The 72089-nt window shown below is 44.8% G+C and overlaps 1 protein-coding gene across 6 annotated transcripts; it reads left to right on the top strand.

The window, feature by feature from the left end:
- Window positions 1-13978: 13978 nt before the first annotated feature.
- Window positions 13979-60385, top strand: hivep1 (HIVEP zinc finger 1). 6 transcript variants are annotated; one of them, XM_034545976.1, is made up of 10 exons: window positions 13986-14098; window positions 15123-15208; window positions 16733-16862; window positions 47699-47752; window positions 50282-56034; window positions 56142-56275; window positions 56391-56566; window positions 57267-57368; window positions 58054-58586; window positions 58726-59790. In XM_034545976.1, the coding sequence occupies exons 3-10, from the start codon at window positions 16823-16825 to the stop codon at window positions 59788-59790; spliced, it is 7857 nt and encodes a 2618-aa protein (XP_034401867.1). In that variant the 5' UTR covers window positions 13986-14098; window positions 15123-15208; window positions 16733-16822. The 6 variants fall into 6 exon arrangements, with proteins under 6 accessions (XP_034401866.1, XP_034401867.1, XP_034401870.1 ...); XM_034545979.1 differs by lacking the exons at window positions 13986-14098; window positions 15123-15208; window positions 16733-16862 and adding exons at window positions 37646-37786; window positions 44856-44978 and having other exon boundaries at window positions 50282-50632; window positions 51092-56034; window positions 58726-60385; XM_034545975.1 differs by lacking the exon at window positions 15123-15208 and having other exon boundaries at window positions 13979-14098.
- Window positions 60386-72089: the final 11704 nt, after the last annotated feature.

Below are 72089 nucleotides of genomic sequence, written 5' to 3'. Positions count from 1 at the left end.
TCAACTACCTATCACTGTAGCCAATCAGATTCTGGGGACTAGGGGGGGCCCAGAATGCCGTTCTGTAGCACATGGCGGGCGAGTAAAATGCCACAGACAGGGCGGATGGCATTGTTCAAGATGGAGGGGGACAATGGTGGACGCCTATCAGGCCCCCTCCAGACCTGCCTGCCCGGACCTCAGCCTTCCTGCCAGGCCCGGGCCGTGACATTTTGATGGAGCACACGGGGTCGGTGGCAATAACAAGCCACCGCTGAGATGTCGCCGCCGATGCGGGCTTCGCCCGCCATACTGTGACTCCACGATGGTGAGGCCATTACTCTCAGTCCGCCAGCTGGGCAGCCGACCTTTCCACCGGAGTTGGTTTTGGAGGTAAACGCTGATTAGCGCCGCGGCACTGAGCCGGAATGTGACAGCGATGCGCCGGCTGGTGTGAACCGAGGCCGCAGGCTGCCGAGTTCCGGGTGAGAGTTTCGGGCGGGTGTAGCATTATGTAACAAAACATAACGCCTTATTTGTGCTGACCGCAGTCTCTTAACATACTTACTATGCAGTAAATATGATCCGCTCTAGTCAGAGGGGATGGAGTTTACTTCCCTGTGTGTTTGCAGCTTCAGTGAAGAGGAGCTCTTTATTTCCATCAAGATATTCACTAGCTGAATCATGTGATAATCACAGATAAAAGAATACTATTACTAAATATAATGTGAGGGAGCTAACGGTTCATTTGTTTTCATTGAACAAATCTGATTTCAGAGTATCCTTACAGATATTTCCACAAAGTTTTACATCATCTTTGTTGATTACACACTTTTTATTTTGGACTCAATCACAAGGAAGCCACCGATGTTGCACCTCCAAGATGTTTCCTTGTGGAAATGGCTATAGATTTATTAAACTTTATTAAAGTTTGAGTTTCAATCTTAAGTACCCCTTTTTAAATAGGTGGTATCGTATATATAAACCTTCTAAAAAAATAATCAAGAAATGAAACAAGATCTGGTAGTGTTATCATTACTGACTGGCCATATACAGGGACGCCCCTCCCACTCTCTTGGTGGCTGATCATTGGTTGACACCGGATGCTCGTCGCCTGGATAAACTCACCTGGGCTCCTTTGGGCTGTGAGAGCCGGCCCACGTGGACCCGCCCTCCATTATGCACCTTCGGTTTGCACCGTCAAGACCCCCACAGCCCATTACCCACAAGTCCACGCTTCATTTGAGGAAACGTATATATATATATAAATCTCCCCAGCAGTCAGTGAGTCCATTTGTGACTCGTTGTGACGTCATCGTGGCTTTGACAGAACCATCTCTCCTCGAGGTCCTTTTAGAGGCTGTTCTGGGGGATTCAACCGGAGATGGAAGTTCATTAGTTGTCCTAAATGTTTTAAAGTTCTGTTTTTCTGTGAGCTTTAAAGACACTAACGGTTCACTCAGCGTACTCACGATGGACGTGGATGCACGTCATGTATTTATTGCATCATTTAATCAACTTAAACCTTATTTTAAAAATGTTTATGGAAGAAATATCGGTGACACATAATGGCCACTCATTTTTACATCTCTCGCCTTTTTTTCTAGGATGATAATTTCATATATCGTGATTTTTCTTAAAGCAATATTGACAGTTATTGTGAATTTAAATAATTGCTTATTTGATGTTTCTGGAGAGGAGCAAAGATTGTAGAGGAAACTTCATGGAATATGCTCCTTCTCCTTTTGCTTTTACTGTTTCACCCTGCAAGTTTATTTATATTTTGATTTTCACCATCATTCTTGGAAAACATTGTGCGGTTGGGAAACGTCTAAACTAATACTCTTTCTTCTCTTCTTCTTCTTCTCCGTAGAAGCAGGCGATGGGTGGGTGGGCAGATTGAGGGGTAAAAATAAAGAGCAAGGAGAATGAGTCACCGTTCCCTCAATCCCAGTCTGGATATAAATACATCCACATAGACACACGCATATTCGTACTCTTCTCCACGCGTGGCTGACATTACATAAACTGGAGCGTGGGAGGTTTGATGCGAGGCATGTATAATTCATCGGTGTGGGACTCAACTGAGGAGTAGCTCTTAAACCCAAACCAGCCCCCCCCCCCCCCCCCCCCCCCCCCCCCCCCCCCCGCCCCCCGCCCAACCCCCCTTAAAAAAGCCCCTGAACACATCCCCGCTGTTGTTTGGGTTTGAATGTGATGCTCCATCCTGCGTAGACGGACCTGAGAATCGGACTCGAGTGTTAGAAACCAGTCGGGTTGTGCCGTGGTGAGCGGTGGACTGACAGTCGGCCCAGAGGCTCCGAGTGCCGAGCACTCATCAAATACGACAGGAAGTGAAGACAAAGATCAGATTGTCACCGTGGTGGAGCAGAAGTGGAGACGCGAGGATGTGCTGAGGAATCTCAGGAGGACGGTGTTGCTTCCCTTCAAACACACCATCGTCTATTTCAACTTGAATTTGGCTTAAACCAGCAACAATTGGATGGTGTTTATTTTTTTCGTACCTTCTTACTGTAATTAAACACCCAGCAATTCGAACCTGATCATTCATGTGGGAGTTTGTGTTCACCTGTCGAACAGAAAGCCCAACATTCGTTTTATTTTAGCTCAGTTTCTGGTCTCCACCAACTCCTGGAGGAGATGTTTGTCTCTTTAGCTTCGAGATGCTCCTCTTTGTCCACAAAGCTAATCTCAAACTGGGCCTTTAGTATAAAAATCAAGGTTATGGTGGTTTTAATTTACTTCTATTTCAGACCAAGGGTCCACAGTTGACAAAAAGGTAAACTAATATTTGACTAATATCTGTCAGGTGGCCTAATTTAGTGAATAGCAATGTCTAGTGTATAGTACAATAACTACCTCCGAAGTGTGGACGTATCAAGTAGCAGAAGTTGGAAACATTGAGAATTGAAGGTTACATTTTACAGTACTTTAAATGTACTTTACGTTACACTTAGTATGAAGTAAAAACAGTTTGTGCTGTGCATGCTGAAAAACTGCCACCACAACAATAAACTATTTATTAATTAATTGTTTAGATCATAAGAGACTGGAAATCCTCAAGTATTACAACAAAAGTGTTGGGAGTCGAATGTTTTACTCTATGTAGAAAGTGCCGGCTGCAAAGTGTTGCTTGTTTTGTCCATAGGGAGCGTAAGAGAGCTAAAACACACACACACACACACACACACATACACACGCACACACACACACACACACACACACACACACATACACACGCACACACACACACACACACACACACACAGTAACAACTGTATGATTCATGATTGCCCACCACAGTCCCGGCCCTCATACTTCACCATTCACACGACGCAGTATGAATGTTGCATCATCGCAAAACAATTCACATTTTCCAACGAGAAGAGTTTTCCTTGTTTCTAAACTGTCTATCGGAGAGAAACTGAAAGCCGGAGCTGCTGCCAGCCGTGGTATCAGGAGAGCAGTGACGATGAGGGAGAGAGAGCCGCAGCTCTGGGGAAAGCCACCATTGGATTTTGATTACAGCTAAAACAATAAAACCCAGAATATTCATATGCCTTCAGTCCACAGGGATCATATTTGACTGTAGTAGAAGTGTATTCCGCGTGACCTTGACAGTAGTAGTACTAAGAAGTACTTTCACACACTGGTGTCTCTCTGGGGAATCGCTGTGTTTTATATGTCAACGACAAGTAGCAAAGATAGTTTCCTCTCCTCCTTTAATGTCGGATGATAGTCGGTTAAGGGATGATGCCAAAGCGAAACAACCCAGTTTAACCAGTCAATTGGAGCAAAACAACCAGCTCAAAACAAACAAGACACATATAGGAGCTTGTAATCCCAGCACTTAAATCACTTAAAGTTTTATAATGCGTAAGTCCGTCTGCCGCTTCATGAATACATGCGTGTTTGCTCTTTCCCCGAGAGTCAGAAGAGAAGCCCGTGACATCATTCCCACATGATGGCCAACAAAGATTTGGAAAGTAAAATAAAGGCGAAGCAAGTGCTGACATCCATCCAAAATCCTAAAAACTAAGTAAGTAAACCAGAATTCCAATCCGCGCCCCCCCCCCCCCCCCCCCCCCCCCACACACACAGACACACACACAGACACACACACACACACGCACACACACACACACACACACACACACACACACACACACACACACACACACACACACACACACACTCCGTGACAACTCCCTTAATGGTTTCACTCACAGATGAACCCTTCTTTAAGATGTCATTTCCCTCTCTCCTGCAAGGAAGCTATACGTTAATGTCAGAATGTTAGCTGCTTGTTAGTTGCTCCCTTTCTGCAATATCAATGTATAACACAGAGAAATAATAAGAAAATGTGAATAAGAAATGTGTAATGTGAAAATATGTGCATTGCACTACAATGCAACAACACATTTGGGGGAAAGCAGCCGTAGCCCCCACCGTACACGCTGGGGGCTACGGCTGCTGACGGAGGTGGAATTGGGCCGTAATGTGACACTAAACCCTTGAACGTTCATCAGTGTGAGGCTGATGAGCGTCACTCATAAGACATCCAAGTCGAGCATGAAACGTTCACCTCGCAGCACTCCACCATTAATAGATTGATATGTCTGACGTTGGAGGTCCCCCCAACACACTGACCTCCGGCTCTCTTTACTCTCGGCCTCAGGCCGACGGGGCTCACAGGGACAGCGGAGGGTTATTAAGTGCTGCGTGTAACTCATAAATCAGCCGATGTATGAAGTACCAGGGGAGCTGCATCCGGCTCCTAATGCAGCATTTATTCCCAAGCAAACCCCAGTGTGTTTCTTTGTTTCCTGTCCTCTTTTTTGTGTGCGTTTTTTTTTCAGTGGAGCATCTAAAAGTAGGAACAATATACGGCCGACAGGATTCTTTTCCCCTCCGACATTTTTTTCCCCGTCTCCTTCCCGCAAATGTTTTCCAGGCATTCAGAGTGCAAACAAGTGGAAACAGACCATGAATATGTCTCATTTGAAAGGATGGAATAGACCATGTGTCAAAAGAATGTTGCATCACGAGTGAATTCAGAAGCGTGCACACTCACACACTGATGGGTCTCGACAGCTTGATAGGTGCTGTGTCACACTAGAGATATAAAGTTAGTTTCTCATAATGTAAAAAAAAAGAAGTGGGACACATGCCAGTTTTAAAAAAGGCCTCTTTCACTTCACTATTCCCAGAAGTAATTACAATATTTTTTTCTATGAAATAGTAAGCTCACAGATTAGTCTTACACAAACTAGTGTGACTCCATCTCCTCTTCCAGAAATGCATGACTCGCAACTTAGAAATGTGTTTAAAGGGAAGGCTGTCTGGTGTGTGTGTGTGTGTGTGTGTGTGTGTGTGCGTGTGTGTATGTGTGTGTGTGTCTGTGTGTGTGTCTGTGTGTGTGTGTGTGTCTGTGTGTGTGTGCGTTTCTGTGTGTGTGTCTGTGTGTGTGTGTGGGGGGGGGGAAATAGACCAGCCACCTGATGACGGTCTACCAATTAGGGAACATCAGGTATTTTTCCAAATAGTGTTCCCAACAACTCCCCAATATATATATACATATACATACATATATATATATATATATATATTACACAGATCACTAAGTCTTTCCTAAGACACACGTTTGAATGGTGCAACCTGATTTAGTAAATCCCCAGCTTGATAGTTAACCTAACGGGACGTTACACACACCAATGTATCCTATCAACCTGTCCAGGTGGGTTCAACCTCTCAAATCCTCCACGCAGCACGGTTTTTAAGCACTGCCGTGCATATTTTTTTAGCAACATTAACAGAGAAAACAGCTCTAATATTCCTTTTCTACTCCACCCTGGAATGGAATTATTGAATTGCTCTTCTCATAATGTCACATAAGCAGACACTCCAAGCATTTTCCCTTATTAGTGCAGCCCGGCCTTCCCAGCAGCAGGGATGTTTCCCTCCCGTGGTAACGTCACTGGAAATGTCGACACAGCCCCCCCCCCCCCTCCTTCAGGATCCAGGGTTGTTCTGGCCTCGCTGACCCCACATCCTACACGCAACGATGCCGCGGGGATGTCCTCGCAGCTCCGGGCTCGGTGTCGCCCGGCGGTCTGCAGGGTCTGTGTCTGCAGCTGAATGGAAACTCAGCTGGACTGTAGGAGGAAGTCACTGGCACCAAGTCTGTGGCAGTGAGCACACGGCAAGAATGTCGGATGTGCTTTAAAGAGTGGCTTAAATTACTTTTTATTTCGCCCCTCTGGACAATAAGTATGTCACAGGGGAACTGGGGGGGGGGTAAGTTTTTTTCCTAAGGGCTCATTTCTCTGGAACATGAGAGCTGGATGGAGCCGCCGGGCCACAGAAACGGTGTTTACCTCAGCCACACTTTCTTTTCCGAGAAGAAGTGCTGCGTTTAAAGCTGGCATCGGGCAAAGTGATTTTCTCGGCAGTGATTAGTGTCGGGCGTCAAAATGTTCCACTTCTGCTCCACTGATTAAACATCAAATCCACATACGGTACGATGCTCAAAGTCGGGCCTTAAAAGTGGCTTTGGCTCGAGTGGATTCCGGCTTTAACCAAGAAGATTTACACAAACCAAATCTCCAGATGAAATAGGTCTAGATGCCCCCCCCCCCCCCATCCGAACACACAAGTATTCAGTGTTTGTGTAATCTGGCGCTGCGCTGCATTTGCCTCGAGGTGAAGCGAAGTCAGCTGACTCGCCATCGTGTATTCGCTGCACAGCTCGGAGCAGCCATGATGGACGACATGGGCAAACTGTCCAATGTTCTCCCTTGATTGAAGGGCCAACAGTCACGGCTGCACACACACACACACACACACACACGCACACACACACACACACAAATACACATTGCTTCTTTTTTTATTTATTTTTATTGATAAGCATCTCTGGATCTGGGCCCGGCTGCAGGCTTCGGACAGTTTTTACGATGCCAACGTGCCGAGAGACGTCTGCAAAAACCTTGAGAGTTCACGGTTTCCCTTCTTCTTTTTATGCACGTGAAAATGCATATTCCCTGGCACTGAACCGATTATACACGCATACCTTTTCCACACCAGATTTAATTTGCTGAACCTTTGCTGATCGGAAACATTACTGGAACCATTTGTGAAAGCATCCATCCATTATGGCCATCTTAGTTTGGTGTGTGAGCGTGCTGACGCTGATTCCAACCGAACAGAATCAGCAACTGAGGCCGATGGGAATGCCTTCCGTTTTGCGGCTATTTTGATCGTAGCGTTGGACAACGAGAAACGTTCCCCCAGAAGGTGGCGCTAAATACAAAGTTACGGGATCACCAAAGTGATTGCAGTTTGACGTGAGTGTCTGAACCGAATCTCAAGGCGATCCATCCAATAGCTTTTGAGACATTATATTTAAATTATATTTAAAACCTAAAATGGCGGTAGAGGAAAACTTAAAGTCATTAGGGATCATCCTCTGGAAACCACCAAAGTCTTCCAAAAAAAAAACGTAGTCCATTCAGCAGATGTTGAGGAATTCCACTGAATATGTGAAAAAGTTCGAACCGCTGGTGGCGCTGGATGAAAAGTCAAGAAAACCTCTGGAAACCAGACAGATTAGGACTTCTCCCCCTCTTGGAATGCACTTTCTGTAAACTACAGTAATCCTTTTAGTGGAACGTCATTATATGAAATATGTAAAGAAGCATTGCAGTTGTCACCTTTCTGCTTCCTTTGGGGTGGGGGTGGGGGTGGGGGTGGGGGGGGGGCAGATCTTATTCCTGCCTCCTGGATCAGGAGGCTGGTTCAGTGGACTGTCAGATGGCGTGTGAACGGAGCTCCGAGACGACGTCGAGAGCTGAGAGAGTACTCAGCGCCGCACCCTTCAACACAAAGAGACAGCTCTTGCGCGGGAATGCCCGGGGTTGTTATTGTGCGGCTCAGGGAGGCAGGAGTGCCTCCCTGACCTTGAATTCAACTAGTGGAGCTGATTGCTTCGCACAGAGTAATGAAAACCGACTCACACTGTTGCCATTCAGCCGCTGACAGGCGCGCGCATTGTGCTATACGCTCGAACCTGCATGTGCTTTGATGCCATAAATAACGGGATGGTTTGAGTGCGAGCCATAAAATGTGGTTCATTTGTTTATGGAACGACACCGGGGTGGATCATCATAGCGGAGATCCCCCCCCTCCCACCCCCCTCCCCCTCCCCCTCCCGGTGACTGTAAAACATCTCTTAGGAAACTAGATTTCTGGAAACCAGTCGTGTCATGCGGTCGCAGAATGTCCTATTGCCCGTGTGTGTGTGTGTGTGTGTGTGTGTGTGTTTACATATACGAGCATCTACGGGTGTCTGGATGCGGGGTGGAGTCTCGGCGTTGCCACGGCAACAGCCTCAGTTATGTAACATCATTTGGTGCGGTGTAAACAAAGCATCCAGCAATGTCTTGTGTCTTGTGTCGTGGAGGATATACAGAAACAGACATTTGGCCCAAACCGATGCGTTCTCTTTAATAAATCCCTTTGTTGCACCGATGATTAATGATGATTAATGATGATTAATGACGCCCTTGAAGGACACAATTCACGCCGAGAGCCGTGGACATTACAGATGCATAACTTACCTTTCACGACCATGTGTAGTACATCTGAATGGAAAATCCTGAAATATAGGTTTGGTTGGGGAGGCGAGCGTCTGTTTGCGCTCTGCTTCTGCATTCTGTGTTTAAAGGGAAGGCTGTGTGTGTGTGTGTGTGTGTGTGTGTGTGTGTGTGTGTGTGTGTGTGTGTGTGTGTCTGTAAAAGGTAGAGCTTATCTCCGCGGGACAGCTTGGGTGTCAAAACCATTGTGCCGTGTTTATACAGGGTGTTTGTGGCCAGTTCCTTGTAGATCTGCAGCAATAGGAAGTGTACGGAGAAAAGAATTAAAAAAAGAAAAAAGAATTTAAAAAAAAAGAAAAGTGGGATGAAAGGATGCCACCCTATAAATACTTCAGCAACATCAATCTTTATCCAAAACGCCTCACTGTGCGCCAAGAGAAATAGGACACTCAGGCACTCCCTCGTGAATACCGTCTTTCTTTACAAGGTCGCGTTCAATAAATATCTATTTTTGATGCACCCCCCCCCCACCCCACATGAATATCTGTTGCATAAGGACACAAACAGCAGTGCCTTCCCCCTTCACATTAGAGGCTATTGTTCGGGAAGACATGTTCAGCCGGGCAGCTGTGCTTCTGTAACCACTCCAGGATATTAATAGGCCCGGCTGTTTATATATAATAAACAGTGCTTTGGGGGCAGTTGAGGAAGACCCCTTCTTTAATACGGCTGTGATTATATTGCTGCACTGACAAAAGTCCAATGCTGCATTCAAAAGGGAATCGGGCAGACGGACAACACCTCAAAACAAACCGACGGCAGAACTCGAACACGGGCGATGACGCGCTGCTTTATGGAGAGAAAATAAATAATTTTAAGTCTACTGTTTGAGTAATTAACACGTCATTATTTCGATTCAGATGAGGACAAATGAAGAAAGAAACCGCATGAAGAGCAACAGTTGCCAGTTGTGTGCAGAGTAGACAGAACAGTAGTAACAATGAACTGTGGAGAGATAAAAAACGATCGCAGTATTTAAGAAGTAAAACGTAGTCACCGGGACGTTTCGGAGCCTTGAATTCGCCATTTCTGCTTCTGGCTATTGCCATCTTGTTTTTGTTTTTTGGCAACCAGAAGTGAGAGAAGAGGGCGGAGCTAAAACAACAACTATACAATCTGAGAGAGGAGTGGCCCCCAGATGGCCGTTAGTAACAAAACCTGCACCGAATGCATTGGCTTCACTTTTCAGAACCGTGAGGTTTGCCACCTGGCACGCGTTGAGAAATCTGCTGCCGTTTACTTTGGTACCACTTGATAAAACAATTACGACTAATTTGAAGAGTTACCTGCCGCTGTTATTATTGTAAACTGCTTAATGTGCCATGCAGGAATGGAAATCATTTTCCCCAAGAGGGGAACTAACCCTAAAGACATAAATGGGTCTAGTCCAGCTGCAACCACAAAGGAACTCGGATGTGATCGCTGCTCGCATTGACTTTGGCGAACAGAGTGGCAGCTGAGGGCTCAGTTGTTTTTACTCTCTGGATTGCGTTACATTACATAACATTACATTACATGTCATTTAGCTGACGCTTTTATCCAAAGCGACTTACAATAAGTGCATTAAACCATGAGTCCAAACTCAGAACAACAAGAATCAAGCAAGTACAATTTCTTCAATAACGTTAAACTACAAAGTACTATCAGTAAGAGCCATTTAAGTGCTACTAGAGTGCTACTACGGCTCTACCTTCCCTATTCAAGGTATAGTCGAAAAAGATGTGTTTTTAGTTTGCGATGGAAGATGTAGAGACTTTCTGCTGTCCTGATGTCAATGGGGAGCTCGTTCCACCAATGAGGAGCCAGCACAGCAAACAGTCGTGACTTTGTTGAGTGTTTAGCTCGAAGTGAAGGAGCTACAAGCCGATTGGCAGAAGCCGAGCGAAGTGAACGAGCTGGGGTGTGAGGTTGGACCATGTCCTGGGTGTGAGGTTAGACCATGTCCTGGATGTGAGGTTAGACCATGTCCTGGATGTGAGGTTAGACCATGTCCTGGATGTGAGGTTAGACCATGTCCTGGATGTGAGGGTAGACCATGTCCTAGATGTGAGGTTAGACCATGTCCTGGGTGTGAGGTTAGACCATGTCCTGGGTGTGAGGTTATACCATGTCCTGGATGTGAGGTTTGACCATGTCCTGGATGTGAGGTGAGACCATGTCCTGGATGTGAGGTTAGACCATGTCCTGGGTGTGAGGTTAGACCATGTCCTGGATGTAGACCGGACCCGATCTGTTCGCAGCACGGTACGCAAGTACCAATGTTTTGAAGCGGATGCGGGCGGCCACCGGTAACCAGTGAAGGTCGCGTTAGGTCAAACCAAACAAGTTGTCTCAGGAAAATGCGGTTATGTAAAAAGGTTTTCACATCACACACACTCCCTCACCCTCCTGGCCTTTTTCATCCTGAGCTGAAAACCCCCACAAAAACATCTACATTTTGATACATACAGCAGTGAACCACAGAGCAATGGCTCATTCTCAGAAAAAAGATTAAAAAACCCACAGAAGCCTGTGTTGCTATTTCAGATCATTTTAATTGTCAGAAAGCTTTGTTGTATTTGAGAGAAAACAGGAAAAACTTTTTTTTACGTACGTGCACAAAATCAGCGACACAAAAAAATACCAAATTTCATAAACGGACAGCAATGTTCAGTTCGCTGTCCGTGTGAAACGACAACTCCTTGTTCCTACACCTGCAAAAAAAGAAAAAGAAAAAAAAGTTCCATTATTCAAATGTGCCATTTTAAGTTGTTGCAGTTGAAACAGGTGAGTCATAAAGCAGGAAGTCTGCAGGAAGCCTGTGATATGAAGGTGGGCGGATGTCACACAATCACTTATTAATGGGTAGATCTGCCTCACTGCAGCAAAGTTTGTGTCTCTGGGAAACAGCTTTTGCAGCAGCTGTAGCTTGGTATGAAAAATTTGAAACTTTAAAAAACTGCGGGTTCAGTAATCTGGGTCGTCTCATCTCACACCAAAAGCATGCAAATCGATACAAATGAGCCAGTTTTTAATTAAAAGAGCCCGTCGAGTGTGTGTGTGTGCTAATTATATAGTGTCGCTTTCTCATCCATGCGTTGTTGTTGATCCGCGAACACATTTTATTTGCGTGCACATTTCCGACTCATTTAAAACGCATTTATTTGAGAGCTATTTTCTGACTGCGCGTAAAATAAAATAAAAATAGATTGACCTTTCAATGTCTCGGTGACGCGTCATCGCTGCTGGACCAACTCACGCTCACGGTGATTAGAGGACGACCGACAAGAGGGTGAAAATAGCAGCACGGTGTCCTCTTGAAACTAGATGCACCGGATCACCCAGGCAACCGGTTTCTTCTGCAGTCGCTGGCACGAAGATATCAAGAAAATATGATCAAATGTGTGAGATTGTAATCAACGCATTTCAGGTGTTTAAAAAGGGAAATTGTCTTGTTTTCAAATACTTTTTCTGTGACCTGTGGGTTGTGAACACGTGTTCCATTGTGGGGCGGCCTTGTTTGTTGGAAGCGAAGGTGAAACTGGCTGAGAGGTTCAAAGATGCAGCTCTTCGCTAGCTTCGAGCCAACAGCCTGAACGGCTCGCTAAGATAAAGCTACTATGGAAAGTATGAGTTGACGTGGGGGGAAACACAAGTGTACCAGTGAGTGTGACTTCACAAAGGTCATTTGATTGAATGCGTAGCCTACACAAAGAGACACTTGCTCATTTGGTGAAGGACGGATCAAAATACACAAATGTTGGCAACAAAAATAGTAGCCTACTCATGATTGGGAAACATTCAATTTGAGAGCTGTCAGGAGAGGTAAGGTAGTGAAAGTCATTTTCATTTCAGGCTAACGTTAAAGGAGCGTTAGCTCGCTCCTTTAGCCTCCTAGCCTCTTCAGAGACGGGCTGAAAAACAAGTTTTGTTTTGCATATCAAACAGTCAAACTTAACACGTGTGGTTATGTCTCATGCTAGAGCATCCAATTTCTCTGTGTGATGCTAACAGTAGCTAGCTAATTTAGCTCGTTGCTAGCTAACCTGCAAGGTAACATTAGCTAGCACACTTTTCTTAGGGAGATTTTGCTGGCTTGTGCAACAAGGGGCCGGGGGGCGGGGGGAAGACATTTTTGTTTATGTGCATATGTCTGTGGAAGAAAAGATGTTAGAAATACAAAATGTGCTCAAGGTAATTTCAGTCACACTGGTTTGTGACCATCAGTTATTCCTTCACTCAGATAAAAAGGCAGGTATAGGGTACTTTTTATGTAAATGAAGATGAAAATGAAGTTTTCTGATTGGCTGTAGATCTAGGTGGATTGATAGTGGCAAACCAGCTGGGATTAGTGTAGCAGACATGGAAACATGCACAATGAGATACATCAGGCACAATTCCCTGATATAGATGTGTCTGTCAAGAGCATCCATTAACGCTCTGATGTACCCCAACATGTCTTGGAAAGGTTGTGTCTCTCAAAGGTGCAAAATTCGAAATTCAGAGCATTTCTATTGCCTTCCACACGCCTCCTTTTCACGTTTGATGTTTTTGTGTCTTCTATTTATTTTTGGTCACAAGACAAACAATACAATCAGCCATATATACATTGTTTTAAGGACAAAATGCACTTTACAAAAACTCCCGTGGTTTTAATTATACTGGTAGATTTAATTATACTGGGTAGCAGACCTTATTAGAATTGAACTCATACATAATACATAAAAGGCACTAAATTGTGAGCCAACCTGGGAAACTAAAATCTACGATTCTACTTTTATTAATCACCCTTATTGCAAATAAAGCCGAGCTGGTGAAATTAACAAGTCATGGACCTGAAAAGCATTTATTTATTGTGATAGTTAAGCACCAAATGAGGCCCTTGTTTTTATTTATCCCCACAGGCACCGGTTCTGGTGCAAAAAAAAAAAAAAAAAAAGACCCTCCGTTGTGAGCCTGCTGCGGGTTTGTGCATGGGAAAGCCCGGTCGGGAGTGGCGCAGGGGCACAACGTGACCTGACAACAAGGAACCTCCGGGAAAACCGTCAGTCCTAAAGTATGTGCAGAAGAGCGAGTGTGTGGGGGTCCGCCAGGGGGCGTTGCGACAAACGACACGACCTGCGGCTAGTCTAGAAGCGACGAGACACGGTTAATACAGTCCCTAGCGCGAGGGAAGCAGGAGGCGCAGTCTACCGAGAACCGAAAACAATAAATAACACGCGGGAGGAATTTTGGCTTCGGTGTCATCGGCCTTGCGGCTGGCGCACCGGCCGTCGGGAGCCCCCCGCTACCCGGAGAGGACACCCCGTGGCTGGGAGGCGGAGACGGGACCCCCGTTGACGTCAGAGGGCCTGTCTGTTTCCTGCAATAGAAAGTGAGAGAGAAGGTGAAGGGAGAAAATACAGAGCTGTACCCCCCCCACACACACCTCCTTACACTAAAAGGTGTGTTACAACCCTGCACCTGTGAGTATTAATAAATCCACTTTGAGTGCGCTTTATTTGTTTTTTCCTCTGTGTTTTGGGAGCCGCTGCCCGGTGGCGGGGTTATGTGATATCTCTGTGATATAGGTCGCTGTCGGTAGCTGCAGCCGGAGAGAAGTCGGACATGCTTTTATCGGTGTCCGCTGTGTGTCTCGTCCGGTTTTAGCCTGCTGCGAACTTTCCAAGCGTCCGTGAAGTGTACTTTGTTTACGTAGGAGGTCGGCACCGGTTTCTGTCTTTCCTTCTTCTTCTTCTTCTTCTTCTTCTTCTTTTTTTTTTTTCAATTTTTTTTTTTTGGCGCAGTGTTGTTTTGGACTTCTGCAGCAAACCGTGCTCCGGAGGAGACAACTTGAGCTCCCCTTCTCTACGCAGCGCTCTTTGTTGCTCAATTTGTTTAGGTTTTTGTTGTTGTTGGAAACCGTATAGGTAAGCCACAAGCTACCCGCCCCCTTTCTGTGTGTTCGCGTGGTCACTGTCATCGCCAACCGCTGCTGATAAAATACAATAAAATAAACAATGTGCATGTGTGTCGGCAGGAGCAGGTTTTCCGGGGCCGCGGCGGGTGTGTTTTGTTGGATACGGTGGAAGTGTCCGGTTCGAGCGCCGTTTGCAGAGACACTGAGGGGTTTTCCCTGGCTCCTCCCTCGCGCACAGGGCGTTCACGTGTTGCTACAGGCACACAAATACGCTATTCCCACGCATCGCTTTTTGCTGACTTCATTGCAGGCGGTTACATCCCGATTCTCTTTCTCTCCTGCTGTGTGTGTCACGACCACGAACCGGCCGCTCGGCTCCCCCCTTTTTTTTTTTCTTCTTTTTTTTGTGTGCAGCTGCGGCAGCGGCAACAACAATCTGTGCAGCATCACTCTCCATTCCCATTGAATCGTATTGATTGTATCACACACTCCCGAGACAATGCGTGTGACTGTGCTTGCGTTGCCACCCCGCTGCTGCCCTGCTTCTTCTTCTTCTTCTTCTTTGACATAATATGCCACTCGGTCCTCAGGTGTGAGCGGTCATCATCATTAGTCACCTGCCAGTGCATTCCAGTCTGCCCGTGTTAGGACATCGCGTTACAGCGTTGAGTCACCGGTATGTGTGTGTCTGCTTGTTCTTTTTTTCTTCTTTTTTTATATCCTCGCTTCAGTATCAGGGTGTTTCCTCAAATATCTGTGCACACACGCACGCGCGCGCGCGCGCACGCAAACACATTGGCTGGCAGACCGACTGACAGACGCGCCAGAGGAAACTAAAATGTGCACGTCTCTCTCTCTCTCTATCTCTCTCTCTCTCTCTCTCCTCCGCCTCATCATCATCATCATCATCATCCGCGCCGTCGATCCCTGAACCGAAACTGAATTGCGCATCACAGGTGAGACGCGCGTTTCCTAATCGTGTGACTCTAACCCCCCCTTCCCGACCTGGATGTGTTTTCGTTGAGACCTGCTGCAGCCGCCGTGCACACATACACCAACACGCACGCACGCACGCACGCCCGCGAGACTCTATACACCGAAATCAGGCGTGAGGTGATGTCATTGCCATAGCGCCACATGTACCAAAAAAAAAAAATCATCATCCGGTTGTAGTAAGCGTTATGTAATCATGGGGGGGCAGGGGGGGGGGGGGGGGGGGGGGGGGGGGGGGGGGGGGGGGGGAGACAAAGACTGATTCCTGAAGCTCTCTGCAACGTGCATCGCTTCTGGCACGAGGAGTGTGGGGGGGGCTTGGTGGAGGTGATGCAAGGGACAAGAATGCTTAGGAAAAAATATGGATATATGGATATAATATGGATCCATCAGATGTTAATTCATGATGTTGTGATTGTCTGTCTATGCAGAGGTGAGCTGTTCTTCTGGTTGTTTCTGCACACCATGCCGTCTGTGTTTTTTTGTTGGTAACATTTAACTTCAACCCCTCTTCCCCCACCCCCCCTCGTTTTCTTTGTGCCATTCAGAATTTGCATGAAACTTACATTCAGCTTCTGATCTCTCATTTTTTTTTGCAAAAGGGCATCGATAGGAAACAATCCCCCTGTCCTCCTCCTCCTCCTCCCCCGTGACAGGTGGGTTCAGTCTTGTTGACGTTCTGCCTCTCCGCAGTGATCCAACTTCCCCAGGGAGGCATCTCTCTTGGATAGTAACCTCCCTGCGGCCGCCCCCCCCCCCCCCGGAGCGCTCGTCTCCGAGCTCACACGCGGGACCCCGTTGTTTGTATCATTCGTCAACCGCCGCTGACACGTCAAATCAGTCGTCCACATCGGCCGTTCCTTCGCTTTTTTGTTGGGGATCAGAGTGGCAGATAACAGCTGCTGCTGTTATCTCAGATGACATTTGGGGGGGGGGGGGGGGATTCGCACCTCCTCCCACAGACAGTAGCCCGAGTCGTACTGCACATTATTGCACAGCAGCTCGGAGAGCAGAGGCTGGAAATGAAAAGCCCAGCATCGCTTTGTGGCACCTGTTTGAGGAATAAACTCAATCGCCGACTCCGTCCCGGACTCCCTGGCTGCTGCCGCGCGAGAGCAGGGGGACTCGGCAGCATCAGTGCCTTATTGATCCGTGGGAGTTCATGGTCGGCTCATTCTGACTCAACATATATGTGTGTGTTCTGTAGATGAACCCTGCGGCTCAGGAGTCGACGCTTCTCGAGGTCCAACGTCCGTGGATTTCCCCAAGATGCAACCTGTGAACTGAGGGCGGAAAGATGCCGCGCACCAAACAGAACAACCCGAAAAACTTAAAAGGTGAGTTCACGCTGCGGCCTTCTGCGTTTCCTGTCAGCTGGTGGATTTGTTGGTTTGGTGTTTTTCTTACGGAGGCCGAGAGAGGAACGGCTTCTTCGGGCCACAAAGTAATGAGGTCATTTCATCTTGTTGGACTGAGATGTTTGTCTTGGAACAGTGCTATTGCCATCTTCCCCGCGGGTTCCTGAAATCCGATTATGCGGGAAGACCTTTTCGTGAGAGCCGACGCACGCTGTCTCCGTCACAGCGGTGGGTGATATTGTTTTTAAAAGATGCCATGTATTGCAGAATTCATTCATGGCGAATATGACAAAAGACTTGCCGACACTGGTATGGAGACGCTCTGCCCGGCCAGTTTGTATTTTGTCTGCTTGTCTTTGGACCACGTGTCATGTTTCTGTCCAGCAATGTATCTCTCAATTTTGTGATTTGTTTAATGTTTTTTTAATATTAACCAATAGATGATCTTACAAACAGGATAATGTGATCTTTGGCTTTCTTTGGCTTTCTTCGTGCTAAACCGGTTGCTTGCTCTTTGAGACGGGGAGCACCTACACTGCCTACATGTTACAAGGCCTCGCTGTAGATTGGACCTTCTACTGGGGCTTGTTAATGGAAAAAAACCTGTCTATACAATTGTCATCACACAGTGGTAACGATTCAGTGCATCACGATGTTGTTGTGATACTGTAAAGAAGAAAGAAAGAAATGTACACTTTTATTAATTATCCCCGTGGGGAAATTGTTCTCTGCATTTGACCCATCGTTAGTTATCAAGGAGCAGTGGGCTGCAGTGAAGGGGGTTCAGCGTCTTGCTCAAGGACACTTCAACATCAGTGTCTTGCTCAAGGAGCGGAGATCAAACCGGGTACCTTGTGGTTTACGGGACGACCACTCCCCATGAGCTACAGCCGACCCAGAAGATCGGTGGGCCGATTCTTGGCTCCTCCGGTCTGCATGTGGAAGTGTCCTCGGGCAAGATATTGAACCCAGAAACTGTATATAAGAAGTGGACGTAGTCACCGTCACCTCAAGTTCGGCATTTTCTTCCGCCTTTGTCATCTTGACTTTTTGCAACAAGAAGTGACACGAGACACGTAGAACTGAACGCCGATTGAGATATCCCGAAATGCTGAAAGTAACTTTCATGAACTGAAACCCCAATGTGAAAGGGTTACGCTATGGTAGCTACCTGTCAATCACAAGGTAGCCAAGCCTTGTTTTATGGTCCATTTGACTCTAAATGGACCACAATTTACTGTATTGAAGAAGACTTGAAACTAGAGATTTAGACCATAAGGTAAAAAAATCAAGAGAGAAGTATTGGAGTCATTTTATCATAGACTTCGATACAATCTGACTTGTTTTTACAACCAGAGGAGACGCCCCCTGCTGGCCATTATTAGGAATGGGTTGGCACATGACTGAACCCCCAAAGCCTATGTGTGAAGACTTGAAAGGTGATATATAAATGATTAGGTTACAACACTGCTATCCAGCATTCAGTTTTTATGGGTCGACTACAGCTCAGTAGGGTCGTCCTTCAATCAGAGGATCGGCCGTTCGATCCCCGGCTCTGTTAGTTCATGTCAATGTGTCCTCGGACAAAACACTTAACCCCCCCCCAAAAGGACCCTAACCACTCTCACGAATCTTTGCATTTCAATTTTTTTAAATAAAAAATCAACGCGTTGTTTTTGAGAATAGATTCAGTATCACGAAGCATAATATTACGGTACTAAATGAACCAATATTGTATGACACCCGTACCTTTTTATTGCGTTGCCAGTCCATTTCCGAACCACTGGAGTTGCTCCCTTTCTTGGATTCTGATTGGACCGTTCTCTCCCAAATCGGCTGCTTTTTATTTCAATTACGTGAGTGAAAAGGGTTTCTCTGATTTTTAAAAGTGAAAGATTTGGTCGAGTAAACGTGCGATCTTTGATGTCACTTCTCCCAGATGTTTGACCTTCACTGAGCAGTTCGACACCGGAAGGTCGCTTTCCCGTTCATCTGCTGATGGGAGGAAAAGTAAGAGTGTTGTATGGGCATGGGTCTTTTTAATACGGTGCAGGTGGCTTTGTGTTTTTATTTGAATAGAATATCATCATATCCCTCTTTTTTCTTATGAAAACAGACGGATCGTCGTGCAGCAGAAAAAAGACTTGGAAATAAAGCTGCCGGAATATAACAAAATGCAGTAAAAGTACATACTTAAGCTAACAGGGCTGACATAGTGAAGCGACGGCGTCTCCATACACACAGAACACCAACTGGCTTGAGGGATTTTGTGTTGTGTTGAGAATTGACAGATTTACGCCTCAACAGACGTTTGCAGTTCACAGATCCACGAATTTGCAGCGTTGTACGCTGGGTGTGAAAGTGTGCATCACTGCCATTCCCCGAGCAGCAGATCCACGCGACAGATTTCCTCACGTCTGTGCGCGGCGAGCCAGAGTCCCTCTGTTTATTCATCGTACAAACACTTCCTGTGCCTTTTATTGTCGCTGGCCAAACAACATAAATAATGAGTTTTAGAACAGTACATTACATCGCCCGACAGAGGACGATAGAAACTGCGGCCAGATGAAACTTTACTTTTTTGGGATCGGTGACTGTTCCCTCTTCTGTTTTTTCTTTCTTTCTTTCTTTTTTTCCTCGCGGTTGCAGACAATGGAGCTGCAGCTGCTGCAGTGTTTTGGGATTTTTGTACTTGAGGCTAAAAGATCTGGACGTGAAAAGACTATAATCGACGGTGATGGGATTGGAGTTGAAGATCCTAAAATAAGGGGGTGGGTTTTGAGACTTAAAGAAGGTGGGTGCATTTGTAAGACAATAATAAACGGTACATTATTAAGAGTTGCGGTGTTTATTCAGTGTACCAGATGTGGGCCAAAGAAATGAACCATTATGGACAGGTGATGAGCCAACAGGCCTCTGGAGTGAGACATGTAGAAGCCCCCCCACTCCTCCCACAAAGATTAAAGATGCTGAGAAGCACAAATTGTTGTTTGATATCTGGGGTCATTATGTGTCTCTTTATGTATTTTTTTAATTTTTATTGTGCTTGTATCGTGTCTCTTTTGTTGTTTTACGCATCTCTGTGGTTGTTTTAGCGTTGTGCCTCTTTGTGGTTGTTTTGTGTCTTTTTGTTTTAGCGTTGTGCCTCTTTGTGGTTGTTTTGTGTCTTTTTGTTTTAGCGTTGTGCCTCTTTGTGGTTGTTTTGTGTCTTTTTGTTTTAGGGTTGTGCCTCTTTGTGGTTGTTTTGTGTCTTTTTGTTTTTCTGTCTTCTTTGTGGTCGGTTTTAGTGTGTTTTGTAGTGGTTTGTCGTGTTCCTTTGAAGTTGTTTTATGTATCCTTGTGGTTATGTTGTGTCTTCTTGTGGCTGTGTTGCATTATGTGTCTTTTGGTAGCTGTTTTGTAAATAATTCAATGGAAAGGCAGAAGAAGCAGCACAGTGTCTCAGAGGCAGCGTGTTGTCTCCAGTTCTTGTGAAATTGCTCAACATGTTGTTGGGAGTACCCAGTTCACTTCCTCATCATCTGATAGCGCGCTGAGATATTTGTTTTCCCTTTTTAACCCAGTTGATCGCCTCTCCTATTTTTCCTTCATCAGACAGGAAACGACAATTGCATGGCATGCCGTCACATGCTTGAACTCTGCTGTGGAGAACGTCTTTTCCTGGGAACTCTCGTCACCCTGCCCTAAAGCCATCACAGAGGCGAATGAAGCTCAATGCCCGAGGGTACCTTCTTTAAAAAGAAAAAGAGAAGCCTCTGCACTCGAAGCCAAATGAGACTTTAACGTTGTATTTTATTTGCTTTATAGCAGCAATTAATCTCGACACCGACATGAACGCGCTTTCAGAATTCCGATTGCTGACTGGCTGGAGGGAAGCCTCGACTCTACTCGGGTCATTTCTGCCTCAGAGGCCTGGCAGCATTCTGACGCTGGTATGAAGGAAACCACGTTAACATTAGCCCACCCGGCCGTCTGAAACTCCACTTGACACACGTCGTCCTGTCGGGGGGGGTCACAAAGAACGAGTCGTTTTATTGACACCGCCCCGACCCCGTTGCACTCGCTGACATCTCTCAGGTGAATTTAAGGCGGCGCCGCTGCGTTCTTCTTGGCGTAGGAGGGCACGAGTACGAGCACGCTGTCAAGCATGCAGGCGGACAGATCTTTGCACGATAAGATATTGCCTTCACTTTTGAAGTGGATATTCTATATTGCTTCCAATGCAATTTTTGTACTGTACAACATATTTTAAAGCAGTATCCCCCCCCCCCCCCCTTCAAAAAAGTCAGTGTGAACTTTTATTGAATGCACAAAGTAAATCCTCTCATTAGGAGTTACAACCTAATACTGTCCAATACGGCAGCCTCGCAGTAAGCTCTTACTTTAAGGAGCTTGTATTGATCGGGGCTTGATCAATAAGCAATAAAAATGAAAGAAGGAAAAAAATGTCAAGCCAGGTTAGTGATGAAAGTAATTCATGTATTAAATAAATAAATCATTTATTTATTTTTGTGTTAATTTGAAGGCAGGTTCATCATATAAGCACAAGTACAACAAACAACTAGTTTAGTTCGGCTTTTCATTTTAAAGTTGCCTTAATCACATCACCCACCCTCATAAGAAATACTTCCTGTGCGCCGAAACGGGTGAAATTCCTCTCTACAACTGGCAGAGAGGAAGGAACGTTGACTCTGTATTTCTGTGATATGAAACATAATAAACCAACACACACTGTAGACGGGGAAACAAAAGAAATCATGCGTCGTCATCGTCTCCATTTACTTCGGTCCTGCTCGATATCTCGGCCTGGAGGGAATTTCTTCACATTTGGCACAAACGTTCGTATGGATTTAAAAGGTGAACTGATTAGAATTTGGAGGTCAAAGGTCAAGGGTACCGTCTCAGGAACTCCTTTTGAGCAAATTCCCCAAATGCTGGCACAAACCTCCACATGGACTTGTTTGGTTACAATTGGGTAGTCAAAGGTCACCGTGACCTCCACAAAACACATTTTTGGCCATGAGTTCATGTGCTAATTATGACAATGTCACACAATCCGTTTAATGGGACAAAGTGATGAAGTGAGGACATTTTTGACTGGCTGGCGGACAACGTCGATGTGGTAATTCTACTTTAACACAAAAACGGGACTTAAATCCTAACTTCACACATGTTTTATGAATATTTCTGCAGCGCACACACTGACACCGCTTTCTAACCCTAACCCGAGGGCCTGTGAGCATGCAGCTCGTGCGCTCCCGGTGTTTGCGTGTCAGGACACCTATGACGCAGTTTGTGGGCAGCAATGCAGGAAGTTAGGAACTCCTTCCCCCACCCCCCCCCCCCCTTCCCTCCTCCAGTCTGTGTTTACTTTTGTCACACAGCTGGTCTCCAAGCAGGGACACACAGTGGTTTCCCCCTCTGACAGACTCTCTCTCTCTCTCTGTCTGTGGACGGCAGCAGAAAGACACACAATACTCACAGCAATGAGATGTTAGGGTTTATGTAGAGAGCGGTTCGTTTCCCTTTCTGCTGCTTTCCCTCTGCCGGGATACTCAGTGTAGTTTCTCTCTCTCCTCCTGCTGTCGCCGTCTTCCAGTGATGGAAAGTAACTCATGCATTAACATTAAGTGCTGCATTTAAAACTATATTTGAGGTACTTGTACTTTACTTGAGTATTTCCATTTTGTCCATTTTTATACTTGCGCTCCACTACATCTCAGATTCAGATTCAACTTTATTGTCATTGCACAGATTCCAGGTACTGAGGCAACGAAATGTCGGTAACCGTTGTACTTTTTACTCCTTTACTCCTCTTCAGCTAAATAAAATAGATTACACCAACAGGTTATAAAGGAGTTAAACAGTAGCATGCACATCAATGCAGCAGGGGTGTTAATCCAGGAACACCATAGATATAATACAAAAACACTCGCTAATATTTCAACTTTTACTTATGTTGGAGTATTTTCCCGGTGTCCTCACCCAGCCGGTTGTCGTCCGTGTGTGTGGTGTTGGCTTTTCAGCGTGCCCCTGAAAATGCCCAGACTTGTTAGCAACACCAGTGTTTATAGAACTGACTATTGCATTCCTCCTGTCTATAAAACATTTAAAAAAAGGCTCCACACACCAGAGCCCAACCAGAGGTCTTTATGGAGAACATGCTGCGTGATGAATGGTGAACGACGGCAGTGGAAGGGTTGTGTGAGTGTGTGTGTGTGTGTGTGTGTGTGTGGGGGGGCTAAGTTTAACAAGTTGGAAAATGTTAACACCCATAAAGCCGAAAGCAGGAAGATGGAGTCCCCCTCCCCGACATGCTTCACTGATGAGGATGTTTATGCACGGAAATAAAGTGTGCACGTTTTATTGCCTCAACTCTGGTGGCTGATTATTGTTTGGTTTTATTGTGCTCGAAGCAGGCCGCAAAATTGCCTTCGCCAGCCACGACTTGACGGAGATTTCCATGGTTGTTTTTTTTTTCTTCTTCTTCTTTTTCTCACCGCCTCGGTAATTTACAGCAAAGTGACGACAGTTTCCTGTTAATGATCGACCGGGCCTCAGACCTCGTCGCTGGTTAAATATCCAGGGTCAGAATGAACTGCACTAATCGGGGGTTAACCGATAACACGAGGACGGCCGGACACGGAGTGCTTTGTGTGTTTACTTTTAAAGCCACACTTTGAGTCCGGCTCCTCTGGCCCTCGCTTTGAGCTTCGTTTTAACCCTCAAAGTGTCTCAAATGAAGGTCAGAGAGGTTTTTCTTCTGTCGGCTCTTTGGCCCCCCACCCCCACCATCCCGGGCCTTGTGCTTTGTCTTGAACCTGCTATGAAGTTCCTTCCCAATCTCTAGTAATCCCACAGTCAGAGTCTCTTGCATACCACACCACTGCCTCCGTAACCTTTGGCTTTGTAGGAAACGCACTGAACACATATCCAAAATCGGTTCTTTCTAAGAAATTGGCACATTCACATTGTCTTTATTAAATAAAAAATTCTGCACACAATGTACCGTAAAGTTTGCGTTCAGAGAAACGTACAATGTTGAAATCTTCTGACTGTTCATTCCCCCGACGGGAAGCGAGAAGTCAAGGCGTATTATTTATTATTTATTATTTATTTATTTATTTATTATTTTTGTGCCCTGGCTTCCGTTATTAGAAGAAAAATATCGTTATTTTGATCCAAATCACGATTATAATTTTTTTTCCTGAACCGTATAGAGGAAAGTTTTGTGGCTGAAACTTAACTAGCACAAAAAACGAGGAATACCTTTTTTCTTCATAAGCTCTCACACGAGCAGTTTGAGGATGCGTTGCATGACTCCACTGACCCTCCACATCGCACATCGATGTCTGCTGCTCTATGAATGTTGTGAATGTCCCACAGAGCTCCGTCAAGCGACATTTTAAACTCAGGACTACTTCTTGTAACAGAGTATTTCTGCACTGGGGTCTTAAGAGCTACTCTCAGTGCGGCAGCTAGCTAGCTAGCTAGCCTAGCTTGGAAGGATCAGCGTCTCCGAGCAACACCGGCCCTGAAATGTCAGTCAACCGTTGCCGTGGAGTACGCCCTGCAACTTAGACCGTTCATACAGAAGTGTACAAAAGGTGCCTCGATCCTCTCCAGGGATACTCGACTCGCTTTGCCCTGCACAGGGGCCACTTTTACAGAATCACAGTGAATCATTTCTAGGATTTGAGGACATTCAGGGGCTTAGCTGGTGTACATTATAAAGATCCTATAAAATATATATAAACAGGCTAGAGTTTATTCTGACACCTTATTTTTTTTTTTTTAAACAATTCCATTTCTTTTCAATGTGAATAATAAAGTTGTAGGCAGGCGACCCAGCACCGGGGGCCATAAGTTAAGTATCACTGTTTTTATATTAATACGTAAAAAAAAAAAAAAAAGAAGCCTTTGTCTTAAGTCAATGCCTCAGAGATGCAGAGAAAGAGTTAACGTGTTGGCCCCGGCGAACAGATTTGTACATGTTGTGTCATGCACAGGCAGCCAAACCAGTGTTTCCGTACGGTGCCTTCAAATTACACACTCACACAAAGGGAACTTCTCTACCAGAGGCAGGAATAAACCCGCGTTTTAGCAACAGTAACTACAACAGACGGACGGAAACTAGTTCAGGGATGTCTGTTTGAATTGGTGCGACCCAACGGAGAGGCTTCCTCTTTGACAGGGAGGCATCTTTATGGCCATATTCCTGTGCGAATGAATCCGAATGCGGTGAAAGAAATGGCTCACTTTGCCAGTCCTGAAATGTGGGATAATGTCTGTTCCTTCTTATTGACTGAGGAATAAAATAATATACTTTAATGCTTTCCCCCCTGCGTGTGCTGCTTTCAGTGGGTCAGGCATTCTGCAAAATATAGGTTTTGAGGATATAAAAAAAGTGATTTTTTTTTCAGGATCTTGTGCACCTTTTCTCCATTTTGCGTGAACTCTTAATTGGGAGGCGTATATCTCACAGGTGGCGCTGTGTTTTACATTTTTGTTATCCCCTCAGGCCGTTTGTCATCTGAACCCTCGTGATGAATCCGCCCCTCAGGAACACCTGGTCACATCTGGTTCAGAGGAAACCAATTATCTCTGAGTTGGCTAATTTGTGGGGATGTCCAGACGCCCGACCGACGGTCAAACGTTTGCAATGTGCCACTTTATATTAGGAAAATGATCATTAATGACGTTTTTTTTAAATGATCATTAACTACGTTTTTTAATTAGCTAATCAATTCTTGATCAATCAATGGAAAATGAGTTACAATTAATCAGCACCTTTCTAAAGTATTTTGGTACTTCAAGTACACTTTGATCGGTCGTGTACTTTTGTTTCAGTTGGATTTTCAATGCAAGAGTTTTTACTTTAAATAATAATAATAATACTTAATACTAATAATAATACTTAATACTTTTTATTTTTTTTAATTTATATATTTCTAGACACTCATTTTAATGGTATTCTTTACTTTTCTATACTTGTTCTCCGCTTCCTCCTGTGGCCGTTTTCTTTGTTTGGTAGACTAGTCAATTAAATCGATTTAATTAATTGATAATAGAAAATTAACCAGGAATGTACATAGTTCCATTGTTGTGCATGTATTTAATGGAGAAAACTTGACTACAGCATTTATTTTCCCAGAGCTCTTCCATCTTTTTGACCTGACATTTGTCTTCCATGGTAATTTGTCTCATTCAAAATGTTGAACCAAAGGCAGAATATCGGAGAATCTGTTCATCTTAATGGGGCCCTTTAAAAAATGTTTAAAAAAATGTATTACTGCACCGCAAAGGTCATCCGGTTAATCCTAATGTGACTGTAACCAAATATACATGATCACAGTTGAAACCATTTTCAATCAAATGCAAATTCTCTGCTTGTGCACGTCGCCACCCACACTGCCGTTTACAGCCCCCTGAAAACAGATGACCTGACTGTCCACGGCCTTCGTGTGTGTGTGTGTGTCTGTGTGTGTGTGTGTGTCTGTGTGTGTGTGTGTGTGTGTGTGTGTGTGTGTGTGTGTGTGTGCCTTCATCTGCTGCCCAATACATCAAATTATTGGGCTTAAACTTTTCAAAGTGAAGGGCTCAGTGAAGCCGAGTTAAATTGGCGCTAACGAACGGTTGACCTTCCCCCTACTTGTTGCTACCTTTCTCCCCTCCACAGGTGAGCTTTTGTGCCCCCCCCCCTCCCACCCAGTGGAGCCACTTCCTGGAAACTTTGCTGAGTGGCATTGATGTTGGCAACTCGGAGAGGCGTGAGCGTCTGAGTGGGAATGACGAGTTAAGGGAAGGGGAAAAAATATAAAAACAGGGTGGGGGCCGGGCAGGATCTGCCTCTGCTCACGTCAGCGCAGGGACCCAGAATAGTGGAAGAAATTCTCCCGGCGCTGGCGAGGCTGGATGTCACATTATTTCCGAGATGTGCTCACGACACACAGATGGGGGCGGAGAGCTCCTATACGCAGCGACAAGACCTGCCTCTGTTTGGACAAGGGGCTGCTGAAACTCAAGGGGTGGGGGGGGGGGGGGTCGTTATTTTTCGTTTAATTTTTTAGGATTGTGGGGGAGAATGTGATTCCAGTTAAACTGCAGGAGTTTAAAAAAAACATAGAATTAAAAAAACAAACATTTTTACGCTTTTGGAAAAAACAAGAAAGCCGGAAACCCTTAAAAGGTTTGTTGTGTGGGGGCGCTTTTCCGTGTGCGTGTGTGTGTGCGTGCGTGTATGCAGAGCTGGCATTGCTTAATGGTTTGCACATGCAAAGCCCGATGTAGGGGTTGCCAGGGAAACAGAGCAGCATGAGTCTCGGGCTGCAGGTGCTGTTCCTTGTGTCCTACTGCTGGAACCTCCCCCAAATGTGCAGGGGGAGGGGGGGGGGGCAGAGGAGCATTCTGGGGGAGCTCAGGGAAACTGGTAAAAAAAATAAAAAATGCTGATGTAAATGCACAGTGAATAGTTGAGAGCATGGAAAGTTTGGGATTATTATGAGAGTGGCGCCGTGCTCAAAGGAAAGGAAACTGTACCCGCTTTACTTGACAAGTTTTCTCCTCCAACTGAAATGATTAGTTGATTAATCAATTAGGAAAACAAGCGGCAACTATTGATAACTATTGATAATTACCGTCGTACAACCACATCAGACCAGCACTCCTCCGTCTGGCACAGCTCTTGACATGCGGCATGTGAGCTGATTAAGAGTTAAATTGAGGAAGGTTGCAGTCTCCTCATCGCTCCAAAAATCTGTTTTCAGCCGCCGCCGTTTTTTTAAATTTTTTTTATGTTGCCGGCAACCTGTGAATGCCACGTCTCAGTTGCTGACTCACTGCAGATAATAATAATTTTTTTAAATCAGCAGAAACGCACTGATTTAGGTTTTGGTGGTCAAAGGTCACTGTGGCCTCAACAAAACCCTTTTTTAAAATATAATTCATAGTTCTCTGTCGTAGATGGTTAGGTGCTTCATGTGCGCGTCTCGATGGATTCGCTAGGTTTGTTTCCGTTGCGCGTGTGACCAACTTTTCCACCTCAACCAAGTGTTTCCTGAACGTAAAAGACGTCCACGTCGGGCTCAACCCGAGTGGCAGAGAGCTGGGCAGTGAGGTCAGAAGGAGAAAATAGTGGAAATGTGCCGACGTCACTTCAGATGTGGTGTTTCCCTCCTCCCGTCCTCCGAGTGACGAGCCCTGAAGGTTCCTCAGGGCTCATTTCTCTCCCCCCCCCCCCCACACTCAGATCATGCATTGATTCAAAAGGCCGTCGCCAGGAGAACTGCTGACTCCCATTTCCCCTCGTGCCAATGAAGCTGTTTTTGCCGCAGCGACACAACAGCTCATAATTAATTCAGTGTCAGCGTCTTAATTCTGCTCACGGCATCGTGGGGCGTGTATTTACTTCACTGATTACACACATTACAGGCAAATGTAAGGGAGGGGGAGGGGGTGAGTAACTTCCATTTCAGGTTCAGTTGGGGGAGTCGTGTCCGCTGCCGCTGGGCCCACCAGATGTGCAGGGCGGGTGGGCAGGAGGGCGGAGGCCGGCTGCACGGCTTCCCTAAGGTCAGGCCGTGGGCTGCACTTATCGACAGTGACACTCGCCGTCTCTCTCGCCGCCGCGTGGGACGCCCGCCGCCATCATCGCTGCAGCACAGCGGCCAACCAGGGCACAGCAGCGTAGGGGCCACGTGCACAGGGAGGCGGGGGGAGGGGGGCGACCAACTATCATATACTGTTGCTTTGCTTGCAGGCGACAGAACTGAAGCGACGTGTCGGCCTGCTTTCTTAAAAACGAATCGGCACGCGGCAAGAAGCCTCGCTGCTTCTTTCGAGCGGCGCCTCCTTTTTGTCCTCCCGTCTTAAACACTCAGGGATCCGAGGAGAAGCTCGGGGGGGTGGGAAGCTTGACATGGTGCTCTGCATTTAGCGGCAAAACGGGCGTTTTAAAATGATAATAGAGAAAAGTGCAGCGGGCCTTCTTTTGTGGCGTGCAGACGGATGCCCTTTGTGTGTTCACACGACGCTGCTGTCGGCTTGTACATAAAAACAAGGCGCGTGTTCGTGAACTTGAGACGTCGCCTTGCCTCCAGTTGTTATGCTAAGCTATGACTCGAGGTCCGTAATCAATCCACATATTTTAAATATATATATATATATATATATATATATATATATATATATATATGTATGTATGTGTATGTATATATATATATATATATATATATATATATATATATATATATATATATATATATTAACTTCTCTGTAATCAATTTACAATGTTATAAAACTTCACATTTGAAAAGCTGGAGCCAAATAATGTATCTAGCCTCTGCTTGACATATTGCTTGAGTAAACAATCCCCCCCTCAAAAGAAAAATTTAATAAATGAATATTCAATTAATAGTGAGAGAAATAAACAACAAAAATAAACATCTCAAATGTTTCTCAAAATGTTGCCCCATCACAAATCCTCCAAGAACTTTTCCTGAATGTTTATGGCAGGCTTCTCGATGTTATCTTCAACAATCGGGTCAGAGAATAAGAGACTAAGAGAGAGAGGAGTTTGCCCTTGGCTGCCCAACGACCACCGCGGGTCGATGGTGAAAGATTGAAAGCCCCCCGAAAAGGGTGTGAGTCATCGGGGAGGAGGGGAGAGGTTGAGCAGGGTCGGCGAGGTCGGCGAGGTCGGATCAATGTTTTAAAGACGTACGCACACTTCTATTTAGAGCGGGGTCAGGAGGTTGTCCGCTGCCACCTTTCGGCGTGCTGCAAGAGCGGAGTGACAAGTTGGCAGTGAGGTGTGACGAGCCGTTGCCCTCGACAACCCTGAACCAATGCGTCTTCGAGATACCTTTCGCGTTCCGCCCCGGCTTCGGACGCAAACATTTTTGCATCGGTGAAAGTGTCACTTCTCGAGTTACGGAGTATGTTTTACCTCACTCTACGCAGCGTTATATCGATATTGGCGGTCTTGAACCCTGCAATGGGGACGGCGGCTCTACGATGGGAAACGTCGGGGTCACGGGCTCACATCAAGCCTCAGTTTGACTGTAGCTTTTGAAGAGAAATGCCTCGGAAGAAGACTGGAGGAGATAGGATGAAAGGGGGGGGCAAGTCGAGGATGGGGAAGGGGAAGATGGCAGAGCGCCAGAGTTGAGGGTGTGAAAAGGAGCGTGAAAGAGAGGGGGGGGATGATGTCAGGGTTAGGAGAGCGATATAGGGGCAAACGTAAAGAGGGTTAATCGGGGAGGCTGTGAAAATATGTGGGGGGAGGAGGAGGGGAAAGAAGGGGTGCCTGCCTGCTGGCAGAGCTTTATCCTCTTGCGTAACACGGGCCATCTCTTACTTTAGCCGCTGTTGCCATGGGAAGAGATGTTGGGAGGGATGGGGGGGGGTTCTGAGCTTCAGGATGCCTCACGGGCGGGAGAGACTCTGGGGGATTCTGAGCCACGTCTCTCCTCCTCGAAACAGAGCGTAAGAGCGAGTAAAAAAAAAAAAAAAAAGAAGATATTTTTAGACCTCGCATTTCTGGTTGATTTCAGTTGAAGCGTTAAGCAAAGCTGGCGGCTATCCCAAAACACACATTTTATCAAAATAAATAATAAGGAGTGTGTGTGTGTGTGTGTGTGTGTGTGTGTGTGTGTGTGTGTGTGTGTGTGTGTGATGCAGGGCATCAATGTGTGACTCAGTCTCTGGTTCAGGTGTGCCTTGTAAAATGAAATCCGGGCATTGTTTAGAGCTCTGATTTTTTTTTTTTTTTAATTATGTACACGGCATGACTAACCATGAGTCTCAGCAGTGGATGTGTTGTTGTTCTGTCTGATGGTGTGTGTCTGTGTGTGTGTGTGTGTGTGTGTGTGTTGTTCACATAACCCAAAGAAGAAAAGGGTTAGTGTTATAAGGTAACCCAAAGAAGAAAAGGGTTAGTGTTATAGGGTAACCCAAAGAAGAAAAGGGTTAGTGTTATAAGGTAACCCAAAGAAGAAAAGGGTTAGTGTTATAGGGTAACCCAAAGATGAAAAGGGTTAGTGTTATAAGGTAACCCAAAGAAGAAAAGGGTTAGTGTTATAGGGTAACCCAAAGATGAAAAGGGTTAGTGTTATAGGGTAACCCTATGAAAAAGGGTTAGAATGAATTTGATAAGATGATCTAAAAAGGAGGTGGTTAGCATAAAGGCTGGAAACAGTTGCTAGCCTTGCTCTGTCACCAGCATTTGCGAAACCTCACAAATTAGCAGATTTTATTCATACGCAAACAGAAAACGCACGTTTCGGATGGAGTCTTTTCTTACCAACGCGGATCGATATCGAACCATTTTTGGCCTATTGGTCAGAAAAAAATACTCAATGCACAGATTGGGATAGAGAAGTATTTATAGCCTCTGCGGGGGCCGTGGGAGGCTGTGCGCCACAAGTAGGTTTATAGCCGCTAATCTGATGTGTGTGAGTTACGCAGGAATTAGTGCTGTATTTAGATCCTCCATCCTGCTTTGTTTTCTTTTTCTTTTTTCTAGGACAGGGAACGCTCGGCACGGAGGGCTTTCCCTGATTTAAGAGTAGGGATTGTTTTTGGAAAAAAAAGGAGGAAGAGAGGAAGAAGGAAAACAAAGGCAAACAGGCAGGAGGAGGAGGAGGAGGAGGAGGAGGAAGAAGCAGCAGCGTGGTCGCTACACTGACAGTGGAGGAAAGCAGGCAGGAGTGAGAAGTGAAAGCGCAGCGACGCCGGTGAGCGCGATAGTGAGAGAGAGAGGACGGAGGACCGACGCTCGGCTCTCCGCTCGGCGTCTGTTGACTTTTTATTGTACTGTCGGGGTCGGGTATGTCAGGTGTCCCCCTCTCCTCCTCGCCCTCCCCGGTAAAGCACCAGTGACTCCGGGAGGAGAAGCCGGCAGCAGCCGGCGGCGGCGCTTCTTTCTGACAAAGTGTGGACTGTCTGCGGCTCGCCTCGTCCCCTCTAACAGGTATGCAGGAGCGGGCTGCCGTTCGGACGACTCGTGTCTCCTCCTCCTCGTGTCTCTCTCTTTCTCTCATTGCATCATTTCACTTCTTTTTTGTTTGTGTTTTTATGAGTAGTTGTGTGAGTGTGTGTGTGTGTGTGTGTGTGTGTGTGTGTGTGTGTGTGTGGGGGGGGGGGGGGGATGCTCTGATTGAATACAGTTGTTATTATATTTATTTGAATTGTTCACACATTGTTTTGGGGCTCTGGGTCCAAACTATCTACTGGTTTAAAGTCAGAAAATAGTGTAAAGAAAACCATCAATCTCCTACAGCTTAAGGTGTCCGTCCACCAACAGTCCCCCCACCCCCCCCCCAAAAAAAAATATTAAAAAATATATGTATTTATTTATTCAGTTTACTCGAATGTAAGACGAGCAAAAAACAAATGCTCACATTTGAGAAGCTGTAACCATTACTTTCTGCTTCAAAGCCTTATCAGATGGTATCAGCTGTCCTGATTTTACAGTTTGAATTCAAAGAGGAAAATAATCCGGAAGTCACGAGGGCCACAAGTTTTCTGAAGCGTTTGTTGTTGTTGTTGTTGTTTTTTAGTTTAAATCTGTATATTGCTTTCCACACCAGCTCGGCCCCGGAGACAGAGAGGAGCTGAACGTAGACACTCGTAGCTTGTTCTTCATCAGCAGACTCCCCGTAGCCCCCCGGGATGAGCGCGTTACGTGAACTCCTCCTGACCGGACTATTCCTTTTGCAAACATCCTTTTGTTAATTTGCTTTCCTGTTAAATTCCGCCGTAATGACATTACGCTCTTTTTTTACATGCGTCATCTCATTAGCTCTCCCGGAAACGTCCTCCCTCCGTTAATCCTCCAGTGGTGCAGGATTCCTCAGTTGGTCGCTTTAAGTTTCCACTGTTTTTCTTTCAATTTGCTCTTAAAATACAACTTTTAGAATACATTTATTTAGAATAAAAAAGAGGGATCACATTGTTATTAGTTTTTACGCTCAGCTGAGGTGGAAGAGTTGATCTATCATTAAAAACAAAAGTGAAATGGGAACAGGCGTTTTGACCAAGCATGAAGCATCCAGTGATGAGAAAAGAACCATCATCTCTGGAGCAATAAGGAGACCACACTGTTCCTCAATTTAGTACATGGAACCAAAACAAAGGCCACATTTCCATTCCCATCTTATAATTCTAGCTACATCCTGGTCTACTTCTCTGATAGTTTAAGGGCACCAGCGGTTTTATTTTAATAAACCGACAAACTAGCGGTCGTAAGTGGGAATGGGCATACATCCTCCTTTTAGTTTTTGTAGATTTTCTGGAAAATGTGTGGGAAGACTTTATTATTGTCTTGGGAGAAAAACACTATTGTGAGTAGAGCTGCAACTTAAAAACATTTTTATTATCGATTTAATCATTTAGTCATCATGTCATGGTTCCAGTGCTTTAAATGTCAGACATAGCTGCTTTTTACATTACACTACATTATAATGAACTGAAAATCGGTGAAACAAAACAAGCCATTTAAAGAGGTTATCTTAGGCTCTATGAAGTTGTGATGTGCGTTTTATTCGCAAAAAGATGAATCAATAGTGAAAATGATAGTTAGTTGCAGCTCCGATTAGGACATGCATTGATATGTTGTATGTGAACATGTGAGTACTTTTATAAGACACAGACATGTTGTTGGTTTCCTCGTCCTGGTTCTGTTTTTAAACATCGGAGGAGACGGAGTGTGGGCAGTCGAGGCAGGAAAGAGACGAGATAGGGAGAACATTTGAAAGTGGGGTATGAGGTTGAGGATGATGTGAAGAGGCAGAAGGAAGGGAGGAGAACGGGAAGACAAGGTGGGGAAATTGGGGATTTAGAGTAGGAGGAGGAGGAGGAGGAGGAGGAGGAACATAAAGAGACAGTGAGGAAACGCCATGTCTCTCGAGCTTGGTGTCGTTATGTAACGTTACCTCCGGCCTACTGATGATGGCAGAGGAAAGCACAGAGTAACAGCAGTGAATGGCGTGGAGGTGGGTGGCAACAATAACACCACAGAGGAAGACGCTGCGGCAGTATCTATCAGAACCATATCGAAGGTCAAAAGCTGCTTATATGCTTCTTTAATACCAGAATGTTTGATGGTGGTTCGGCAGACAGTCGAAACCTGCGTTTCTTCGATTGAAATGTGGTAGTAAATCAATGGATTCTGAGGTTTGGGACTGGAGCTTGGACAAAGCAAGTTATCCAGAGGCATCAATTTGAGATTCAAGAAATTCTGCAAGGCGTGTTTCACTGACATTCTATTGACCAAACAATTCATTGATTGAATGAGATAATGCACATAATTGTTAATTGCACCCCTAATATGTATTATGGACAACAGTAACGTTGATACCGGTAAGACGATAACAGTCAAATGGCTCATATACAGTTTTTGGACCATGCTCACCACCATGCAGTCATTCAGGCTTGTTTCTGTGCTGAGCAATATTGTTAAGTGATGGGTTTCTTTAAACAGAAGGTTGACTCCTTTTAAGAGGTTACTTTCTGACTCTTACCGCCTCACTGGTTGACATACACAATGCGGTCTGTTATGGCCACTGTTGAAACATGTCTCTCTGTGTTTACATGCGGCACTAGTCATGCATATACTACAGTGTGTATGTGCTGAATGAGTTATAAAAGCAGATGGTTGTGTGGTGGCATCCAGGGAGAGAGAAACCAGAGAGAGCCTCAGAGCAGCTCCAGGAGAGCCATGTGGGAGTCTGGAGGGAAACACATTGTAACAACACATTGTAACAACAGACTGTAACAACAGACTGTAACAACAGACTGTAACAACACACTGCATGAGGGAAACACATTGTAACAACACACTGTAACAACACACTGTAACAACACACTGCATGAGGGAAACACATTGTAACAACACACTGTAACAACACACTGTAACAACACACTGTAACAACACACTGCATGAGGGAAACACATTGTAACAACACACTGTAACAACACACTGTAACAACACACTGCATGAGGGAAACACATTGTAACAACACATTGTAACAACACACTGTAACAACACACTGTAACAACAGACTGTAACAACACACTGTAACAACACGCTGTAACAACACACTGTAACAGACTGTAACAACAGACTGTAACAACACACTGTAACAACACGCTGTAACAACACACTGCATGAGGGAAACACATTGTAACAATAACGGACTGTAACAACACGCTGTAACAACACGCTGTAACACCACACTGCATGAGAGACACACATTGTAACAATAACATATTGTAACAACAGATTGGAACAACATACTGTAACAACACGCTGTAACAACATACTGCATTATTATTATTATCATTATTATTATTATTATTATTATTATTATACTAGATGGCAGAACCACACTGTGACAACACTGTATGGCTGAACCACAATGCACCACATTGTACAATGAATAATCAAGTAGCTTCTTATTGGCTAAACCAGGTACAGCTGAAATAATAATGATGTCTTTATTTCACAATCAAGACAAGCCAAAAATGGACATTGCTTTGAATTGAATCATAGTGAAATTTCATGCTGGCGATGTGTCACATGTTTCCACGAACAACACTTCACAGAGACTTGCATCACAACAGCCTTCATTAACACCTCAGCTCCTCCCCTCAGGCGTGAGCAGTGGGAGGCAGCGGATGGGGAGGCTGTTTTGCAATCGAAACAGCAGAAAGGAGGAAGAAGACGGAAGAAGGTAGGTGAGAGGCAGCCCAGATACAGAAGCTGATCCTGAGCAGGATACCACTGCTGTTTTGTAACATGATCAATGACCTCCATAGCGTTTAGATCCTTATTTCCTGTCCAGGCCCACTGCCTTTTGTTCCACCCGCTGCCTCTTGCTGCGCTCAGCATTATAAGCTCCAGATCTGATTAAGAGTTGTCTCTTTTCCTAGAAGGCTTGGCAGCTGCAATAGTTTCTCCTCCCGTAGCGAGGATGGCGCTGTGATTAAATTCAGAGATTGGAGAGCATCATCTGTCAACCGGATGAAACTTATTGGCAAGATACGTGTGAGATTCCCCCGATTGGACTCACGGTTGCACCGATGCCTGTGAGCTATAAATGTGTCTCTGATGATAAGTGTTTGTGTTCAGGCTCCTCTGGAATTTTAGCAGCTGTGGAGCAACTATTCATATCCTTTAAATAGGTAAAATTACTAATACTTTTATTACAAAATATTCAACAAGTAAAAGTCCTGCTGTCAATATCCTGCTGAAATACAATAAGCTTATGAAACTGAAATGTTATTTGAAAAGGAACCATCCACTTTCTGGCGCATTGGTTTCTGACTGCAGTTTGACATTTTGCTTCTGATAAAAGTTTAAGTATTTTTGCCCAAAAATTCTGCTCCTACCGGATGAACAAAGGGACGTGTGAATGTGGCCTTTGTGTGCGGTTCTGACCGCGACTGTACGCGTTAATTTTTGAGAGGAAAGTGAAAAGAAGGTTATGATGGGAGCTTTCTGTATAGTGTCTATAGACTATACAGAAATAGTGACCCCCCCCCCCTCACCGTGGTTGTGGATTGGTTTCAGTTGGGTATTCAGGATATGAAGGGGTCAGCGTGGGCGTCTGGTTGTATGCGGAGAGGACAGAAACATTTTTAGCAACAAAAGACGATCCAATTCACGACTTTATCCGAGCTGACTGACTGACTGTGTGTGCGTGCGTGTGTGTGTGTGTGTGTGTGTGTGTGTGTGTGTGTAGGTGTATTTTCCAGACCGCTTTAACCCAGCACGCACGGAGGGCAGAGCATTAGAGGCTACTAGCTGGATTACTTGATGTAGGCCCTGTTGCATTATCTCCGGCTCAGCTGTCATTAACTCTGATTGTTCCCACGGGGACGAGGCGGTGCATCCTCCACCTCCAACTCCACCTCTCCACGCACCGTCACAAACACTTACATGGGCAGCATCCACGGTGATCCCTCCTTAGGTCATTTTTAAGAACAGCAGAGGCCGTCTCAGTGACTCAGTGCTTATTTTCCGCCAACACCAACTCTATGCTGTCTAATTACAGAGCGTGTTGTTGATTCTAGAGTCTTTGCCTGTGAAGTATTTATCATCTTTGCCCCGGCGATGACACTGCAGAAACTGCTTGGTCACACTGTTTGCTGTCCCTGGCTCTGTGAGTTTTTCTTCGGAACCTCTTTTTTGCGGCCAAATTGTAAAACCCTCAGAATCCCCGAAATGACTCATCCTAAAACAAAGCAGAGGGGGCTTCCTTTTTTTTTCAGTGCAGTGAGGTTAAATGTACAGGCCATATAACAAATATATATATCTAAAAACTTAAAGTCCCCCTTCTGTCAAAAATGTGTTTTGAGTGCTCGTGTGTGTGTGTGTGTGTGTTCTATTATTCTATTATATCTGACACGCTGAAAGCAAAACAAAACTGCGCGACTGCTCGGATTTGACCTCTTTCCTGAGAAGGATATAAAAGAGAAGCCGTAGGATGAGAGCTGAGAGCCTTCCTCACCCGGTGAGTGAGCTGTTGGGCAACCAGCAGTTGGCAGGGCACATTAGATTCCTCCCCCTCCGACACAAACAGCAAGAGGGACGGAGCGAGGTAGAAGGATCCCCTGAAGGGTGCCAAAGCCGGTTTAAGTGATGTCACCCGGCCTGCTCTGTTTGGGCAGGCTCCCCCTCCCCCCTCCCCGCTCTTCCTGAGCCTTACAGGAATTCCCCTCCTCGTCACATTGTTCATAGGAAACCGCCCCTCGCCGCTGCAGAGTCACAGCTGATAGGGCGGAAACACAGACTTGTGACTGCTTGTGTTGACACTGGAGTGAGTGTGTGTCTGTGCACTTGTTGTTCATTTGTCCCAAACAGGAGCTTCTGAGTGCTTGTTCCATGAAACAACAGCAGGGTAAGAAATGAACATTTTGTCCTATAGACTGTTGTGAAACATTCGGAACAAGTGACACGTCCTGCATTATTTATCGCTATGAAGGAGCTGAAGGGGCGTTGGTGTCAGGCTGGTGTCAGACGTGTGTGCAGCACACTATTTAGTTTGTATGTGATGTTTTTTTTTTTTTCCAACATCTGATAAAAGTCCAGAGAGGGAAACACCTCCACTCGCGTCAAACTGAGTGAGACGAGGCTCTCGACAAAGTGAACGACATAGACAGGAAACAGTCAGTGTGCTGTCACTCAGCCGCGGCGCCACGGTAACCAACAAGGGCAGAGCGCTGCTTTCGGTTTAGGTTTGCCAGGGCCTTCAAGGCGCCGGGCCGCGCTATCGGAAACCGACTAACGTCTGTTTAATTTGTGATGAAGCTTTATTTTTCTGTTTTGAACTGTCACTGTGAAGCGCTCCGTTCTCTGAGACTGTGTGGTTGGTGGAGCTGTATTTAACACACTGAATGAGTGACGTCGGCCTGAGCAGAGTGAAGTTCGCTCTCCTGCATGTTTCAGTGCATGTGGGCGCCACCGATTAGCTTGAGGCCGCCGCTCTGCTCCCGTGCGGCGGCTACACACACACAGTAACGGCATCTTAGCATTATTAGCTAGGGGAGCCGTTGAGAGGCAATCGAAATGCTCACGGTCTCGGATCCTGCGCCTTTAAGTGATTAGCTTCTGCGTGTATAAGTGTCAACCTGAGGGCAACGAGTTTATTAATGAACTAGGTCGCAACTAACAATTATTTTCATTGTCGTTGCAATTAATTTTTTCAAGAACCTTCTATTAATAATTTGCTTTAAGGGAAGTTCTATTTAAGGACGTTGTTTGACATTTTGAGAAATACACTTATTCATTTAGTTTAGCATAAAGACTGGAAACGGGTAGAAACGGCTAGCCTGGCGCTGTCTCGATGTAACACACATTGCACCTCTACAACTCACTTATTAACATGTTATGTCCTGTAAACAAATGCAATATAACATGTTAATTACTGAGCTTTAGAGCTGCTGGCAGGTGTGTTTTCTTACCTTCGGACGGAGTCATGCCAGCTCTTTTTTCCACCCGTTTCCAGTCTTTATGCTAAGCTAAGCTAACTTGCTGCTGGCTGTAGCTCAACGTGTTCTCTACACACGAGCGTGGTCAATGTTCTCTTCCCACTCCCAAGATGTCAACCTATTCCTTTAATATTGCTTGTTTTGTTGGTTAAGATATTCACTTCAATGGCCTCGTTGGTCATCTCACCTCAAGGTCCAGTCACTGTCAGTTCTGGAGCTTTTGATCGTATCCCACTGTCTTCCTCAGGAAATGAATTACCCAGTTGGCATAGAACTGTAAAATGTTGTTTATCTTTATTTTATTTCTGAAACCAGCCAAAGTAAAGACTTGAAAAACATGAATAAATAAAGTATAAAGAAAAGAAATTAATAATGTTTCATAGACTATCCAAGTCACAACAATAAAGAAACATAAAACAGAGATAAGTATATTAAAAGTAACAGTAACAAAAATACAGATTTTCTTGGGTGGTGAAATTGTTGCGACGCCCTCTCCTCCTCCTCCTCCTCCTCCTCCTCCTCCTCCTCCTCCTCCTCCTCCTCCTCCTCCTCCTTCATCCTCTTCGGCTGATGCACAAAGCTCAGTGTATGTGTGCACATTTGAGTTTTTCGCTCTAAAGTCCAAATGAAACGTGCTCGGCGTCCCACGAGCTCCGTCCTCGGACCGGCCGCCAGCCGCTGAGCTGGGTTAGTTCTGTGTCGCAGCACCTCGGCACCCGGAGGGAAGTCGAGACGCTGACTGGAAGTTTGACGTGCAGCTTGTTTTACTTCCACTTTTTCTTTTCTTTTTTGCTTCCGAAAGACAGAAATAAAAAAGCGGGCGCTTGTGTTCAGGCAGACTAGCTGCTGAATTTCAATGTTTTAACTTCTCCTCTGAAACAGTAGCCAGTATAGTACTTTACCAGTGTCCTCTACGTCCCACTGATAACTCATAATTTATAACTAATAACTGATGTCTCTTCAGATTTACAATGTACTGCTTTCCTTCGTCTTCAATCACAGTCAATTAAATAATTTAAGAGCATTTCTCATTATTTTCAAGATGATGTTATATCATCAAAACATTTATGGATCCATCAAGGAAACGATCGACAGATAAATCTAAAATGACAATACTCGTTGGTTACAGTCCTTTATTACATATTTAAAAATGACTGGGAAATGCTGCTCAAACATTAATGCATTATAATAATATAATATATAATAACATATCACTCACCAGTGTTATGTGTTTCTACTTTAAAATGCAGAACTTTTACATGTAATAAAGTAATAAGTAATAAAGTATTTTGCCAATGTGGTATTAGTACTTTTACTTAAGTAAAGTATCTGAATACTGCTTAGCTCTGTTTAATGTGATAGTTCACTGAATATCCTTTTCTTTTTGGTACTGCTCAGTCAGATACAAAACAAACACTTTGAAGACCTCACTCTGGGAAATTGTGTTTGGCAATTTTGGTGAATAAATCACTGTGTTCCAACACGCATAATAATGCATATTTTGCCCAATTATGACAAGTTTAACCTAAGAGAGATACTCCCGTTTTATTTATTTATTTATTTTTAAAATGCAAACATGACACCAGTAAGTTGTAAGAAGAAAAAAACGATATTAGAGGAATTGTACGGAGCAGAAATGTTTCCTTCCCGCTGTAATATCGTGTTAATAACCACCAGAGCCTTCGGACTGAATTAGTGCCCTTCAGGTTCATGAATTAAGTGAGGAAAGACTAAAGAGATCAGCTGATGAAGACGGTCGTTGCAGATTCTTCTGGGCAGCTCGTGATTGTATTTTACAGCATCTGGAATAAAACTGGCTTCTCATCTTTCGTGATTTGTGACTGTGAGGGAAGGAACTCATTATTTAGTCTTCCTCGGGGCTGCTTCTCTGCTTTGTGTTTGGAGCCGGCAGATTTCTGTTTTTTGGGGGGGTTAAAAAGTGTGTATGTGTGTGTGTGTGGTCTGAAAAGAGGGTAGCGGTAATATTTACATTCACGTTCCTCCCCGCCTGCACCATTAAACCCAACCCCCCCTCCCCGCACACACACACACACACAGACAACCGTGCACTTTTCTACCCACCCAGCCGAGTTCTTGTTATATCAATTTTTCACAAGGGTGCCCACGCAGTCCCAATAATCAGTTGCCTCCAGTCTGCTGCTTCTTCCACCTACAGAGTCCTGCGGGGGCAGCAGCGCTGTACAGTTACCAAACCTGTGTGTGTGTGTGTGTGTGTGTGTGTGTGTGTGTGTGTGTTCAATATTTAATTTGTTTGCAGCCTCGACCGAAAGTATTACGAGGGAAGGAGTAATGACACGTGTCCTCTAATATGTGTTGTTATTATCTTTAGAAAATGGAACGGGCAGCTGGAACAACTAAATCCACATTTCTGCTTCGAGGTGAACATCTTGTGTGCGTTTGTCAGCATTTCTTTGTCTTTTTAATTTTTTCTTTTATAGACGTGCATTATTAAGGTCGCCCGCCCGAAGCTCTAAGTAAGGCGGTGTTTTTTAACTCTTACATTGTCATTCAACATATCCACCAGTTGAGGGGGCGACCGCTCCCTCTCTCTCCCTCGCTCTCATTCCCTCTCTCCCTCTCTCTCTCTCTCTCTCTCTCCCCCTCTCCATCTCTCCTTTTCTCCCTCTCTCCCTCCCTCCCTCTCTCTCTCCCCCTCTCTCATTCCCTTTCTCCCTCTCTCTCTCCCTCTCCCTCCCTTTTTCTCTCCCCCCTCCCTCCTTCCATCTCTCCTTCCCTCTCCCTCCCTCCCTCTCTTTCTCCCCCTCTCTGCCCCCCTCTTTCCCTGCCCCTATCTCCCAGAACTTGCTTGAATGCTTTGTTTTTGGTTTGTTACACCAACCCCTCCTCTTCCTCTTCCTCTCACCTTGTTGCTCTCTATCTGTACTGATGGACAGGCGTCGCCAGAGAATAATTATGACACCTGTGTGTACCTCACTGAGACATAATTACATTTCTATATCTATATATATTTTTTCTTAATTGTGAAAAAAGACCTGAGCACAAGGAGCTCCAAAAAAACTCGGCAATGAAATGCAGTTTAACGTGTTTGGTTATGTTTCTCTCTCTGCAAAGTAAAAAAAAAATTAGCCCAGACTTCATAAAACATCCCATGGTAAATTATTCATCTTTGAAATTAAAGATTCAAAAGAATAAATGTCCGTCATTGATACTAAATAATTCATCGAAAACAAGCTTTGTCTGACTCCTCCAAGGGCCAAGGACAATCTCTGGGGTCCACGCGAATATGCAAAACAATTTTTTTTTAAATTTTTTTTTTTTTGGGAATGTTGATCCGACAAAAGAAAGACCTCTCTTGGGACATTTTTCATGATTTTGTAACCTTTTATCCCAAAAAAATGTCCAAGATGATGTCTCCGAGTGTGGTGGGTTCTTTTTCATCCAAAACTCCAAGATATTCAATTTATAGCAACAAGAAAAGCGAGAAAAAGGCCAAACACTTTGACATTGGAGTCAACATTTGGAGTGTTTCCTGATGAAACTAACAGATCAAATCTTCGAGTCACTTTCAGTCATTCAAATAGCCTCAATGAACTCCTCCTTGTTGCTTCACCTGTCCATCAACAAGTGAAACAAACCCGGGTGACGCCCTTTTTATGCAGGCTGATGGGAAATGCTCTTTTTTCCACGCTCGCAAATACGCTTTGAACAATATCACGTGAACACACTTTATATGCAATCAATTAATGTGTTTGAACGTTCCCTGGAGGAAGCATCATGAGGGGGATTTCCAGGTCGTCTCGGTGGCTCGATTCCCTGCCACGCCCGTCTCCTTGGTCTCCCATCTTTCGTCTTCTCCGTGTTTCCGTGTCGGTTACGTTTGACAGAGCGAGCCACTCCGGCATTAGCCTCAGTCCGGCTAATGTGAGGCAGGGGAGGGAGGGAGGGAGGGAAGTCACTTTTCGCTCCCCTCTCAGCCAGCTGATGATGATGGACTGCAGGGTAATGGGACTCTCTCGGTACGGACGCTTGTGAGGGGATTCCTCTGCTCCGCATCATCGTCTGGGAGCCCTTCATAACACTAGCCAGTCTCTCAGTCTGGCCTCCGCTTTCAGGCCGGGTTGGTCTCCCTCGAGGCCGCCTCTCCGTGCGGGCGTGTCCGTAACAATAGAGGATGTGTCGGATGCTGACGGTGACCTTTTTATGGCCGCTTATTGCATGGGTCAGCTGCTGAGGGCTGCAGAAAGGCTGCGTCTCCTCCCGCAGGAAAGGGAGATGAAAGAAAAAGGCTGAGATAAGATCAACACACTTCCCTTGGAAAGTGACAGAAGTCTGCAGAGCTCATGCATCGCCCAGCTGCTGCTGATTATCGGAGGAGAGGTTTAATAATAGAGTCATTGTCATGTGAAGCCTGTTTTCTTTCTGGAGTGATACTGATGTAATTATACAGAAGAAGCCTCTACTATAATTAATAGATTGTCTATAAAATGCCCATCACAAGCTCAACATGACATCTTCAGATGTCATTGTTGTCTCAAACGTAAGTCTTTACATTTGAGTTGTGGGAAGTCGGCGATTGTTGGATGATAAATAACTTTAATAACCATTAATCAACAACAAAACTGTTGATGTTGTTTCAGTGACAAATTACCTGATGGATGGTATCTGAGTTTTCAGCTCTACCAACAGCATTTAATGGATAATCTGACTAAATATTGGATTCATTCATTATTTGGGCTAGAAAAAAATGTATTGTCTTCATACTTCATATTTTGTCATTCCACTAATTATGATATAAAACAAACTACTGCATTGTATTTTCTTTAATAATAATTGATGTCACAATTGTTGCATATTTAATTTTAAGGTTATTAACTAATCGTTTAGAGGGCTGCAATTAACATTTGTTTTTATTATTAATTGGCCCGGCTACACAAAACCAGAAAACAGTTTGTGGGAGGGGAAGTCGCCCTCAAGGTCATTTGTGTCCGACCAACAAAACACAAAGATATTGTGAGGAGGAGCAGTGTTGTTGACGTGTGTGTGCGTGTGCGTGTGTGTGTGTGTGTGTGTGTGTGTGTGTGTGTGTGTGTGTGCACGTGGCCGGGCCGAGTACGGCGGGCTGGTGGAGGTGCTCGAGTTACATAATCTCCATCACCCTCCCGCACAGTGACGGGGGAAGAAGGGGGCGGCTGCCGACTCCCATCTCGTCATCTTCAGCCTGCTGAGGCTTCTTCTCCTCCTCCTCCTCCTCCTCCTCCTCCTCCTTCCCCCCCTAAACCCTGCATTTGTTTGCTTCGCCACACTGTGCAGTTCCACATCCAGCTGGCGAGTCCCCCAGACGTCGAACCTGCTCTCGCTGTATGTTGCACGACTTCAACCTTTTAACACTCTTTGTCCTGAAATGTGAAATACGGCGAGATGAAGCGAGTTAGCGGCAGCGTCTCTCGTGGACGCCCGCCCACTGGCATCGCTCTGGCTTGTTGCTAGTCTACTGGTGCAGTGTCACGCATACTGATGACACCAAAACCCACACAGATGCGGTACTTTTGAAAAACAACCCCCCCCACCCCCCACAAACATATATCTTTTTATACAGGGAGAGTCTCACGGGTGTGTCTGAGATGTGAATGCCGTGCATACAGACTCTGTGTCCATATGCTGCCATTGATGCCCGCCATTTGGCAAGTGGAGGCCCAGCAGGGCATGCTGTCAAGCTAAATATGAATGTGTCGCAGGCTGGCAGTGACGGAGGGGGGCGGGGTGGAGGCCGTGTGGAGCTGGGTGGTTATTTGTCGGCCAACAGACAGAAGGGGGCGGTCGGGAGGAAGGGCGGTGGATCTGGTGCAGTTGTGCCGTGTGGGTGGAGGTTGCCACTTTGCTGCAATGTAACACTGTCATTACACAGGCGGGGGTCGAGTTCCCCACAGAAGTTCCGTTTATTGGACCCATTTTCCACCTAGAGGCTCCAGCTCATTAGCATGTGTTTTGTATCCGCAGCCACGTCTTCACTGTCAGACGCCTTATTGGAGTCGAGATGGGCTTCCCCTCCCACTGAGCGCCCCCCACCACCACCACCACCCACCTCCCGGCCACAGCTGATAGGCTGTGAATTAACATCAGGTGGGCGTCGGGATTGAAGAGCGTGCACAATTCCTGTGCGGTGATGTCACTGCGGCGCCTCCGGGCGCAAATAATCACATTTCCCAGTCGACAGCGCAGAAAGAGGAGTGGGCTGGGAAGAGAGGGAAGGCGGGGGGGGCATTAATGATTTGCGGTTGTCATGACGGCGACAAACGAGGAGGAGGCCGACTCCCTCGTTTACAAACTCCCGCCTAGTTGACGTAGCCTCCCGCTTTCGGGCCCTCGCAGCCCCGATGTTCGCGTATCCTGAAGACAAGTCGGACACTTTTGAGACTAAAACCTCGATCTGCATTTGAGTTTCTTATCTGCCGCAGCAGTCCTACAAGCTGTCCAACAGCGCTACGTCAGGAGAGCTATGAGGGAGTTCAGCGGGGAGACGAAGGAGGGAAAGATGGCTACACAAGATGTGTCGGCTGTAGATGAAGATGTAAGATCACAGCCACATGTTGTATTGACTCATTGTCTAATGAATCATGGAAGACAGTCAGATGCTTCGCATGCTTTTCTCTCTTCCAGCCCGCACTGAAACCAAGTGTATTGGTTGGATTGGGCTTTACATTTTTCTTTTAAAGTTGAGTTCTAAGTGTGTTTGGAAGCCTTAAACTGAGCTACCATGTTTTCATCAGTGTGGCTTTCATCACCGGCACCATGCGGGTGCATCCTCTTGTGTTCCCGCGGTTGCCGGGGCACGGTGACCTCACGGTGAAATATATGTCCCGCAATGCCACCCGGACCACCTCGGCCACCCCAACGGCCACCATGAGGGAAACATGAACGGCCCTGTAATCATTCCCCGCTGTCTTAATAACTCTGCAAGCTGTGCATGGAATATCTTTTGAGGCCAACGCTGCCTTGTCCCTTTCCACTGATTTGGGGGGTTTCCTGTTCTTTTCCATGCTCCAGAGCTTCCCTTCGCGGGGTGTCATTTAGCGGGAGGGGGGGGGGGGGTCCTCTCTGTGGCTTGTTATGTAAGAAATGCAATCCGATCTTTAATAGCTTACACTGCATGGTTCTCCCACCATACACAACCACTAATAAGATTTTTGTTGGGCAGTAATCACTTGCGTCTCGGTTTGCCAGTGCGGTCTAATATGAGACATCTGTATCAGGCTGCGCAAACAATGAAGCATATGCTCTAAAAAAAAAAAAAAGGAAGAGAAAATCGACCACCAAATCTTCTAACCAGTAAAATAAGCATTTATTATCCAAAATTGGTTTTGCAATAACAGGCGTTTGCTCGAGGAAGCTGCGAGGTCGAGCCGTGGCAGCCAGCGAGGGAAGCTACGGGATCCTCTCTGCGGCGCCGCCAGGAAAACACAACGTACCGGTTCCCTTTCGTAGGAGGGCGTTCACATGGCCATTCATATGTAAATGTGGCCAGACACACAAACACATACCTCTCTGTATGTGCACGCGCACACACACACGCACACACACACACTCTGCCCTCTCTCTCCTCATGAGCCTCGGTTGCTGTGTTTCTGCTGGCAGGGTGCCTTTGTTTTGCTCCACGGCAGCACAGGGAGGGGTGGGGACGCATTATGTAATCCGTGGCGTGTGTCTAGGATACAGAAACGGAGATGGAGAAGGGTGTGACTATAGTAACACACACACACATGATGACATAATCCAGTGACCTCTTCTGGGGCCCGCTCGTGTCCACCCCCTCGCCAAGGGTTCCCGGCATTGCACTGCGACACACACACACACACACACACACACACACACACACACACACACACCCTCCGTTGACATCTGTGCAATCTAGGGGAAAAAAAGAAAATATTGTTCCCATTGGTCCTCGGGGATTCGTCTTGGGCATAGGAGCTTCGGAGGGTTTCTTTTTCCATCTCGCTACCAACACGCAGAACGCTCTCTGTTCTCATTCACGCAGCAACACAAAGCAGATTGGTTTGAACTCTTTTTCAACGTGTTTCTGTGCCTCTGCACAGCCGCACGATATTACTGCAGTTGACAGGAATCAAAACGGCCTCGCGGAGAGCACAGCCTAGAACAAAAAAAATAAGCCGTGGACGCGCACACTCGCGATGTACTCACTCCCACGGCCTGCAGTAGCGCTCCCCTCTATTCCACTGGGTGTAAGCCATTCACGCCACATGGAGCAAGCGTATGTAATTAATATTGATTACAGTGACACAAAGTTAATACCGCGTCACCTCCCACACGTCCATATGGCTTTGCGGAAACAGGTTCTTCACCTGCTGCATTGTGGGTGATGAGTGACGTATGGGAGAGCTTCCCTGAGGGGGTGTCAGTGGTATTTAAATATGCTAATTGGTCCGTGGGTTAGTTCTCGCTCCGTGAGAGTGAGAGCGAACCCACAATGTCGACTTGTTTGCAAACTTAACCCGTGTGTCATACATACTCCACGCGGTTATTTCTGTGTGTGTGTGTGTGTGTGTGTGTGTGTGTGTGTGTGTGCGTGCGCACAGGGCTTGCCCCCTTTCATAATTACAGTAGTTTCCATAATGGAATCTCTCTCTCTCTCTCTCTCTCTCCCCCTCTCTCTCTCTCCGCTATGGAAGAATATCTGTTTTTCATTTGAAAGACCTTCGTCCTGCTGCAGCCGTGTGGGAAGCATCCCCGGTATCCATCAGTTCCATTCTGCAGTGCCGTTGGCCGTGGAGCGAGGGTCCGTGTGCATTTGTGCTGAAAGTGTTCCTGTTCTTGTCTTGCAGATAAAATCGAAGAGGCCCAGAAAGAGCTCAAAGACCCCAAAGGCTCACAGAAGGGTAAGAGGTGTTTTTCTTTTTATCAAGACTTTAAATAAAAACTCAATCATCAATCAAGTGCATGTATTTATGTTTTTAGGAAGAAATGGGTGAAATGTTTTCTCATTGGAATGGAAGTTTGTTTTAGTTCGTTTTTGTTCCTGTTCACCGACAGCTAGTTTAAAATGAATAAAAATACCTGCTTTGGGTTTTTCACTAAAAGCTCAAAAAATTAATTATTATTCACCGGTCTAGAATGGAAAGTGTTTTCTTTTATTAGTGTTGCAGAAAGTATTTCTTATGTTCTGTCTTTATTGTTGCAGCATTGTATTTTCTCCTTTTTTGGCACTATTATTAATTGATTTATCCAGAATAGTATGTTTATGTGGAGTTAATAAAAATATTTGGTCACTAGTTGCTGTGAATCTTTTGCAGCAGCCACCACATTTATTTTTTACTCCTTCAGAAAAACTATTTGCAATATAAAAATGTACTTGGCTTCTCAGTTCCAGAGTGAATATTCATAATTATATTTTTAAATCCACTGCAGGAAGTTAAATGATTGCACTACAATTAAATGTGGTGCTTCACAGAAAGCAATCTCTATCCAGACAATGTTTTTTTTCATCTTTTATATTTCATACATTTTATAAATAGTATATATACAATCATCTTTGCATAAAGAGAACATTACAACAACACATGACGGACCTGTTCTTTTTTTAAGTGGATTGGTATGTAACTACAAATAGAAAAGCCAGTTTGTTTGAGCCGAAGCGGCTTCATGGTCTCCGTTTAAGCCAAGCTTAACTCATCATTGTTCTTTTTTAGAAAAAAACACCAGCTCATTTGCGGGACATGTACGCTTTGATGGAATCATCTGCTGTGAGATTGGGGGGGAGATGCTCAATATGAATATCTCAATAACCCTCAAGGTGCTTTTAAAAAGGACCTTCTTTCTGTCACATGCATATCACACTCGGCCACTGTCTTTATTGTATATAAAAATCACATGCTTCATACGGTTATCGCAAAAATTAGGTAGGGGAGGAAAATGAGATCAGAACAATCTGATTGGTTGAATTGTTATCCGACGATAAGCCTCAACAGCTTAAGACAGACAGTGACAAATGGTGTTTGTTTGCTAAGTACTTTTCTTTTCTTTTTTTATGATGGAAAACTTGTGGTGAAGTCATGGAATCTCTTTCGCAGACTTGTCCCAGTTGTGGGTATGAAGACCTAATCCTTTTCCCATGTCTTTCAGTGGCAGTTGATACAAATGTGTTTCTCCGTGAGGCGAGTTATTAAAGGTTACGGGGGTTTGCTTTGAGATCTTTGTGTGGAGAACAGATTAACGTGTGTCAAGACGAGGTGCTCCTCAACCTGCTTATACAAGAGACCTTGAAGGATCCGTGACCTCATCTTGGGAAATACCTACACGGGCCAGGAAACTGTGACAGGGCACTGCTGATCTTACGCAACGCGTCCTTAAAAACACACGGCTGAATCACCACACATTATGGGACTGCTTGGTATGGGTGTGCCCTTTATGAAAAGTGCGCTGCTTTATTATTGCTTTGTGATCGGCCAAGCCGCCGTACGCCGCGTGGGCCTCTGTGGCATTAGTCACACGGCAAATCAAAATAAATGACATGATTGTTTTTATTATAAAAAACACATCACCATCCAATTTCATCAGAAGAAGTTACTAATAAAAACATGAATTAGAATAAAGGGGTTAAGCTTTTCATACATTGACACGTCAGTGTTTGCTATTGAGTACAAGGTTTTGCTTTATAGAACCGTTGTGCATGTTAAACATAATGATTTAATTGTTTTGCACACTGATTGTATGTTTGTTGCTGGTTTACAGAATGACTGCATGGCTCTATAACAAAGCAATTCAAACATAAATAATAGTTTTGGTTCAGCGTGAAGGCTAAGCAGTGGAAACCTCCACAGTCACCAGAGTTTGCACAGTTTATATGGAGGAGAATTCCTATAATAAAGTATCTATCTATCCTAAAATAAAGGTAGTTTAATAGAAGGAACATATAAAAGGTTATAAAGCAGCTGTGATTAATAAATGACAATAATCAATAATTAATCAGTTGACGAGCAGATAAAATCAAATGTAGTTTCTTCATTATTTGGGAGATAAACTGCACCCGTTGTTTTCTTTCACATGATCAACTGTGTTAAAGCAAATTAGGAATGAAAACTGAATATTACTGATGTTTAAATAAGAGTTAATATAATTGACTAGTCCAATAGTGCAATAGCTTTAGGTATTGGTGGGCTCTCACTCTATCCACTACTTTACTAAAATGGGTATTATTTTTAAACCAAATGACGAAAAGTCTAAAGATTCTGATCTCTAAATGGAATATAATATGCGAGAATTATCACCACTCTCTATGTTTTTATTAACTGCCATTACTTTCATGTCCTTCATTTCAAAAATTTAACACGTGAATTACATTTTCACAAAGTGTGGGGAAAGATGGTGTTGTTGTACCAACCGTGCTTTTCTGTCTCCTTCTCCCACAGAAGGCAGTCGGAGAAATGCAAATAACGTAAAGGGCCTGAAGAGGAAAAAGGTTGTTGCAGAGAATCGGCTGGAGAAAATTCCGAAATCGCCGGTGAAGAAGCCCCTGCAGTTGAAAACATCTGGAACTGCACTGCACGGAGCAGCGTCCAAGGAAGCTACACCTTCTTCGTGCTGCTCCTCCTCCAACAGTCCTTCCCTCAATCCTTCCACATCACCCAGTGGGAAAAGAGACCCACAGTATGTCCAACCAGTTGCGACATCCCCTCACAAGGGGTCACCTTCCACCGACGCTGAAAGGCTGAAGCAGGACGAACCGACTTCTAGCCCGCCATCACTTGAGTCCACTGCTGGTGAGGAGGGCTCGTTGATCAAAGTGTCTCAGTCTAAAGACAGCAAGAGCAGAGACCCCAGCTTTGAGGGAGACCCTTACCACAGCAGTGCTCCACTAGATGTTCTACTTAAGGCCATGGAGCCTGACTTTAGTACACTGGCCGAGAGAAAAAACTCCTTGCAGGTCGCAGCCATCGTAAAACCAGCTTCCACCCTTAATGCCCAATCAAGCTGTGAATTAACAACAATGCCTGCTGTCAATATTGGTCTCCAGAACCAACCTTTGCATATGCAGACATATTATATTGACAAGCAAGGCAACTTTATTGGCATTGCAGCCCCACTACAGACATCTACACAGGGTACCCCCATGCAGTCCTCTCCACTAGCTACACCGCATTTTATGCCAGAAAAGCCTAGCTTGCACATGAGCTTTAATACTGGACCCTCAACTATAACCCATGCACCTGTTTCCTCAGGCGCCAACGCTTTGCCACAAAGCCAACCACCAGTTGTGCACACATGCCAGTCCCTCTCAGCAAGTGTTCCAAGCACCATTCAGGTCCCTGTTACACCTTGCAGCAACCAAGTTCAGATGAATGTTGGTGCTGATCAGGCTTCCAAGGACCAAAAGCCAAAGAAGCCTGGAAAGTACGTTTGTGAATACTGCAGTCGGGCGTGTGCAAAGCCTAGCGTGCTACTCAAACACATCAGGTCTCACACAGGAGAAAGACCATACCCCTGTGTAACTTGTGGCTTCTCATTCAAAACCAAGAGCAACTTGTACAAGCATAAGAAATCACACGCTCATGCTATAAAACTGGGTCTCATTGCACGCTCTGAGTCTGGAGGTGGCTCACTCTCTCAAGAATCGGACAAAGCCCTAGGAACACATTCAGAGGCAGAGGAGAGTGGGGACAGTGACGAGGATGGTAGCACTGCGGACCTGGACCCTGACTCATCTCAGAGTAGTGTGGCAGCTTTGTCTGAAAATAGTTTACAGAGTCTAGGTACAACCCAAGCAAGTCACGGGGAAGCAGACTCATCAGCTGTGTTTGAGTCAATTAAACCAGCACCAGGTCAGAGAGCGCATGAGCCCAAAGTGACAGCTGCACTTCCAAAAGTTGTTGTATACCCAGTTAATGTCTCCCCTCTGAGGGCAGATAGCCCGAGAGTTACATGTGCAGCACCTGAGCAAGCGGCTGCACAACGGCAACGAGAGTTCCAGACTGCTAATATGAGATCAAGCATCACAGTGCTGTCATCTCTCAAAGAGGTGGATGGTACGAATCCCTCACTAGATACTGTGAGTGAAGATGAAGACCAACAGTGCAAGTCTCCACTGTTAGGTGGACATGCTCAGCTTCAGAGGCAACAAGCAACAGATTTTTCTCAACAGCAGCAGGTCAAGTGTCTACTAAGCCCTCGCAGTTTGGGAAGTACAGATTCGGGCTACTTCTCACGTTCTGAAAGTGCTGACCAGGCAATGAGTCCACCCAGTCCATTTGTTAAGATAACTCCACCAGTAGATATTGACATTGCCAAGAATACCCTTCCCAGTGTCCCTCCTGTGGTCACAACAGTAATGCACGTAGCAGCTGAGCAGAAGCCACGAGCCACAGAAGGACAGATGCGTCCACCATTAGAAGCCAAAGCACTCTCTCTGGAAGAACGGATTTCAAAGTTGATATCTGATAATGAGGCAGTAGTTGACAACAAGCAGCTGGACAGTGTAAAGCCGAGGAGGACATCTCTCTCAAGGAGAGGTAGCATAGACTCCCCTAAATCATACATATTTAAAGACTCTTTTCAATTTGATCTTAAACCAATAGGAAGAAGGTCAAGTTCCAGCTCAGACATCCCAAAGTCCCCATTTACTCCAACAGATAAATCTAAGCCAGTATTTCTTCTCTCTGTACCTTCTCAATACCCACCAATGGACTGTTTGCCAATAACAAGAAGTAATTCTATGCCTACTACACCAGGACACTCTGCTCTTCCCCTTAATGTTGCCCCCCTCCCCCACCCTCTGCGAATTTGTCAGTCATTTGATGACAAAATGAGTTTGTTTAATGATGATGTATTTTCATCAGCCCCATCAACCCCAAATCCAGCAATACATTCTCGTACCTTAGTCAGACAAGCAGCAGTGGAGGACTTTACCACAAGTGAGGGGCATGGCCTCCCTACTGTTCGCTCCATGGATGAGGGCTATCATGGTCCAAGCAGTTCCACGGAGCTGATGCAAAGAAGCAGATCTTTTGAGCACAGTCAAGACAGAAACAGAAAGCCCCAACAGAACAAAGGCACAATGTATGAGTGTGAAACGTGTCGTAATCGGTACAGAAAGTTAGAAAATTTTGAAACACACAAGAAATTCTATTGCTCTGAGCTGCATGGTCCAAAAAACAAGACGATCACAGTGAAAGAAACCGATCAAGATGTGTTTCACGTTAACACAATGCAGCCCATAGTCCCTAGGTCAAGTAGTGGCTCAGGAATACTTGATCAACAGACATCAATTAGGAAGAGAAGGAAAATGAAAAGTGTTGGAGATGAGGACGATCAATCTCCTACTGACACCATTCCACCTTGTTCAGTTAGTTTTGAGCTACCGACAGCTTTGGCAAATCAGACTATTTCGCAGCATGCTGTAATAGTAGACATACAGCCCAAAAACAATCTGTCAAAGCTACCTCAGATTCAGCTCTTAGCAAGAAGTATTAATACTTCGGATTCCAGACTGTCGCCAATACGAGAGACCCAGATCAGCACTTCTGCTAAAGGAGAATTGCAAAGGCAAGGCAGTGGTACTTCAGTCATCAGACACACCAACTCTCTCAGCAGACCCAATTCATTTGAAACTGAATCTATAGACAGGGCCTCTCCTGTTGATATTTTAGAGAAGGATCCCCTCAACAAACTCAAAACTGATGCAATAGCAAATGTTTCAGCTGACAGCTACCATGAAAAAATGTCCCAACCCAAGATTGCTGACTATGGAAAGCAAAGGCCGGAGCAGTGCACTGATGGCACAGTATCAGCAGTTGGTGAGAACACTACTCCTGTCCATCAGTCTCGTCTGGTACGTCAAAATAACATCCAAGTTCCTGAGATTCTGGTCACAGAGGAGCCTGACAGAGAACATGAAACGCAGACCACTGAGCCATTGGATAAGCCTGCAGATCAATTCAGCTGGCCTCAGAGAAGTGAGAGTTTGTCAAAGGTACCACCAGAGAAACTTCCGCCAAAAAAGAAAAGAATTCGTCTCGCTCAAATGGATCAATCTTCAGGTGAATCTAGTTTTGAGTCCAGCGTCTCGCGAAGCCTCAGCAGGGACAGTAGTCTTTCTCGTTGTTCCAGCATCTCGGCCTCTTTTGACAGAGATGAGCAATCTAGGTCAGAGAGTCCTTCCAGAGGGGAGTGTCTCAGCAAAGTGTCAGAGCCTAAGGGTTTGCCAATAGCCTTCAACACCCTTGGTGTGCCCGGTATGATGAGGCGTGCGGCATCTGAACAGATCACTTGTACTCAACCATCTGTGGAGATTTCATGCGACTACCGTAGCAAGTCCTTTGACTGTGGCAACGTCTCCCCCAACAGATCTTTGTCACCTGCTGGCAAGCCAAAAAGTGGACAAATGCCCCAAGTTTCCCAGGTGCCACTTATTGAAAGGAGGCGGGGGCCATTAGTTCCCCAAATGTCTTTAAAGATAAGCCCCGAGAGTCAGCAACCGGTCCGAAAAGCTATCATTCCTCTAGATAAACCTCCCATTACGAATGTTAGCTCTTTAACCTCGAATAGATCCCAGCAGATTCACATTGCCAATAGGCGTAACGCGGCTCAGCCTTTTATCCTGCACACTGGAGAAGCACCTTTGCTAAAGAATGAGCAGATGGTGCAAAGCATTCATTTGGGTAGCCCAACTCAGCAGCCCCAAGTCCATGGCCTTCCACACCCTTGGCATCAAACATCAAGGGTTCAAACATGCCAAAAGATACAACCACCTCTGAGCCAGATCTTAGTGTGTCGTGAGAATGTCCAAAACAAACCAGCCAACTCTGAAGAAAAGAAAGAAAAAAGTTTTGTACCCAAATACCAACTGCAGTGTCCCGCTCTGAGAGCAAGCCAAACATTTTCATTCTCCAGCACAAAGGGCACGCAGATAGCCTTGCCAGTTTTAACAATTCCTATTGCTAATCCAATTTTGAGCACGTCGGACATACTCCAAAATGTATATGTTGGCCAACCCAATCAACATGCCTCTGAGATTAAGACACAGACTGTTGTTATGTCAGGTGGACAGCAAAGAGACCCATTTAATCCGACCCGAACAGGTGGTATACCATTACCACAGATCCTCATCACTCATGAGCATATGCACCCTGCCCCCTCGGTGTCCAATAAAAATAGCCTCTTATCCACTCACAGTTTAGAGAGTGATACTCATGCTGTACCAACGATAAAGAAGGACAAGACTCAAACAGTTAACACTCATAGCCATTCTGGTGAACAAGCACCTTCTCTCGGATCTTTACATTGCACACAGAAACTGTCATCAGTGACTCTTTGCCCACAGCAGGAACCCACTGCTTCAAGTAAACGAATGCTGTCACCTGCCAACAGCTTGGACATCTATATGGAAAAGCATCAGAAACGGGCTAAGGATGAGCATGGCGTGGCCTGTCTGACTGATGGCAGATCGGTCAACTATCTCAATTCTAAGATGTCAGAGGTTACCAGACAGCGGAAGTTAACACTAGTTCGGCAGGTTTGCACAACTGAACCAGTGGACAGTCCCATTAAAACTGAGGCCCCACCTCTGCCGCAGGTTAATAAAACAGATGGGGAGAAGGACTCGCAGGCTACTGATGACGTTAAACCCATGTCACCTGACAGTGCTGGGCTGAATAAAGACACAAGCACTATTATTCATGAGGAGGCAGGCCCTGGTCTTAATAATACACCTTGTAGCCAGGGCACCTCCATGCCAGCTAATAACACTCTGAAACCCAAAGAGAAAGCTGAGGAACAGAGATGGACTCCTGCCAAATCTCCTATTAGGCCCTCGAGCTTCCACGGTGGTCAGGTGAAACTGACCACATCTGTGTCTGTGGTTAACGCTAAAGACAGTCATCGCCTGTCTTTCCCCAGCCTGAAGACTGCCACCACTTTCACATGGTGTTTTTTGATGAAGAGGAAACCTCTTCATATTCCACAGACTGACCTGAAGACATCAGCCTACGCTGTCTGGACTATCAGCCCTAACAATCCTAACCTGCTGGGGTTGCCCACCAAGGTGGTCATGTCTCTGTTTGACTCCAAGCAGAGCTCCAAGAAAGTACACTACACCTCGGCCATAGAAACTAGCGGGAAGTCGGACATCTTGTCTTACTCGGGCAAGCTGAAAGATGTCATGCCCAGGGTAAGATCTGATGCAACGTTCCATTTTTTCAAATATTTGTTTATGTGCTGACTTCTTTTTTCTTAAATTAAATCTTTAAATACATCGGTCACGTCTTCTCTCTGCAGGTGCCAATAATCCAGAAGTCTGTATCAGTTGAAAACAGAAGTAAAGTGCAACCAGAAACTCCGGCCAGCAACGAGTCAGACAAGGACGTGGCATCGAAAACAGAACCAAGACGGGTCAAAATATTCGATGGCGGGTATGATTCAGAACTATTAATTTGATTTATATGATGTCAATATTATAAATCTTTTGTGCTTGGTTTAATGCGTTTGTCTTATTTGTCCTTCATGGTTTCGGTTGCAACCCCACAGATACAAATCTAATGAGGAGTATATCTACGTACGTGGGCGTGGACGCGGTAAATACATCTGTGAGGAATGTGGGATCCGCTGCAAGAAGCCGAGCATGCTACGCAAACACATCCGCACCCACTCAGATGTCCGGCCATACCACTGTGTCCACTGCAACTTCTCTTTCAAGACCAAAGGTCGGTGCGCATTAGTTGATCAGTGTTCAGAGCTACGCATCCAAAGCCACTGCTCCTTTGTGTACATCTGCCATCAACCAGGACGTTTGAACTGGTTTGAAAGCAGTGAAGTCTCTGGACTTTCACAATAATCAATTCTACAAAATCCAAAAAGTGCATTAAAGAAAAGCTTTCCAGAAACTAAGATGGACCTTGCTCTCTGGTCATGTAAATGTATAACATACAAGGGTTCCAGATGTTAGTTGTCTTTTAATATACTGCATTGTATGTGGTTCTATATTACTGAATACTTACACACCATGATGAATATGATACCTCAAATTCTAATAACATTTTGGGACACTGATCTCATATCTGAACATAGTTTTTTTACACAAATCCCATTTAAGACATTATGTTTTTAATATCCTTGAACTGCGACAGTTCAACATCTTCTTTTAAAAAAAGTAAAATGTAGTTTCACCATCTCTTAAACCAAGACAGTATGATTCACTAGTCTTTATCGAACTTGCCTACCCACGCCACACTGCAGAACAGTACCCGTGTCAGAGCAACCCACGTTCATTTAAAAATGTCTTTATCAGTTACTCACCCTCCACATACAGCTCGCCCAAAGATCGCATTCTCTTACATAAACTCCTTCTGTGCTTTTGTTCGAGCTCTTCCCATCCGTAAGACCTCGCTGCCTCTCTTCTTGCAGGGAATCTGACCAAGCACATGAAATCCAAGGCCCACAGTAAGAAGTGCTTGGAGATGGGGATTCCTGAGGGTCTCATTGAGGATCAGGATGCAGAGGACTCAGGTACTGGGCTTAGCCAAGAATTGGTGTGTGTGCTTAAAAGCTTATTAAACAAAAATGAACTATTCTCTATAACGGGTTTATTTACAGTGATAAAGTGACTTAAGACAGGCAGGTATTGTGTCCCCCATTTGCTTTGATTTCAAACTACATGATTAACCTTCTTGGAATAGTTCTCATGTCATGAGATATAAAACACAGATTGTCCCCACTTGTGCTCTCTTGCTATGTCGATAAATAGCTTTGCCATGTTCTAATTAGACATTCTAAAAGCAGCTCCTTCCTCTGTTAACTCAAAGCGCATGTGGGCGGCATGCACAGCTTTTAGAAAGGAAATTGCTGCGTCTAATTTTAGAAGAAAAAAAAGACAGAGCGAGAGAGAAGCTCCCTAAAAGCATTTTATGGTCCCAGTCTCTTAAGAGCATATTTGTTTTTCCTTCTCTGCCTGTGCTGGAGCTCAGGGGCGTGTGGTGGTCCAGGGTGTGAAACACTGCAGCAGCACAAAACGTCACCGAATTGTATTCTTAGCGCTGGGTTTCTCTCACTGTGTGGAAGAACCCTGCATGATGATAGAAGACCTTTAATGAATAAAAGTGGTTTGACACGTGTATTTTCATATCAGCTCTGATGACTCATTTGTTCTCCAGAACACCAAGAATAGACTTCTTACGTATTCTTTCATGTACAGGAGACCGGAGTCAGGTGAGCAGCGTCGACCGCCAAGATTCAGATGGGGACGACTCCGATGGCCCCGATGATGAGGAGAACGACGACAACGAGGAGGAAGAGGAGGACAGCCAGGCGGAGTCCGGCCTGTCCACCAACCCTTCTGTCTCCGCCAGCCCTCAGCACATCCCTTCCAAAGAGGCGGAAGTCCCTCCTAGCGCTCTGCTGGCCAAGATGTCAATCTGCTCAGTCTTCCTGCCGCTCTCCCGGCCTCCAGCCTCCGAATCCCACGCATCAGACTCCGAATGTGTTCCCATGATGAGCCCCGTGTCCCTGAGCAAGCAGATATTCCTCTCTGGGTCCTGCTGCGGCTCAATGCCCCTCCCTTACTCTCCTCCGCCTGTTGCCACCACGTTAGACTCCTACACCTCAGACACCGAGTCGGTGCACATGATGAGCCCAGTGTCTCCGTGCCGGCAGATGTCCATCGACTACCCTGACTTTGATGGGCCCCCAAGTCCCCCAGTGCCAGGCAGGGGCTCCAAGCTAGGCCAGGTGAGACCCATGTGCTCTTGTTGTGTCTCTGTCCACCCATCCCTGCCCGCCTCTTTTACTTTCCAATCAATTCCCTTACTTTGAATGCTCGAGATCTCGAGAAATATGACTGAATATTGAATGTTCTCTCTTTCCACAGGACACCTCCTCTGCACCTCCTGCTATGGCAACCAGCGAATCGGGCATACCCGTGAACCGCAGCACTCAGACGTCCTCTTATGTTTCTCAAGGCCTCATGCACTTTCCCCCACAGGGACTCTCCCAAACACCAGGAGCCGAGACACACCTGTTCAGCCACCTGCCGCTGCACTCCCAGCAGCCCTCTCGCTCCTCCTACAGCATGGTCCCCGTTGGGGGAATCCAGCTCGTGCCTGCTGGCCTGGCAGCTTACTCCACCTTCGTACCGATCCAGGCTGGCCCCGTCCAGCTCACCATCCCAGCAGTGAGCGTCATTCACCGGAACACAAGCCCGTTACCAGCCCCCAACACTACCCATCCAGAGGGCTTGCTAACCCAGCCACTTGTGGTCCAGGAACCAATCAGCAGTGCCGTGCCCTGCTTCCCCTTAAGGCAGGTCACTGGCCTGCAGGCTCAAACAATACAGCCAGTAGGTCTGGAGACACTAAACCTCATGGGGCTCACAAACACAGGCATGGCATCCACCCAGCTGCTGGCCCAGCAAGGACTCACCCTCAGTGCCACCCTCGGGCTGCAGGTGTTGGCTGCCAACCCCACCTCCCAAAGCGGCACCGGCCCCCAGACACACGTCCCTGGTCTGCAGATAGTTAACATCGCCCTGCCCGCCATCATTCCCTCTCTCAGCCCTCTCTCCACCCTTAGTCCTTTCCCTGGGTGTTCAGAGAGGCGGGGCAGCCCTGAAGCTCAAAGTGAACATTGGCTTGGTTCTTTACGGAGCTGCATGCCCGCTTCCCCGTTTCAGGTCAGCAGCTGTCCAGAAGTGGCCTCGGGCAGCAGAGCAGAGCTCACACAGACTGTCGAGAGGCACGAAAGAGAGAACTCCCCACGGCAGCATCGATCGCCGGCCCCTGAGAGACGAGCAGACAGCGCTAAGGAGTCACCGGTCGAAGGAGCTAGTGACCCTGCACCTCCTCGACCCCCGCCAGTGACCAGCTGGCAGCGGGTAAATGATGACTATAATGAGGTATCCAGTGATGATGAAGACAGACTGGTCATTGCCACCTGAACACCCCGCGTGGAAAGCTCTTCTTGTTCCCTTTTTGTAATTCTTGTCACTTTGTAAGACTGAAAACACTTTTCAGGGGGTTTGTTTCGTTGCAAATCTCCTTTCAAAGCACAGATGCTGACGTTCATATAGTATGTGCAATCATAAAATTATAATAATGACCAATCATTTTTATTTTTGTCAGCTCCAGACAATTTCTTTTTTGTACATGTTGTATAGACAATTGTGCCTTTTTATGGAGTTTCTTGTTTAGGAACCTGTACATAATTCCTTATAAATTCAGTAGTTGCTTGTGTTCATTTCAAAAAATAGAAGTCAAGAGAGGCATAAAATGGAGGATATGAATATGAATTTTGGAGGATTTGTTATTCGAAAATTAAATTTATTGAAATTATAAATGTTGTACTGGTATATGTACATTTCTATGGATATTGGGCAATGTTTCTGTGTACAGATGTTGTGTTCAACTATTTATTATAATCCATCTAGTGCCCATTATGATTCATAAGTCCATAGGTATGTGCATTATGGTAGCTTTACATTGCTGTATCAATATTCTTAACTGTATCAGTAAAAATTTGTTTACAAACATTAATGTGGTGTCACTGTATTTTTGTCAGTTAAACAGTAATATATATCATCACTACATATTTTCCCGGGGAGCAACTGGTGGTTCAGGGTCTTGCTCAAGGACACTTACCAATTTGTTTTTAATCAAAAAAGGCAAACCTTCACCAGTTCGGCTTCAAATGTTCTCTTTCTGGTTTTCTTCTTCGTATATAATGATAAACAGATTATATTTTGTGTTGGTTTGACCTATCAGACATTAGATAACATCCCTATGGGCTCTGGTAGATTGTGATGGGCAATGTGCTGACATTATACAGACCAAACAATCAATACTCAAGAGCACACAAAGTAGATTAATTCCTATTTAAAAAAATAGTTGTATTCTAAGTTTTAATTAAATAAATGCATAGAATGTATGAATGTGATTAATGGCTGTGCCCAATCAACCACAACCACACGTGTCCAAGGTATTGCACCAAGCTGGCATCATTTAGGGGAACATTTATTTGAGATTATCATCTACATTTTTTAAATCACAGTTGAGCACTCTAAAAACACTCCATTTTGGCTTGCAAAATATGTATTCAAATGTAGATTATAATTGTTGAGCCCAAGCGACTTGAAGGCCGTGATTGCTTTTGGAGAACTGCATCAAAGGAGTTCTTGGAGCATTGTTCACGGGAGCAGTTTGGTGAAAAATAGTTATCGTTTGAAGACGGCTGTCTGGGATAAGCGGTTGAAAGAGAACATGAAAAACATACAACAACATCTGGTGCCAGTGGGTCCTCTCCTGTCCTTTACACACTCCAGCATGCTGTTGAAATGGGTAATGTTGGTGGTGTGGGGCAGGTCTCTCTTTGGTTCTCCTGGAGCCTCGCATGCTTCTGATGTTGCTGGTGATCTGCAGTCGGTTCCTTGGTTTTGGGAACGAAACCTGGTCATTTTCGCCCGGCAGGTTTACGAGCTGGTCCTCGCCATGTTAAACCGGAAAGGGCCGCACGTTAGCTGCAGATTGAGGCGAGTGAACTATGAAATCACTCTGAGAGCAGGCAGGACATTGGAAAGTTGAATGCCCCGTCAAGTCAAGTGCCGACAGTGGGATCAGCGGTGCACGTCAAGCCCGTCGCACTTGGCGTACCTCTCCCAAATGTCCTTCCTTGTGTCAGTTCTCACCGTGGTTTTCCTCCTGTCAGCAGACTCCCCCGGCTCCCATTCCAGCGATCGTCTTGCGCTGGCCAAATATCATAGTTCTTCAGACTTTTGTGTCAAGTTCCTATTTGGTTATACTAAGTAACACATCAATCTGTTACCAGCCTATTATATTCTCAGATCACAGCCTTCACAACAGCAGACTGGTGAACCTGTGGCGATGGCAGATACTGTGGGAACACAGACGCCTCTTCATTCGTCTGATCAGAAGCATGATGTGGTGGCTTCCGCCTAATGAGTGTTGTGGGTTCCAGTTAAACTGAAAAGCTGTGTAACTTTGGGGTCTTTGTTTGGGCACCTGACAAAAGATTGTTTTCTCTGAATCGTCTCATATTACCAACTATCTGTGTTTGTTTAATGACGTTGTAACTCGTACACAAATGCCTTATCTACTCCAGATGCTTAATTACTGCCACACTGTGTGGATCAGATGGGCCCAGCTCACTTTTTGCAGTGATGAGTTCTGGGTTGCAGAACGCATCGTCTACCGCATCAGGTTGCTGTCGGATCGGCCGTGCGACGCACTGCTGGCAAAGTGCAAGTAAGCAAAGGCTACCGTCAGCTACCTTGGAAAGGTAGAGGGGCAGGTGCAGCTGGTACGGGCGAAGGGGACTGCGATGGAGCATTATCCCGTGTCCACAAGCCAGAAGGAGCTCACGTTTAACCAGTGAAATCATTCTGCCAGAAAGAAGGAGACTCTCTCCATTGTGTGGCCGTTGCAATATTTGGAGGTTTATGTTACATCTGGTGTTCCACTGGTGGTCTTCCCAGACCTTTGTCTTTCACTGACGATGTGAAATGCATAAAGTGAGTAGCCTATGCATAAAAAAAAAATGATATGGATGAAAACGAGAGACAGACCAAAACCATGAACGCATCCCCCAGGAAAGAGTTCCTGTGCTCCTGTAACACACCGGTTGCCCCATGGAATGTTAATGGGATATGATTTGGGCTGGACATGATCAAATAATAGGGAATAGTGACCTTTAAATGAAATGTGGCAATAGCAAATGCGTGCTGATAACATTTCATTATTTCCCATTTTTCACATACTCGTTTGCCAGGTGCTCTTTTGAATGTATGAATATTCTCTAAATAATCTGTAAGATCTAACAAAGTGCAGGAAAACATTTTGATTCCCCATATCAGGACCTGAACTGATATATTTAGGAGATTGGATGAATAAAAACATGTTTTTCAGCATGTAGCTGCTGTATTAAAAGTTGTTTGTCAGAGAGTTCTAAAACGGAATGCAGTGAGTTCTAAATGATGTTGTTAGAATGAAGTTCTTGAAGCAGAGGTGGAATATGGTCATTTCTTCTTCAGCACTGAAAGAGAGACACACACTTTTGAGACAAGCATCATTTGGAGAAAGATTCAAGCTTGGAGGTTCATTCCCAACCTTGGAAATACTAAACTGAGAAGATTTGACATGACTGAGCACACTGACATCTGCCCAATGGAGGCCTCAGCGGACAGGGTGAACACCTCTGCAGCAGATTGGGGTGACTGGTTTCCTGGTAAAGGACTACCTCCCTACATCTATTATGAAGATCCATCTGTCTTGTCTTCTGATGGAGAACTATCTGATGGAGAACTATCTGATGGAGAACTTCCGCCCTACACCTATTATGAAGATCCATCTGTCTTGTCTTCTGATGGAGGACTATCTGATGGAGAACTTCCGCCCTACACCTATTATGAAGATCCATCTGTCTTGTCTTCTGATGGAGGACTATCTGATGGAGAACTATCTGATGGAGAACTATCTGATGGAGAACTTCCGCCCTACACCTATTATGAAGATCCATCCGTCTTGTCTTCTGATGGAGGACTATCTGATGGAGAACTATCTGATGGAGAACTTCCGCCCTACACCTATTATGAAGATCCATCTGTCTTGTCTTCTGATGGAGAACTATCTGATGGAGGACTATCTCCCTACACCTTTTATGAAGATCCATCTGTCTACACCTATTATGAAGATCCATCTGTCTTGTCTTCTGATGGAGGACTATCTCCCTACACCTATTATGAAGATCCATCTGTCTACACCTATTATGAAGATCCATCTGTCGTGTCTTCTGATGGAGACTCCCATGATGCAGATCCAGCTACCTGGTCTTCTGGTGAAGGACTACCTCCCAACTCCTGTGATAAAGATCCGGTATCCTGGTCTTCTGATGGAGCAAAACCAACAGACTATACTGCTGCAGCCTCAGCCTCAACTGGTTGCCCTAACAGAATGACAATAAGGACATTCTTTAGTAAAATCATGGCTACCCTCTGTTGCTGCTGGCGTCACAATGTGGAAGTCTAAATCCAAATTAATTATATGCACTTACTTGTTTTTAGGTCTTTGAAAATAAAATATATGTTTGATTTGTTACTATTTTCAATAAAATGGATTGACAATCACTATACAATGTGTTGGGCTGCTTCATTACAGTACATTACAGCCAATAGCAGGCCTGCAAAGGTCTGCCATTTTAATTAGTGGTTTAGTGTTATTATGTGGTAATAATCCCACAATGTGTGTTGTTAAATCAATGTCACATTTACTCTATTGTCCACTAAAGAAATCACAGAAACACATTTTAGACAATCAACGGAAAACATGTTGTGGCTGATGCTTTGACAAGAGCGACTTGCTCTGGAAATGTTAGTTATTTTCTGTGCAGGTCCTGATCTCTTATCTCCTGCTCCTCTGCCACTCTACAGTTACAGTTACAGACTGGGGTTGTATACTACCCGACCAGTGTTGTTGCATATAGTTGGTAGAACGTAGTTCCCATGCACTTGGTCTCCCCGGCAGCTGTGCTCTTGGTTGTCTGTTGAAGGTGCTGAATTTAGGGTCCTCAGCTTCAGGAGCCACACCTGAGGTTGTGTATGCTCCGCCCATAAATACTAACATCGCATTAGCGTTAGCTAGCTAACATCGCGTTAGCGTCAGCTAGCTAACGCGACGTTAGCGTCAGCTAGCTTACGCGACTTTAGCGTCAGCTAGCTACAGCTAGCTAACGTCTCGTTAGCGTCAGCTAGCTAACGTCGCGTTAGCGTCAGCTAATGCCTGTTAACGCATTTACGCCTGTTAACGTAATGCCTGCTGCTTGGCATCCACATGGTTACAGAGCCACAGCAATCGCAATGTTCTTCCGTCATGTAAGCAACGTCATTCTGCATAATAATTAACCATGTGCTTTTCTGTTCAGGCAACTATAGCCTACTTTCGCAGTGTGGGAACAACTTAATTTCTTTCAAATACCACAAATTATACAACAAAATGAAGCTTGGAGACTGTGGTTTTTAGTTGATAATTAAAATAACGATGTTTTACATTGTATTTAAGCCAGTAACCCTATCTTTATCCACTGGGGTGGGGGGGATTTTGTTTGATTGAACAGATGCAGATAAGTGTCTCAGTACACCTCTATTAGTACTAGATAATGAGGAACAACATTATATTTCATTCTTTTAGCTGTCAGTATTTTTCAGTATAGTAAAATACCTCCAGTATGTCTAAAGCCTAATTAATAAATGTGTAGTGACAATTATGGATACTGCTCTCACAAAAAACATTATTTCTCTCTTTTTCCTTTGTTTACAGGTTTGCTGCTGTTTCCTGTAGCGGTCTGACTTTGTAGCCATATTGCTGAATTTGGTAAGTCACAATATGACAACTGTCAACATGTTCATGTATTTTTAAATGTGAATGACAAACCCAAAATATAATTGCAGCACTTGAGAGAATACCTTAAATTTACCACAAGTGTATACTTACGAATGTATTCTGTAATTTCAATTTCAATTGTAATGTAGTGGACATTACATGACATTTAAATGGCAGGTTCATTTTACATTTCTATTTTTGCAATATTTATTTATTATATTTGTAGAATTTTAAACACCAATATCTTGCACGGTGTACCGATACTAAAAAGGTACCACGGTACCAGTACGTCTGCATAACATTGCAGACAGTGTTTCAAAGCCTCTCAGACCAGGGAGGCAACACGTCAAACATGGCAAAGCAACTTTCAGACAGACACGCCGAACTTTTCAAATGTACTGTACTCATTAGCGCAAAGGCACCAATTTCAGACTGCATATAATCTGTACATGTGCAGATTTTCTAAGCCATCTTTGGAGGTTACTGATGTGTCAACACTTGCCCTTGATGTTATTAATGAAGATATTGCACTTGCAGTGAAACGGAAACACCCACATATGCACAATGTGAACCTGGCAAAAAATGTATCCTACAGCGGCTTCAACTATAGGATTGGAATGGTGGTAACCCATGGGTCGCTGGCTGGACTTCCAGAGTTTTGGGAAATTGTTCAAATGATTGTTCTACAACTCATTTTCATTCTCAAAAAAGTGGATGCCTGGTACCTGGAACATTATCGAGCTTATGGCTTGGTCATATCTAGTCCTAAAGAACTACGGCTTTATCCTTTGGCTCACTACATAGTTGGTGGACAGTGTATCATCTCTCTGAAGAGATACATTCATGCATAAGGTTGTATATTAATGAATTTGTGAATATGAATTTGTTATGGCCAATGTTATGACACTAATATTACTGTTTTCATTCATGTTTTAACAGATCCTTTTGGATGGGCTGACATGGCAGGGAAAAGACCAGCCAAGTTGCGAGTGATTCTGAATTCTGATGACACCAGGAAGCTAATTCTGCCTGATGGAATTCCAGAGACAATAGAGCAGATGTTGAATGAAGTCAGAAAAGTATGTGAGTTGAATGGGAATTTTAGAATGCAGTACCAAGACAGAGACTTTGGAGATGCCCTTGTAAACTTAACATCTACTGCAGAACTTGAGGATTTGACAACTGTCAAGGTCATCCCAATAACTGATGATTGCAGCGAAGGATTTAATATCACTGCCTCTAATGAGTCAATGTCTACACAATCAGATGACACGGAGCTCCTGTCCTCATCCTCCAGCACTACACAAACTCAGTTGTGGCCAACAGTGTTTGAGATACCAACGTTCTCTTTCGAAACTGAACTGCAGTTAGAAACAGGAAATGCAGTGCATCGGTCAAACATGGAAAGATTGTCAATTAGTTTTAAATTAAAGTCAGATATCCTGGAAAAGGTAGCTGAAGAGATGTTTAAGTACAAAGCCTACCCAACAGATGCTGACTTCAGTGACGTGGCTGAAGCATTAATCAAGAAGCACCCGTGCCTCTCTGAGACCGGTTCATACAACGGTTGCTATGGGTGGAAGCAACGCCTAAAAACAAAAATGGGCAACTACCGTACTCAGCTGAAGGGCATCGGGTGTTCTGAACTGCTTGTAAATTCATTCAAGTCCAAAGCTCCAGCAGATGCAATGCCAGCTAAAAATGTAAAGAAACCGAAGAGAGTAGAGGCCAACCACATTCCTGACATTCCTACTGGAGAGACCTCTGACAAATTGGAAATTGAGAGACTGTCACTTTTAAGTGAGGTGAAGAAGAGAAACAATCGTACAGTGATAAAGTCGAAAATGGACAAGACTTTTTCTGTGCGAAGACAGGAAATTGTGGGAAAGGAATTGGGAGTGGAAGAGTTAAGAGAGAGATGGCCTGCATTGTTCTCGGTGGATGAGGTATGTGACTTTTTCAATCAATGGTAGTAATAAGTCAGTGGTGGCTTGTAAAGTAAACAATATTTTCTCCTATTATAAGAAACCTAACAAACTCACATCTGCAATGCAACATGTAATGTTTTATAACATTTGCATGTGTTTTTTTTTTTTTAAAGATCAATGCTGAATTTACAAGAATTACAACTGTGCCACTTCAACCACGCTTCCTCGCTTCTTTGGACAAGCACTACGGCAGACTGATGGAGATCATCAAAAAAAAGGGAGGAGTTACCGGAGAGAAAACCCGGAATATACTGGAAGTTCTTGATCACGTATGTACTTGCTTTGCTTACGACTTTGGCGTCAGAGTTTACCTGCTGACAGATGCATTACGTTAATCTTTTTAGTTTCAAAGGTCTTTAAAATGGTTTGCTCAAAGCGTGTGTACATTAGGACCTTGCAAAAAGTGCAATATTGCTATTGACCATCCGATCGAATGTCAAGTGAGTGCGGCACATTTCATGTTTTGGTTTTTTCTTTATCGAGAAAATCAAAATCCTACACCTATTATGAAGATCCATCCGTCTTGTCTTCTGATGGAGAACTATCTGATGGAGGACTATCTGATGGAGAACTTCCGCCCTACACCTATTATGAAGATCCATCTGTCTTGTCTTCTGATGGAGAACTATCTGATGGAGGACTATCTCCCTACACCTTTTATGAAGATCCATCTGTCTACACCTATTATGAAGATCCATCTGTCTTGTCTTCTGATGGAGGACTATCTCCCTACACCTATTATGAAGATCCATCTGTCTACACCTATTATGAAGATCCATCTGTCGTGTCTTCTGATGGAGACTCCCATGATGCAGATCCAGCTACCTGGTCTTCTGGTGAAGGACTACCTCCCAACTCCTGTGATAAAGATCCGGTATCCTGGTCTTCTGATGGAGCAAAACCAACAGACTATACTGCTGCAGCCTCAGCCTCAACTGGTTGCCCTAACAGAATGACAATAAGGACATTCTTTAGTAAAATCATGGCTACCCTCTGTTGCTGCTGGCGTCACAATGTGGAAGTCTAAATCCAAATTAATTATATGCACTTACTTGTTTTTAGGTCTTTGAAAATAAAATATATGTTTGATTTGTTACTATTTTCAATAAAATGGATTGACAATCACTATACAATGTGTTGGGCTGCTTCATTACAGTACATTACAGCCAATAGCAGGCCCGCAAAGGTCTGCCATTTTAATTAGTGGTTTAGTGTTATTATGTGGTAATAATCCCACAATGTGTGTTGTTAAATCAATGTCACATTTACTCTATTGTCCACTAAAGAAATCACAGAAACACATTTTAGACAATCAACGGAAAACATGTTGTGGCTGATGCTTTGACAAGAGCGACTTGCTCTGGAAATGTTAGTTATTTTCTGTGCAGGTCCTATGAGGGGCCGTTTAGGCCATAACTATTGAGACACTCTCACACGCACTACTGAAACACTTACACACATACTAATGAAACACTCGTACATTCACTATTGAAACGCTTGTACACTCACTACTGAAACACATACATACATACTCTGTAAATACTCTTACGCATACATATGAGAAACACACACGCATACATATATACTTCTGTGTCATATACACATACATATGAAATGCTTACATGCATACAGGTGAAACATGTATACGTATATCTGTTTTCAGTTATATGTATGTATGCTCTTACATGAGGATGTGCAAGCGTCTCACATGTATTCATACAAGTAATTTCAGTAGTGACCGTGAGTGTTTCACTAGTGAATGTACGAGTGTTTCATTAGTATGTTTGTAAGTGTTTCAGTAGTGAGTGTACGAGTGTTTTATTAGTATGTGTGTAAGTGTTTCAGTAGTGAGTGTACGAATGTTTTATTAGTATGTGTGTAAGTGTTTCAGTAGTGAGTGTACGAATGTTTCATTAGTATGTGTGTAAGTGTTTCAGTAGTGAGTGTACGAATGTTTCATTAGTATGTGTGTAAGTGTTTCAGTAGTGAGTGTACGAGTGTTTCAGTAGTATGTATGAACGACATCTCACTAGCATACGGAAGGTGTTTCAGTTAAACCGGAAGGCGGAAGCAAAGAGTGCATGTTTTGAACAGCGACAAAGCGCCAATCTTAAGAGCGTGACATTTCAGGGTTATTTCAATCAATCATTTTTTTGGTGATTTAATATGAAGGTGCAACTTCTATATATTTTAATCAGTCTGCAGGCCTTATTCGTAATTGGCAATCGCGATGACATCGTTGATTTCTTCAATAGGGTGCTGCGCTGCGTTCAATGCCTACAGCAAGACTCAGGAGAAGAGAGATGTTTGAGAGAGCTTGGGGACCACACCGTTACCCTAAATTCTATGTTGTCTATGGTTCGCTCGAGAGAAGGACCTGATGGAGAGACGGTTGTTTTTTTGGAGTCAATATGTTTTTGTTTTAATAGGTTTGGTGACTTTAGAACTAGAAGAAGAGATCAAGAAAACTGCCTTCCTCCGATTCCACCTACAGCCAGAGATGGCCTTCCATGTCGCCCACGATATGATTTAACAATTGAGCAATTTAACCAGTGCATGGGACTCGGTTTTACCTGGCAGGGAATTGCTTCTTTTTTTGGAATTAGCCGTCGGACTGTGTTCAGACATAGGCAACGTCTTGGTGTCGGACCTTTGGAATACACGTCCTTGACCAATGAAGAACTGATATTAACCATAAGGGAGATTTCCACGAGTACCCAGAATGCTGGTGAGAGATACGTTATTGGAAGTCTACGGGCTCGCGGAATCCGTATCCAGCGCTGGAGGATCCGTCAAATTCTGCAGGAGATTGATCCCGTCGGACGGTCATTGAGACGCACTCAAGCCATTCGCCGAAGGGTTTACAGTGTGCAAACTCCAAACGAGTTATGGTATGTGTGCTATGGGCCATTGACAGGTCTATTCTTACAAGTTATGGCTTGCCTAATGTTACTGTTTGTGATCCTGTATTGATTATTCCTACTCTTTGCTGCTATACCCTAGATTAGAACTAGCTGACTTCCCCCAACCGAGGACTGGCTCCATTGAGCCAGAATAAAACAATTTAGGTCTACACATGGCGAACGGCCAAATATCATCAATATTCACAATGGTTTACTTTGTTATCTATCATGAGGCCAATCTCTGAGTGTGTGTGATCAACACGATCATTTTGATCACCATATTATACATAAAAGTGATCGTGTTTATCACGCACACTCGGGAGATTGGCCACATGATGCTAACAAGATAAACAAGTAGAGCATTTTGAATATTTGGCTGTTCACCATGAGTGAATTGTTTTATTGCTCAATGGAGAGCTTGCCCGACTATCAGTTGGGGAAGCCAGCTACATTCTAACTGAAACTAATGGACAAATAACACGAAAATATAACCTTTTTTTTACACTAAGGGTTCATTACTTGGGACCACTTGTATGATGTGACCCTACATAATTCTCTGAGTGCTTTTCCAGGATTGTAACAGCTGTCACTTCTTTCTTTTATACAGGCATATTGACGGGAACCATAAATTGGTGAGGTGGAGAATGGTGTTCCATGGCTGTGTGGATGGGTACAGTCGCACCATCATATACTTGAGGCATACTTGACTCTCTTTGTGATCTTAATTTATTTTGTTTGCATCACATTTACTTACCTCGGGTTCAAAGGGCAGTCAGAGAATTCAGGAGCCAATGGAATAACCATGGACTCTCTACCCAAGGATGCCAAACCCCATTGCAATTGTGGCATAGAGGTGTTGTCAGTCATATTGGAAGCAACAACACAGCTATAGGTGGTGTGTTTCAGATTGATGAACATTTAGGCACTGATAATGAACCACTACCTGCAGTAGAGAGCAGGAATAATATTGAGGTTCCTGAAAACTGTGTTCATGTAAGCAACAGTACCATGCAAGAAATTCAAGAATTAATTGACCCATTAATGAATGATGGAAATCATGGAATACAATTATTTCTGTCTCTTTTACATTTTTTGCAAGCAAGACATCCCAGAGGACTAAGTGAATGATTCTCTTACTAGTGTGCAAAGTTGAGTTGGCTTAAGAATTTCACTACTGATATTGCAAGTTGATGTCTAGTATGTGATAATAAACTTGAATGAAGAAATTGGGCTATTATTTCATCATAAACATTTATTGATGTGTAAATGTACCTGTATAAAAGAACCCTGACAATCAACAGTTTCTACTGTATTTCTGAGCATTAGCTGATCAACTGATATCCGCTGGCTAACTGAGTAAGGCTGACTTCTGTGCAAAGTAAAACCCGGAAAGCTATTTTAATTTTTATGTTCCAGATTTGAAGAGTTTCCAGGTTTTACTTATTGCAGAAGTCAGGCTTACTCAGTTAGCCAGCTTAGAGAAATACCCTCCCAGCTCATTCGACAAGTACATTTGAATTAAACTTGACAATAAAAAAACAAATTCAAAAATTAAACTTTGGGGGCTGCTGGGTGGCTCGTCCCGTTGATTCACGGTTGCGGTGTTTAGACAAGCATAGCGGTCTGGTATTGAATCTAGACCGTGCCATGTGATACTGCCCAACATGAAAAATACATTTCTCGAGTGGCTCCATTCTTAGAACATTCATGTAAAACAAACAGGACAAATGTAATCCCTTACCAGGAAATGTATGCACTCAAGTTAACAAAACAAGCAAACTTTGGTCTAGTGTGAATGAAATAATTTGCATTTCCAACATATCCACATAATTGGAGTGGATACCGACATCACCGTTTAATGCTGTACAATAAACAAAATGTCAGCAATTTTTAGAATTCAATTGTGGCATAGTACTTATCAAGACAAGTACTATGCCGTTGCTGACATGGCAACTAGAG

The sequence above is a fragment of the Cyclopterus lumpus genome, chromosome 11 (assembly GCF_009769545.1).
Source record: "Cyclopterus lumpus isolate fCycLum1 chromosome 11, fCycLum1.pri, whole genome shotgun sequence".
Classification (NCBI taxonomy): Eukaryota; Metazoa; Chordata; class Actinopteri; order Perciformes; family Cyclopteridae; genus Cyclopterus; species Cyclopterus lumpus.
This window is presented reverse-complemented; position numbering and strand designations above follow the sequence as displayed.

Bases quoted from the DNA above. Each gene is read 5' to 3' on its own strand.
- hivep1 (XM_034545974.1), top strand. The intron at 44,979-47,698 runs GTGGGCGTCGGG...CTTGTCTTGCAG, and splicing joins AGGCTGTGAATTAACATCAG to ATAAAATCGAAGAGGCCCAG. The intron at 58,587-58,725 runs GTGAGACCCATG...CTCTTTCCACAG, and splicing joins GGGGCTCCAAGCTAGGCCAG to GACACCTCCTCTGCACCTCC.